The 69498-nt window shown below is 45.9% G+C and overlaps 4 protein-coding genes and 1 pseudogene across 35 annotated transcripts in view; all 5 read right to left on the bottom strand.

The window, feature by feature from the left end:
* The window catches only part of LOC100054075 (leukocyte immunoglobulin-like receptor subfamily A member 6), a 16565-nt gene extending 7449 nt beyond the window's left edge, over window positions 1–9116 (bottom strand). For 3 of the 10 annotated variants that reach the window (XM_005596521.4, XM_023650417.2, XM_014730627.3), the window contains exons 1-7: window positions 8798–8965; window positions 8550–8585; window positions 8089–8376; window positions 7634–7933; window positions 7142–7423; window positions 6552–6851; window positions 3172–3304 (exon numbers count right to left, since the gene is read on the bottom strand). In XM_005596521.4, coding sequence (XP_005596578.2) covers window positions 3172–3304; window positions 6552–6851; window positions 7142–7423; window positions 7634–7933; window positions 8089–8376; window positions 8550–8585; window positions 8798–8846 — 1388 coding nt within the window. In that variant the 5' untranslated portion in view covers window positions 8847–8965. Of the gene's footprint in view, window positions 1–2973; window positions 3305–4412; window positions 6376–6551; window positions 6852–7141; window positions 7424–7633; window positions 7934–8088; window positions 8377–8549; window positions 8586–8797 lie in introns of those variants that run through there. The other 7 variants (XR_011422002.1, XR_011422003.1, XR_287866.4 and 4 more) reach the window with 6 other exon arrangements.
* A 3662-nt stretch (window positions 9117–12778) lies between these two features.
* On the bottom strand, window positions 12779–14278 carry LOC138915667 (leukocyte immunoglobulin-like receptor subfamily A member 5; annotated as a pseudogene).
* Window positions 14279–19202: 4924 nt separating this feature from the next.
* On the bottom strand, window positions 19203–33122 carry LOC100054029 (leukocyte immunoglobulin-like receptor subfamily A member 5). 5 transcript variants are annotated; one of them, XM_023650424.2, is made up of 10 exons: window positions 32906–33122; window positions 32358–32393; window positions 31879–32163; window positions 31428–31730; window positions 29491–29607; window positions 21910–21952; window positions 21772–21824; window positions 21505–21557; window positions 19817–19963; window positions 19203–19738 (listed from the first exon to the last, which is right to left on the bottom strand). In XM_023650424.2, the coding sequence occupies exons 1-10, from the start codon at window positions 32919–32921 to the stop codon at window positions 19592–19594; spliced, it is 1200 nt and encodes a 399-aa protein (XP_023506192.1). In that variant the 5' UTR covers window positions 32922–33122; the 3' UTR covers window positions 19203–19591. The 5 variants fall into 5 exon arrangements, with proteins under 5 accessions (XP_023506192.1, XP_070079430.1, XP_014586150.2 ...); XM_070223329.1 differs by having other exon boundaries at window positions 21787–21824; window positions 32906–33113; XM_014730664.3 differs by having other exon boundaries at window positions 32554–33093.
* A 7127-nt stretch (window positions 33123–40249) lies between these two features.
* LOC106781650 (leukocyte-associated immunoglobulin-like receptor 2) lies at window positions 40250–47603 on the bottom strand. Of its 6 annotated transcripts, none has more exons than XM_070223331.1 (6): window positions 47454–47595; window positions 46967–47002; window positions 46597–46844; window positions 45285–45578; window positions 42860–42910; window positions 40250–42713 (listed from the first exon to the last, which is right to left on the bottom strand). In XM_070223331.1, exons 3-6 carry the CDS (start codon window positions 46628–46630, stop codon window positions 42562–42564), a joined length of 531 nt encoding a protein of 176 aa, XP_070079432.1. In that variant the 5' UTR covers window positions 46631–46844; window positions 46967–47002; window positions 47454–47595; the 3' UTR covers window positions 40250–42561. The 6 variants fall into 6 exon arrangements, with proteins under 6 accessions (XP_070079432.1, XP_070079433.1, XP_014586172.1 ...); XM_070223332.1 differs by having other exon boundaries at window positions 45285–45542; window positions 47454–47587; XM_014730686.3 differs by lacking the exon at window positions 46597–46844 and having other exon boundaries at window positions 47454–47603.
* Window positions 47604–55026: 7423 nt separating this feature from the next.
* On the bottom strand, window positions 55027–65621 carry LOC102149211 (leukocyte-associated immunoglobulin-like receptor 1). Of its 14 annotated transcripts, none has more exons than XM_070223311.1 (12): window positions 65472–65604; window positions 61140–61227; window positions 60639–60674; window positions 58573–58893; window positions 57727–57771; window positions 57183–57227; window positions 56782–56892; window positions 56642–56684; window positions 56517–56554; window positions 56255–56307; window positions 55907–56124; window positions 55027–55710 (listed from the first exon to the last, which is right to left on the bottom strand). In XM_070223311.1, exons 2-12 carry the CDS (start codon window positions 61171–61173, stop codon window positions 55680–55682), a joined length of 975 nt encoding a protein of 324 aa, XP_070079412.1. In that variant the 5' UTR covers window positions 61174–61227; window positions 65472–65604; the 3' UTR covers window positions 55027–55679. The 14 variants fall into 14 exon arrangements, with proteins under 14 accessions (XP_070079412.1, XP_070079414.1, XP_005596570.2 ...); XM_070223313.1 differs by having other exon boundaries at window positions 58600–58893; XM_005596513.4 differs by lacking the exon at window positions 55907–56124 and having other exon boundaries at window positions 58600–58893; window positions 65472–65621.
* Between the last annotated feature and the right edge of the window lie 3877 nt (window positions 65622–69498).

Raw genomic sequence — 69498 nt, 5'->3', positions numbered from 1 at the left:
AAGACTCACTGATTGGGTGCATGCAGTGCCCAGCCCAGGTCTTGGCTCCCAGGAGGCACTCAGAAAAAGCTGGTCTGTACCACAATAACTGGATTGCCCATTGCTCTATGCAGGGCCAGGTTCATGGGTTGTGAGTGCAAGCAGACAGTGTTCCAAGCTGGGTTAATGTTCTACTGTCACCATCTTGACATTTGAACTTGGGGTCCTGCATTTTCATTTTGCACTGTATTCTAAAAATTACATACCTAATCTTGGCTCCAAGATTCTGTTTTGTGTTGAATTGGCTCATTTTAGTAGTTACCTGATTGTTATGTCTCAGCTGAGTAGAGTGGAAAATAGAGAATCCTTGGACCAGGGACCTGAGAGTCCAAATTTACAGAAATCAAAGGAGATGGGACCTGAGGCAGATTACTGAAGATTTGTGTGTGTCTGTGTGTGAAATAAGCTCTTTTCTCCCTGTGTTTCCATTTAGTCAATCCATTCACCCACTTATTTTGTCAAAATATATCTACAAATATCAACTATATTTCACACAATGTACTAAGCATGAAAACTAAAATTTGTGCATAACTCATGTGAATCCTGTTCTCTGATCCCCACTAGTCTTGGGGTGTGAAAGATGCCACATAATTCATCACAAACTGTGTATAATTATGCACTATGACATGTGTTATGTATAATAAACCCTTGGAGGTGGAGATAAGACAATAAACAATCATAACTAGTCTTGGAATCATGGAAAGTCAACTTTGAAGAGGTAAAGTGAGAGGATAGAGCTGAAAGATGTGGAGAAGACTTAGCTGATGTGGATGGAAATGTTGAGAATTCCAGGAAAAATAAAGTGCGTAGATAAAGATCCCCATTTCAGAGGGATCATGGCTGCTGATCACCATGGGGACATTTTTGTCCTGGAATCAGGTCTGGATTGACTTCCCTGCAGTCCACAATACTTATGCTCCAGGAAATACAGGGTGGGCATGTGAGCACCCAGGCACTGGCCCAGCCCTGCTTGTCTGCTTCAGTGTAGACGAGGGGATAAGATGGAACAGATTCACAGAAGACAGCCCATGAGAACCTCTGACATAAGTTTTCTGTAGAGAAGGAGTGCTGCTTCTGCCCATGACCTTTATCTGATTCCCCCTCTGTGAGGTCAAAGAAAATACCAGACATCCTGAGAGTGGTGCATTCTGGAACTAACTCCAGTATGTGACCATAAAACACTACATGATGGGGTTAAACCCCTCTCTGAAATCCCCTCCTGGTCCACATTCACCTGCTTTATCCTAATTCATATTCTTGGGCCATCATGAGTTCAGGAACTCACATGAACCCACTTTAAATTCTTAACTGCCTATAGTCTGGTATTGGCAAAAGTGTTTGTTCAGAGACTCAGTTTCTCACCTGGAAAGTGGCTCACTGTCTGATTGGACTTTCAGTTGAGGCTGATCAGGCAAGAAAGATCATGTTTTGAGGAAAACACCATGCCAACATGTGAAATAATTTTTATAACTTATCAGCCACCATTTAGGAATTAGTCACCTGTGTAAGATGTGGCTCTCACCACCCTACTTCAACCCCACCTCACTGAATTGCGTGGAAAACAGACAGTTTATAGAATAGATGGCAATATCGAAGGCAGTAATAAGTAGACTTATGAGTCATCGAATGAAAGTCAAGAATACTATTGCCTGTATTCCAGAAGATTCTGCTGTTTCCACCTTGAGCAAAACTATCCAACATCAACTTATTTGTAACCATCATTATAGATTTCATGGAATATTTTTCATTCCTTTATTTGTAGAGTTTATCTTAGGTATACATTTGTAAATAATACATGATGTCTCCTTTTTAATTTTATGTAAATGGGATAATTCGAAACACATGGCTTTCTACCTCTTATATTTATTCACCGTCATGTTTGAAGATGGATACACATGCACATTGGAATTTTAGTTTGTGCATTTTCTCTGACATATAATATTTGATTTTCTACATAGAACACTAAATTCTCTCTTTTTTGGTACGTGTAGTCTTAAAATGATTTTGGCTAATATGAATAACCCATTTGTCAATGTCCTTGTGAATTAATCATTTTGCATATGTACACATTTTTTCAGAGGTATATACTTAAAGACCATAGATGTGTGTCTCTTACTTTAACTAAATCAGTGTGATCTACTCTCTAAATCCATGCATGTACTCTGCACTCCTACAAGCAGTGAATCAAAATTCTATGTGTTCACTATTCCCTCCCACAACTGATATTATCACTTTTCTCTTTGCATCTCATCTGGACGTACTGGAATTTTGGTCTTGTGATTTCACTGAAACTGTGTCACAACATTGAAATAAGAATGATGATTATTCATAAAATACAAGGAAACTCAGCTATAATTCGAGGTGTCCTATTGGCTTGGACTGTTTTTTGAAAGTCACTTCCGTGCATCACTTCCCAACTCTGCTTAAGGGAACTCACACTGGCACTTTGAAGTTGGCTGTGAAGGGAGTAGATGCACAAGAGAAATTGGAAAATACCTTAAATCGGTGTTTTTAACAATGATTTTTTCAGGGGGAGTAAAAACCGTGCTATGACTTCAAACAGCAATGTTTTTATCCCACATGATGATATTTCTGAAGAAACTACACAGATAGCATCTGATGAAAAGTGAAGGGCTTGTGGAGTCCAAAGAGAGTGGTAGGGCATCATTTTTTCATTTATCTTTCAGGATGCACCTTTATTATGCCAATTTGTTGATTTATTAAAATAGCTGCATGATATGAATGAAGAGACTCCTTCAAACACATCACTTATGTGGTAATTAAAAATAGAGGGAAATATATTACATGAAGTTGTACCAGAGCAAGAAAGTGTGAGGAGGTGTGAACCCAAATCTGCCATGTGGGATACATGCTGATTTCACAGAAAGGGGGAAAGATAGGAGCCAGTCAAGATGTCATGAAGTGGTCATGAAGGAAAGTTCCACAGTTTAATGGCAGAAGAGTCCAGACATTGTCCCTGCACATGAAAAATTATTCCTCCACCGCACAATGAGCTGCAGAGAGTTCACATAGCATATGCAGCAGATTCTCATCCCAAACTTCCTGGGAACAGAAGATTTATTCCCAAGATTCTATCACTATGAGTGATGCATCATCGTCTCTTGTATTTACCTCCTGGCTGCATCTTCTAATCTTCCTGGGCTGTCACGAGCCTGAAATAGCAGTATCCCAAGGACCACCAGGATCAAGGCAGCTCCACCCATCCGGATGAGATTCTCCACTGTGTAGTCTTGTGGACTTGGGGCTAGGAATTGTGGATAAAGAAGCCACAGAGGTAAGGGCAGGCTAAACTGACTCCAGGATCCCTGGATGTCTACCTAGGACACCTGCCATCCCTTGATAGGACATTACCCTCTGTGCCAACACTATAACTGAGAATTTCTCCTGCTCTATTCTATTCTTGGGCATCTGACTTGTTTTGTGATGGGCTGATGGCTTCAGCTGCTTCTGAGAACCAAAAAAAAAGTGAGGATAGAAGAGGACTTGATGCAATTCAAGCCTTTGCCCTGTGTTCTTATAACTCCCTCTCTTTCTTATGACACAACTGTTATGCAATCTCTTCATGAACGCTTTATCTGCTGTAGAAGGATTCTTTCTTTTCGCATTGCATTCTTCCCATCTTTCTCTGTTTTTTGAATTTATACTTTACTTCTGAGTCACTTTGAAACAGAGTTTGGATGTTCTCCAAGAGCTCAGGGTTGATGAGAAAAATGGTCTCCCCATACAGAAATAATTGACTTCTTGTATAGCATCTTTTCATTCTGGGATACAGACCATGTAAGCTAACTCTTCTGGGTATGAAAGCTTCTGTTTATTCAAAAGCTGAGGACCCAGGATTCATTGATGAGAGGTTGGTCATATATATATATATATATACACATATATATGTATATATATACGTACGTCATATGTTGTGTTAATTACATGGAATAAATTAGGTAAGAAAGAGGTAGGACAGTTCTGAACAGTGTCACAGTGAAGGTCACACTTGGAGATGACATCTAAGTTGAATCCTAAATAGGATAAGGAGCCTGAGAAAAGCCACATGAAGACCCAGACAGGATGTGTCACAGGCTACAGGAACGCAGATCCCCAGAAAGACCTCACTCTGTTCTTCAATGAGGATTAAGGTCATCTCTGCGGGATGTAGGAAGGGTCCAGAGGAGAATAAGCTGAGAATTGGGGGTGGAGTTTGTGCATTTGAGACAGACCAGAAAGAACAAGACAATTGAGGGAAGCTCCGTCACTGTCATCATCATCATCACTGTAATCATCATCATCATCATCATTCTCTCTGTGTGTGTCTTTGGAAGAACTCTGGAAATGTCTATAAGATTTCAAGGAGAGGAGACTTGTCATTTGATTTTTTATTTGAACTTTTTCACACTAAAATCCTGGGTATGAATGTGGGTTACAAGATTGTCTGAATTTCCCGGATTCTTTGAAATTGAATTCACATAATGGTTAATGGCACTCAATAAACACTAAATGGATGAATGAATAAAAAGATAACCTCTACCCTCTCCATATCCTATAGCAAGAACCAAGTAAGTCTATAGTTCTGATCTTCAAAGCCTTAAGGAACAGAGAAAATCAGTGGTATTATAAAATTGTGTGAGCACAAAAAAATAGATAATCCTGCAAATCTATTTTAACCAGTTTTAACATTAAAAAGATTTTTAAAAATTACAGGTCAATTCTAACTATACATCTTCATGTAAAAATTCTAGATAAGCTTATACAAATCAGAAAGGGTGAGTTAACAATAAATGTCACTCAGTGTAATTAAGATCTAAATGGTTGATACTAAGACGTCTTTTAAGTGTATTCCACCGTGGTAAAAATTAAAGACAAAAAATTCAGGAGATGTACAAACGTACAGAAAAAATGTCTAATTTATATTAAGAAAAGAACATTTTTTCCTAATAAAACCTCAGTGTAACAGAAAAATGAACTGACATGGATTGGACAATAGAATTATATATACAAAAAATATAGATTTTTGATGTGTCTGTTTTAAAATAATTCAAGCTAAAAATTCAGTTCTTAAAGTGACACTCAGGTTATCTTAAAATTTTACTTTTTAATCATTGTCATATTATATTTTATGAAAATAAAATGGGTACACAATCTGGAAATAAAGAAGTGAAATTTCAATTGTATTGAGGCTGATATAGGTATTATCAGTAAATGAGAGGAGATCAATTGGAAAACAATTGAGAGGAGGAGAATCTATAGTAATTTGTTAGCATATAAAGTTAATATCACTAAACCAATATCATTGTTAACTACACTATAAGCTCCCCCTTAGAAAGATGGAAAAAGGCTTTCTCATAAGTTCAACCTCACAGGAGAGCTGAGCCCATGCAGATTCAACCTCACCTCCCAGGGGTCCTTCTCACCCCACCTCCTAGACTGAACACCTCTGTAGGATCTGCCCCTGCTCCTGCCTCCTGGTGAGTAGCAATCCTGTGGTTCTGAGATGGAGACACCAGGAAGTCAGTGGGTGGGGGCCTCTGCCTTGTAACTTTAGTGTAATCTCATTTCCTCTTAGGTTCACCAAGTGTCATCCCATCCCTCTCCCTTCCTCAGCCCTGTCCGCAACTACAGGGATAGGGTGTCTCAAGTGTTAGAGGTTCCCATCTATTTCTATGCTTTCATGGGCTGGACCTGTCTGTGGAACATGCCCTGTGCTCTAATTATTCCCTCATGTCTCAGACTTTCCTGTGGATGGGACCCAGAGAAGACCTTCTGAGCTCAGAAAGGACAAGGACAGGGGTTCCTCAGCTGAGACCAGGAGTTCTGGGACCAGGGACCTTTCCAAAGTCACTATCTCAGAGAGCACTGAGACAGTCCCCCCAGTGGATCCTACTCACATATCATAAAGAAAGGATGGGAGAGGTGAGGGGGTGGGGCCGTCTTCCTCCTCTCTTCATCCCAGCTACCGCTCCCCCAGACTTGGTCCCCAAGGTCTCCCTCTGGATGATCTCCCCAACAGTTGTCCACTCAGCATCAGAACACATGGAGTGCTGTGCACCCTCCCTGCATTTATGTCCAACTCCCTGCTTCCCTTGGAGACAAGCCTGTCCTTGAGCATCTGAGGGGGCATCACATCCTCTCAAAGACTCTCAGAACTGCCCTGGGTGGTTTGTGCTCCCTTAGAGCAAAGGGGCTTCGGTGACTCACCAATTGTCGAGATGGACCCTGTAGGTGGGAGGCTGGCACTGACTCTGGAGTCCCCACCTCACTCAAACTCTTCTCCAGCATCTGTCCTGTGGCCACCACAAGACCTTCCTTCTGCCCACTTGGCACCTTCTAGACCCAGGAGAGGGTGAAGGGGGTGTGAGGGGTCTTAGCACCTCTGAGGGGCAGGTCCTTCTCTGGGTGACACTCCATCAGAGCCTCCTCTCTCCCAGGCCAGCTCAGACACCTCTTAAGAACAGGGTCCCAAATAGATCATGGGGACAGGGGACAGGGCTGAAGCTCCTCACCTGAGACTAGGAGCTCCAGAGTGTCACTGGGGAGTGACAACAGATAGGGGAAGGTGCTGTCTGAACTGTAGCATGTGTAGTTTCCCTCGTGGTTTGAGGTCACAGGACCAATGGTGAAGCTGGCCTGAAAGGGAGCAGCTGCGTCCTGCAGACGAAGGAGCTGGGGAGCAGCAGGTGACCCCTCCTTGGACAGATGGAATCTATCCAACGAGATCTCAGAGCGACACTGCAGGATCACCTTCTCTCCCCAGGACACTGAGGGCCCTGGCTGGGCTGAGATGGAGGGTTTCTCATACATCCCTGAGGAGAGGAAAGCTATGATGTGTAGACAGCTGACTCCTCCTCACATGCCTTTGACCACTGACTTCTCTCCAGGGACTCTGTGAGCCACCTCTCAGCTCCTCTCAGTCCCTCTGGGTGGATGTCTTTTATCTCCTTGTCCCTCACTCCCCCTTTCTCACTCCCTTTCCCTAGACCATGGCCCCATCCCAGCCTCTGCTCCAGGACTCTCTCCCTGGACCCCATCACCACACAGGAGTGACACTGGGCCCAGGGCCCTGGGCTGACAATCAGGACATGGGGCTCCTCACCCACAATCAAGATGTCCAGGGGGTCACTGGGAGCCGACCATGCATGGGAGAGGTTGTGTCCACTGTAGCATCTGTACTGGCCCCCATGGGTGTGGCTCACATGGCCGAGGGGGAAGTAGGGGCTGTGCTGCCCATGAAGATGCTGGGGGGATGTGAGCCCCTCATCCTTGGTCAGAGCAAATCTGTCAAAGCCGGCTCCTGAGCGACACTGGAGGGTCAGGTTGTCTCCTGAGAACACCAGCGAGCCAGGCTGGGCTGAGAGGGAGGGCTCCCTATACACGCCTGGAGAGAAGGGACAGTCGCATGAAAGGAGACGCACACCCCACATTGCCCCCTGGGGCTACAGTGAGAGTTCTCACTGATCCTTCCCCAAGCCTCCTGCTTTGTAGTTCAGATCCCAGGAGGCCATATCACCATCCCCAAATCACCCCCAGGGCTCCACTGAGCACAAGGCTTAAATCAGTAATTTTGGAGTCTCAGGGGCACCCTCACCTGTGACCTCAAGATGTAGAGGGTTGCTGGGGTATGACCATGTATGGGGGTAGGAGCTGGAATTATAATAGCATCTATAGGTCCCTCCATGGGAGGCGTTCATGGGACCCACAGAGAAGACAGCCTGCCACCTCCCACGAAAGGTCCTCGATTGCATCTGTCTGGGTGGGCCAGCTCCTCCTTCCTTCAGCAGATAGAAAGTGTCCCCTGTGACCTCTGAGCTACATGAGAGGGACACATTCCCTCCTGAAGTCACCACATGGCTTGGGTGGGCTGAGAGGGAAGGTGCAGGGTATACTCCTGAGAGAGAAGGAAAGAGCAATGTTAAAGGGGGAACCGTCAGTCCACATACCCCAGGTGTGGACTGTGAGAGCTGAGGTCTCCTGAGCCCACACTCTGTTACCTTTCATGAGGAGGAGCCCACAATGGGAAGGTACCCAGCTTCTCCCCCTTACCTGTCACCACCAGAAGCAGGGGGTCACTGCGCTCCGACCAGCCCTTCCTCCTGCTGTGATATGCACACTGATACACCCCTGCAGTATGTGTGCTCATAGATTCAATGGAGAAACCAGCCTTTTTGCTGGAGTTCTGTGGGGCCTCTGTATCCAAGGGTTTAGAGACCCTGTCTTTATAGAGATGGTAGACATCAGCCTGCAGAGATCCCTGACACCAGATGGTCATAGGGCTCCCCCTGCTTACCATGGGACCTGGGTCAGCCCAGATGGAGGGTTTGGGGGCAGCTCCTGGAAAATAATCAGACCTGAGTGTCAGGGAGGTCCATCTCCTCTCATCTTCCTGAGCTGTCACTCAAGGCCTCCTCCCAGACTGATCACCATCAGTTCAGACCCTTCATGCTCCTTCCAGATGCCCAGGGGAGTCCATTGGGCTGAAGCAGGAGGTCTGGAGGGGAACTCACCTGCCTGTACCTGGTCACATGGGCCCCGACACAGCCCTGGAAGAGAGTTCTCTGTGACAGCATGTCCCCCACCCGCACAGAGAAGCTCCAGGCCTGGTCTGGGCCCCTGAGCACTGGGGTCAGATCTAGGCTGAGCACCTTCTCCTCCTCCCACAAGTTCTGCCCTAAGTTCCTGAGTCCTGGAGATCTCAGGGACTAGACCTGGCAGAGGAGGGGGCACTATTCTTCTTTGTTTCCCCAAAACTCACCAAGGCAGAGAAGGGCAGTGAGGGTAGGTGTCCTGGCTCTGTCTCCCATGATCCCAGCTGTATAGGTGACTTATAAAGTCCACAGAGCTCTACAGGAGAGACAGACTCAGGGCATGTGACAGAGTCCCTGTGACGCTTCATGGGTTCCTCATCAGAGGCCTCACAGGAAGGGGAACAGCCCCTCCCAGGGCCTCAGTATGATCTCCGTGAAGGATGGGGTTGAGGAGCCACAGGCTTCAGGGATCATCCAGACCAGATCTGAGTCTCACCAGATCCTCTATGCTCTGTCTCCATGGCTCATGCCAAACTCAGATAGAGTGAGTGACACTTGTCCCAGAACCCGAGGGTAGAGGATGCAAGGTAGGGCCTAGAAGCCAGCATATTTCAGTACCAATTCTGTCTCCGCCTTTTGTAGAAACTCTATGATCTGAGGTAAACCACTTCCCTTTACTGAGACTCCATAAATGCAATTTTTCTTCCTTCTTTCCACCATCCAGTCAATCAACCAATGTTTAATGAGCAGTTACCATGTCCAGGCATGAGATTCAGTGGTGAAGCTGACCAATTCCTCCCCTGGACTCACAGAGCTCTGATTAGTGACAACAGATAATGCAGACATTTAGACAATGGATCATTTGGCTATAGTTTTGGTAAGTTGTAGAGAAAAAGAAAAACTGAAAACAGAGACTCAATAACAGGTGGACGTCAAGCAACCTTGGTGATGGGAGTGTGGGGACCTCCTGGAGAAGGAGAGACCAAGACAAGGTATGGCTAGCACAAGTGTGGTGAGGGGCCAGCATCCTCAACCTGGAAGAGGATGAACTAGTCTAAGAACTGTGTGTGATCAGGTAACATTGCACCCTGATCACACAGGGTCTTGTGCACCCTGAAGTATTTCTGGATTTTATCTTCCAGGAAACAGGAAAACTTTCAGTAAAGGAAGATATGAACAGATTGATGTTTTGAGAAGAGCACCATTCTGTAGGGACTGCTCTTCAGGAGGACTGTTCTGATATAAACAGTCACAAAACTCATCATTAACCCAACGCCTAGATGATGAGCAATCAGTAATCTAAGTGGTTTATGAGGACTTCTCACGTAACCCTCACACAAGTCCTGCAAAAAATAAAATAAATTACTTCACAGTTGAGTGGAATTAGACAGGAAGAGTCTTTTGTCATTATCATGGTCTTGGAGGTTTGGAGAGGAGTCTCTTATGTTGAAATTGGCTCAGGGAGCCACCCATGAGAAGGCACAAATGTGGTAATTACTCAGATTGTGTGTGTCCGGGGAGGGGAAGTGGCCCACTGGGAGGAGTTTGGTTTGTAGGTAGGAGCTGGCTTTGCTGGGTCTGGAGAGTTTAGCTCAGCCTTATCATCAACCCCATGGATTGACAGGTGGAGACAGTCGGAATTCACTTGAAGGAAGTTGGTGAGCTTTGGGAGGGTTTTGTGCAGGGTACTGTCAGTGACAGATAAGTTTGGGGCCATGGCAGTAAAATGCTTCATCAGGGAATGTGGATCTAAGCTAGAAGGCAGAAATGAGGTGAATGGTGTGGCACCAGCAAGAGGTCTTGAATCGTCAACTGAGATTGACTGTGGTGATGGACCAGGGTCATGGAAAGAAGGGATCAGTGGCAGAACTGTGGATTTGTTCATTGTATGTGAGGTGGAAGAGAGTGAAGAACTGAAGGATTCTTCACTCTCTACTTTGGTTGACTGGTGGAGCCAATGGGGTTATCAGGGGATGAATGACCCCAAGAGGAAAAGGAAGCTTGGGGAGGTGTTTAGAATACTGTCAACTAACTCACAGTGGGAACCACCCCTCCCCCAGCCTGGATCTGTGGTTTTCTTTCTCCCAAACACTTCCTTTTTCTGTTTCTTGTTGCCACAAGCAGCGGCACCTTCTCTTCATCACTCTCCATCAAAAATTCTGAGTCATTTCTGCCTCCTCAAGACCTCTTGCCCCCAGACCATGACTTTTCAACTGATACCATGGATTCTGGCTCCATGCTTTGGTCAAAGGCACTGGTTAAAGACCATTCATGGGTTTTAATTTAAGACAAGAGGGGGTATTTATTGACAGTCTACTTCGAGCAAGTAACATGCCCTCTCCCATTTTCCTCATTGTAGGAAAATGATCACAACCTCACTTCTCAGGGTTGTTATAGGATCAGTAGTGCCTGAGACATGGAAGGGTCTCAGTCTGGTGGCATTTCTATGACCTGATTATGACATGTGCTGTAAGAGACTTATGGTAGGAAGGGCTACTTGGAAGCACACAAATCTTCCCTCCTAGCCAAATAACAATATAAATCAGAAGCCATGTCACATCTTTGGTCAAATGGTAGATTACCACAGACTTAAAAGATGCAGGAATGATGGTGCTCATCCTGGATTCTATACTCAGCCAACTTCAAGAGTGAAGGTGAAAATTTCATCAGTGGGTTAATCCCTAAGCTCAGCAGCACTTAGGACAGCTCTGGTCTGATGAGGATCCTACGGCAGACAAAACTCCTCAGGGACGTGGGGAAACTTCTCATAGACCTACAGGGAACCATGTTCTTTTTATCGCATTTCTTTTTATTGAAGTAAAATCCACATAACAAAGTATTGTCCTTGGTAAAGCACATAATTCACTGAAATTTAGTAAATTCACGATGTTGCAACCACCACTTCCATCTAGTTCCAAGAGATTATCCTCACCCCAAAGGAAAGATGAAGCAGTCAGTCTCCACTCCCTCCTCCAGCTTAGCCCCTGACAAGCACAAATCTGATTTCTGTCTATTTGGGTTTTTTTCTTCTATCTGTTTTGTATAAATGGAATCCTACAAAATGTGACCTTCTGTGTCTGGTTTCTTTTACTTAGTTTCATATTTTTGATGTTCACCCACACTGTACTATGTATCAGTACTTCTCTCCTTTTATGGTTGAATAAAAGTCCAGTATGATGGAGATACCACATTTTGTTTAACAAAACTTGTCCAGAGCATGAAGGTGTGTATAGGTGTGGATCCAAACCCACCTTGCAAGATATACCCTCATTTCATAGCGGTGAGAAAAGAAAGGGCAGTCAGGAAGAGTCAGCAATGGTAGGGAATTCAGATCTCATTTCTGAGTCTCAGTGGAACACACTTTGGCAGTGCCCCACGAGGTCAGAACAATTTTCTCTCCAATTCAGAATTAATGGAGCTCTTGTGCATTCTCTGTTCAATATGGGATACAGGACCATATAAGCTGAATCCCTTGGAGATGCGAATATCCACTTACTTAACAGCTGAAGACTCAGGATCCAAAGATAAGAAGTTGGTCATCATGGGCTCCTGATGTTGGGAGCACAAAGAATGAAAGTCTGGGGCTGCCCCCCTTTTCACTCTAGCTCAACTAGTTTATTGGGTGCTTCATCATCCATTTAATCTCTCATATATACGCATATTTTTTCCAAAAGGCAGTGTTAAGTCAGTGATTCATCAAGACAGTGTTTCTGATTTTCTGGAGTGTGGACGTAGTTGAGTAGACCAATAACAAACACGTAAACCCACATCAGATGAAATATATTAGTTACATGGGTAAAATAACTATTTTAAACTGAGGATTATATAATCACGTTTATACTTACATGTGTAAACATCTTTATATAAATATATGACATATAAGTAAACTTCTAGATATATGTAAGGTAAGTGTATGTGTGCATATTGAGAGAGAGCGAAGGATTTAGTAGATAAGAAGGAGGCAGGTCTGTTCTGAGGAATGTAATCAGTGAAGTTCATTCTTGGAGATGACATTTAAGCTGATTCCTGACAGAGGAGAAGGAGCCTGAGAGGAGACACCTGAAGACACTCCTTTCTTCCTGAGTCTCCAGCTCTCACTGCATCTCACTCTCTGTGTCTTTGGCCTCAGTATCCCTGGGATTTTGTCATCTCATCATGCCACCAGGGACCCTCTTGAGGACCTGTCCCAAACACTAAGTCATTCATGGTCAAGAAAGAGACTTCCTCACCTGGGACCAGGGGCTCCAGGGGTCACTGAGGTGTGACCACACCTGGGGGTTTTTCCTGTCATAGCCATAGCATCTGAACATCCACCTGTGGCTGGGGGTCACGGGGTCCACAGGGCACATGGCCTGGGACTGCCCATTAAGGTTTAGCTGTGAATCCAAGGTCCAGAAGGGCTTGTGTTCTCCTTCCTTAGTCAGAACAAACCTGTCAAATCCCCACCATGAGCCACACTGGAGGGTCACATTCTCTCCTGAGGTCACCACATGGCTCGGCAGGGCTGAGAAGGTTGGTTTGCTGTAGAATCCCAGGAGAGGAGGAGGCAGCGTGTTAAATGGGGCTCGCAGCTCCCTCATATCCCCCAGGCTGGGCTGTGAGAAGTGACACATGCCTGAGAGCAGATCCCCTTCCTGAGGAAAGATCCTGAGGCTAGGACCCCTCTCACCTGTCACCACCAGCTCTCTGTACTCTGATCAGCCAGTGGGGCTGAGATAGTAACAGCGCTATCGCCCTGCATATAGATCTGTCATGTGTGGGATGGAAACTTGGTCTTGGTCTTGTCCCAGGCTCCAGTGGGTCCTTTCTGTCCTAGAACTCCAGGCTTCCCTCTTTATCCAGATGGTACTCCTGGATCTCTAAGGTCCCCTGACACCAGATGGTCACAGGCCTCCCCCAGGGGATCACAGAGCCTGGCTGAGTCCAGATGGTGGGTTTGGGGAGGGTCCCTAGAAGGAAATCAGAGGCTGAGTCACCAGAAATCCCCTACTCCCAGTTCTCCAGCTCTCAGCCCCAAGATCTTCACAGATGTCCCCCTATCTCTCAGCCCAGAGCTACTGTTCTCAGTCCCCAACTGCTCAAGGGTAGCCCTTCGTCCCCAGTGAGGAAGTAGGATCTGGGACACCTGGAGACAAACTCATCTGTCTGCACTGGGTTCCTTGGGCTCACACTCCGCCCTAGAGGAGAGTTCTCTGTGAGAGATTGGCCGCTGGATCCTGAGCAGACCCTCTCCTTCCCATGAGCCTCCTGAGTCCTAGGGACTCGTGACAAACCAGGGCCTGGCTGTTAGACTAGGTCCCTCCAAGACTAGGGCTTCCCCTCTCCCTCTTCAAATCTCTGAGGCACAGCAGGGTTGTGAGGGTGGGCATCATGGCATCCTTTCCCTCTGGTCCCAGATGTGCAGATGGAGGAGACCCGGGTTCCTGGCAGGACAGACAGATGCACAGGGTGTCGCCTCTCAGAGGCTGGTCCTTCCCGTCACAGGTTTGCCATGTCAGCAGCCCCACAGGAAGGGGAACTGTCTCTTCTCAAGAGCCTGGCTCTAGTTTCCAGAGCAGATCAGCAAATATACCCACAGACGACCCTTCCAGGTGAGGGAGATCCAGGCCATGCACTTCCCTCTCAGAACCTCTTCCATGGGGTCTCCTTCATCCTCAGCCCATCCATCAGAACATCCTTGTGGGGTCCTCACCATGGACAGTGGTCATACAGCCCTGGAGATACTTCAGGGAAGATGCAGGTTCCAGATGCACTGCAGAGCTCAGATCGGCAGAGACACACACTCAACATCTAACTGTACAGTTCAGGTTGAGATCATTGTGACAATGAGCACAAAGAAGGAATACAGTGAAATAAAGGAAGAAAACATGACTTCTTTCCTGGCCCTGGAGTGTGGGCTTTATTTCTAACACAGTCTCCTTCAGGGACTTCTCTTTTTTTCTTGCAACAGCATGTGCCCCCATCTCTCTGCAAACAAACCACTGAGTCATCCCTGCATCCTCAGTGCCCCTTGTTCCCTTGGGCAGAGCCTCTCCTCATGCTGGGGTTCTGTCTTCAGCTTTAGGGGACAATGAGTCGGTTAGGGCTCTGATTTTTCCAAGAAGTTTGATCTTTATTTAAATATTTGTCTACCACCCCCTACCTATGTGGATGAGCAGTAATATTGCAATCAGAATTTTTCCCCATTTTAAAAGTTATTTTGAATGTGAGTTTATGTAGGAGACTGAATTGCAATTTTCCTGTCTTGAAATATCCTTGTCAGGTTTTCATGCTGGCCTATGAAAATATGTGGGAATGTGTTTGCTCTATAAAAATGTCCATAAGACTAGTGTTTAATCTTTCGTGGTATTTGGAAGAATTCAACTGGGAATCTTGTCAGATCTTGGGTTAATTTTGTGGGGTGTTTTTAATTTTTAGACATAATTTATTTAATAGCTCAAAGACAATTCAGATTTTCTATTTATTATCGAGAGTGTTTTGGAAAAATTTGGAGGGATTAGTCCATTTTATCTAAATTGGATAAAGTTCTTCACATGGTCCATTTATATCCGTTGTGAAAGGATTTCAATCTGAAATGGAACTGGATGGAATACATGAAAGGGAGAATCCCACACATTCACCATCAGGAAAATGAAACTTAAGGACTGAAAGATTGATTTCTCATAAATGCCAGATTTACAGAAAATGGAAACTTATCCTTCAACCAATGAGCATCCATCAAGAACCACTCCCCATCCTCAAGTGAATGAACTTGCTGCTTGGACACTAACTAAATGCCCCTCTCTGTGCACTCCTTGCCCATAAATACAGCCCACCCCAAACCCTCAAAGTCCTCACCTGCAGATTCTTACCATTTGAGTGTTGAGAACAGCAATCCCTCTGCTATTCCTGAGTAAACTCAATTTTTGGTAACTGGAGCTTATCTCAATTTACCACTTTATTTAGGCTGGAACTGTAAAACACTGCAGGATCTGTAGTGATGTCTCTTATTTCATGTCAGATATGAGTAATTTATGCCTTATCTCTATTTCTTATCAGTGTTCCTAGGATTTTACACATTTTAAGAATATTCAATAATAAATATTTTGGGCTTTATTAATCTTATGGATTGAACGCTTGTGTCCCCACAAATTCACATGCTGAAACCTTAACCCACCATGTGGCTGTATTTGGAGGTGAAGCCTCTAAGAAAGTAATTAAGGTTAAATGAGGAGATAAGGGTGGGGCTCTGATTTGATAAGAATAGTGTCCTTATAAGAAGAGACACCAGAGAGTGCTCTCTTTCTCTCTGTGTGTCTCTTTCCAGGTTCCCACAGTGAGGAAAGGTTATGTGAACCACAGCAAGAAGGGGCTGTCTACAACCCTAGGAGAGAGCCTCCACCAGACATCAACCCTACTGCTCCTTGACCTGGGACTTCCAGTCTCCAGAACTGTGAGAAAATAGATTTCATTGTTTAAATCACCCAGTCTATGATATTTTGTTATAGAAGCCTGAGCAGAAGAATACAGTCATGCACCACATTAGGACGTTTTGGTCAATGGTGGACCAAGTATATCATGGTGGTCCCATAACATTAGTACCACATAGTCTAGACATGTAGTAGGCTGTACCATCTAGGTTTGTGTAAGTACACTCTATGATGGTTGCACAATGAAGAAATCACCTAAAGATGCATTTATCAGTCAGAAGCTGTCCCCATCATTAAGCAAATATTGATGTGGGGTCGGTGAGCTGAGGAGTCGAAAGAAAGATTTCTTAGACTCTTAAGATCTGGCAGTAGTGCTCTTTTATTTAGAGAATAGAATAGCAGGGGGACAGGACCCATGGGCAGTCAGAGCTTCTGCTGCGTGGGGACAGCACCCATGGGCAGTCAGAGATGCTGCTGGCATGGGGAGCTGCTGCTGCTGCCGCTGGCATGGGGACAGCACCCATGGGCAGGCAGAGCTGCTGCCGGCGTGTTGCTGCTGCTGCTGCCACCGCTTCTGCTGCAAAGTTGAGTGGAAAGTAAGGCTAAATTTAAGGCATAGGTATGTGAGTTATCTCTTTGCAAGACAAAGGAAAGAATGTGTAAAAAAGTTAAAATGGATGGGGCTGGCCCTGTGGCTGAGTAGTTAAGTTCGCGGGCTCTGCTGCAGGCAGCCCAGTGTTTTGTTGGTTTGAATCCTGGGCGCGGACATGGCACTGCTCATCAAACCACGCTGAGGCAGCATCCCACATACCACAACTAGAAGAACCCACAACAAAGAATATACAACTATGTACCGGGGGGCTTTGGGGAGAAAAAGGAAAAAATTTTAAAAAATAAAATAAAATCTTAAAAAAAAAAAAGTTAAAATGGTATCAGTGCCGGTAGGGTCCAGCCATTGGGCGGTCCCATAACTTTTAGATAAGAATCAAATTGGATTAAGTAAAGGTCAGAAGCTACCACCCTAAATCAGTTACATGAGGTTGCCAGACAGTAACCAACTTAAGTTCTTGCCTCTGGCATTGATTAAGAGTTTCTAGAGATAAGACCATCTTCCTTCTTCCTGGCACAGAGAGGGAGGCATCTTCACAGATAGAGGTTTCCCTTAGAAATGTAAATGTTTCCCAAGAAAGGGACAAGCAAATTCCACTCCTTGGAACCTGCTTCTCATCTGTAGTTTTAAAATTAACCAGCCTAAAAATCCTCATCAATATGACTGTATGGATTTTGGTACTGAGATGTGGGGAGCTGCTGTAACAATGACCTAAAATGTGGAGGCACTTTGGAACTAGTAATGGGAAGAGGGTGGTGGAGTTTTGAGGTGCAGAATAGAAAGACTTTATGTGCTGTGAATGGAATGTTGGTAGATACATGGACGTTAAAGGAGATTCCATTGAGAGGTCAGGAAGAAAAGAAGAGAGCTGGAGAAAAAGCCTTCATCTTCTCAGAGAATACATGATTAATCATGAACAGAATGTTGATAGAAATGTGGATGGTAAAGTCTGTTCCAGTGAAAGCTCAGACGGAAATGAGGAACAAGTTATTGGACAATGGAGAAAAGGCAATCCTTGTTATAAAATGGCAAAGAACTTGGCTGGAATTGCAGTCTGATGCTTGTAGAAGATAGAACTTAAGAGCCACAAAATTATATATTTCGTTGAAGAGATTCCTAAGCAAAATGTTGATGTGTGTCCTGGGTCCTCCTGACTGTTTACAGTACAATTCAAGATGAATGGAAGAATGAATTGTTAAGCAAATGGACCCAGAACTTGGGTCCATTTGAAAAATTCCCAGCTGTCCATATTGCAGGAAATGAGAAGATATGTTTGGGAGACAACTCCAAAGGTAAGGATGGACTATCAGTCAGTTAAGAGGTGAAAAGATTGCAGGAGAAACAGCCACCTTGAACTGAAGGGGATGGAGAGGGGAGAAAAAGGATAAAAAATGCCAGATTTCTTATATCTACAGGATGAGACCATAGGGTTATTTGGCTGCAAATATGTGCCCTTCTTCGAGAAAAGGGAATGATGACCCCAAAGGCAGTTCAGAGGTCATCAGAGCTGCCTCCTTGGTTTCAATGGTTGGGTCCCTGCCTCCATTTCAACAGGGCAGTTGGCCTCCTCTCCAGCCTTGAAAGTGGGGCCTCACAGAGAGACAAAGGGGCCACACTACCCCACTGAGCCATAGAGGTGACACTGGTGCCCCAGAGGGCCTGGAGGGCAGAGTTCCCAACCAGAGAGGATTATTCTGGAACCTTAACATCTAGTGGAAGTTGCCTTGCTATATTTTGAATGTTCTTGGAACCCATCACCCCTGTCTTCTTTCTAATTTCTTCCTGTGGGAACGGGATTCTCTCTTCTATCATGGCCTCAGCACTGCATTTTGAAAGCACATGACTTGACTGGGTCACAGGTCACAGGTCACAGCTGCAGAGGAATCTTTCCCTTGGATGAATCTACCCCTGAGTCTCACTCATGTCTGATTTAAATGATATTTAGATGAGACTTTGGGTTTTATACTTGATAGTTGATGCTGGAGTGAGTGGAGATTTGGAGGGACTACATGGATGGAATGAATATATTCTGCATAGGAGAAGACCATGAATTTGGGGGGTCCAGAGGTGGAATGTCCTGAACTGAACACTTGTGACCTCCCAAAATTCATATTGAAGCCCTAATCCCCAGTGTGCCTATATTTGAAAAGGGCACCTCAAAGGAAGTAATTAAGGATAAATGAGATCATAAGGGTGGGGTCCTGATCAGATGGGTTAGAGCCCCTATAAGAAGAGACACCAGAGATCTCTCTCTCCATCTCACACACACAAAAGAAAGGCCATGTGAGCAGAAGAGAGAAGGCAGCCATCCACAACCCAAGGGGACAGTCCTCAAAGGACACCAACCTGCCGACACCTTGGTCTTGGCCTTCTCGACCTCCATAACTGTGAGCAAATAAATTTCTGTTGTTTAAGCCACCCATCCTACAGTATTTTGTTGTAGCAGCCCGAACAGACTGAGACAACTGATTTCTCTCTTTTTATTCTTTCCTCATAAATATTTGTTCTTTTTATTATATTCTTTCATCCACTGTCTTGGGATGAATTTGCTGCTCTTTTTTTCTAATCACTTCAAATGTTCACCTAGGTTGCTCATGTTCAGGCTTTCTTCTCTTTCTAATAATTTCATAGAGGCATTTAATTTTCTCATTAGATCTTGATATGCAACACTTGCATTACCCTTTAAGTACAAGTATGTGTTGATGTATAGGATTTACATTATCATTTAAGCAAAAGAAAAAGTTATATCTTCATTTGTGCTTGTCTTCTCTCAGTCATTGGTTATTTAGAAGTATATTGCTTTATTTCTAAAAATAGAGAGCTAATATTTATATTCATCTACAGAATTTGGTGACTTCTAAAGTCCAAGGATCTCCTTCTTGCTTACAAAAGGTCCCCAGGCTCCAGTTCATTAGCTTAGTGTCCATGGGGGCAGCCTCACTGCCTTTTGGGGGCCCCGCAGTCTCCCTCCTTGGAGGATGGTGTCTGGGTCCTTCCTGGGGCTAGTGGACGGCCAGAGCTGCGTACACACTGGGCTCTGCTGGGGGACACTCTGATTGGGAGGAAGGAGGTGTGGTTGACTCCTGTCCAAGATTCAAACTGTTCAGCTGGGCGTAGGTCACATCCTGGGAGTCTTCTGATGCAGCAGCCTGGAAAGGGGTAGAGTGAGAGTCAGGGATGTGACTGGGTGGGGAGAACTCAGGCCTCCAGGAATGGAAAGGACTCACCTGACTGTCCCCTTCCTCTTGTCTGTCCTTCGTGTCCAGCAATCTCTCTGACGAGGGGGAAGGCAGGGTGTCCACAGGCCTCCTGAGACTCGAATGGTTCACTTGGGCATGTATCACTCCCTGGGGGTCTTCATTGTCAGGGCTATGCTGAGGGGAGACAGTGAGGAGGTGAACTCCTCTCCTTGCTTCCACATTTGTCCCTCTTCAGTTATGTTCCCGCTCAGAAGCCAGAGAGTTGATTTTAAAACATAAATCGGATCATATGACTCTCTTGTTCAGATACATTTTCATTTATATTTACAATACTCAGTATAAGACAGAGCCTTGCCAAATAGAGATTCCTAATAAATATTTGCTGACTCACTGAATAAATGAATGAACTGATGTGGGGTAAAGTACAAGTCTTAAAGGACATTCATTTAGGATTTGATTCATTCACTTCACTCCATATACATATACATATGTACATATACAGTAAATATAAACATACATAAATATAAATAAAGAAATACATATAGAGAGAGAGACAGAGAGAGAATCAAGGCACTTGCCAGAGGCCAAGAAGCAGACAGATAACAGTCCTGCCCTCAAGGAGTTCATGGTCACCAGGGTTGGGAACAGACTATAAACCAGGAAACAAGGTACTTTGGGGTGGTGATAAGTGTTAGGAAGAAAGTGAAATAGAGACGCAGTAGAGAGTAAGTGAACTACTTGGTTAGGACAGTGTTTCTCCACTCAGAAGTAACAGCATCTTGGCCAGATGACTGTCTGCCTTTGGGGCTGTCCTGTGAAGTGTCAGATGTTTAGCAGCATCCCTGGCCACTCGAGGACATTGGCACCCCACTCTCCCAGCTGTGACAACAAAATGCCCCTAAACATTGGTGTTGGCATAAGGGAGAGGGAAGAATAGAGAAAGACTTCTGGATTTTTTTTTCAGGAAGTGAACATTGAGGGAGAAACAACTTTTTGGGGAAATTTAAGAGTTGTGTGTGTGACATTGACATGCCTGCTGGATGAACAGGTCATTGGATATATGAGGCTAGTGCTCTGGCACGAGGTCAGGGCTGGAAATAATCACGGAATCATGAGCAGAGAGATAGTCCAACTATGCCTGGGATTAATTAAATGTGACCACATAAAATTGTCTCACGGTGAGGTTAACAAAATGGCTGGGTGGGATTCCTGTGACAGTAGAAGCAGAACGCCAACCATTACACCCAAGACATGTTATTGTGCAGTTCCACCACATCTAAATCCACTAGACGGGGGGATAGAGTAAGGAGAGCAAAAGGAAGGCAGAGGGTCCTAGTGCAGGGATTGGCTAGTTTATAGGGGATCTTTGTGTGAATAATAAAAGGCACACCTCTCAGATCCCACCAGTAGGGTCTCAAACCCACAATCCCTGTTGTGCAGTGCACAAACTGTACAACCATCCCTGGAAGAACTACCTTTATAAGACACAGACAATGAACAATTAAAAGACCCAAATGAGGAGACCAAGAAGGAGAAGCCCACATGGAATCAGAAAAACTCCACTGAGAAGTCTCCCAGCAGCCTGCATGTATCATCTTTCAAGAGGAAGTGTGAGGTCAGATGCTGCTGAGTGATAGGAGGAGGGAGAAGTAGCCAGGGGATTCAGATTATTGACTAGACTGTGCTGAGTGCCCTGCACAGGAGAGGGGGCTTACCACACTGTCCACCTCTTTGTCCTCCTCAGGCTGGCAATCTCTCACGGCAGTATCTAGAGAATGAGAAGATTCTACCTCAAGCTAAGTTTCCTGAAATCCTGCAGTCCCACACACCCCTCCCATCCTTAGGTGGGGAAACTGAGGCCCAGCAAGGGGCAGAGATGTGTCTGGGATCACACATATTTGGAATTTTTCATACTTCTCCAACCCCTAAGCCAAGAACCCTTCCCAATCAACCCGCCTGCCACCATCTCCCATCAGCACCACCTCCTCCCCAGTTACACTGGTTCTTCTGCTGGACATGAGCCCTGGAGCTGGAGCTGAGGGAAGGAAAACAGAAGCATTAGGTGGTGGTGAAGGAGCTGCAGGCAGAGTGGGAGATCAGGATCGTTGGGGAGAAATTACCTTTTCTGTGAGGCTCTGGTCTTAGCTCCAGGATCTGGAGTACCTGCACAAAGTTAGAAATCAACATCTAAATTACCCAGGACCTGGCCCCCAGGGCTACATTGATCTCATAGGATCTGAGCCCTGACAACTTTAAACTCCACACTCTCAACCATTTGGAATTCAACAGAAACAAGGCTAATCTGTAACATGCAAAACTTGTACAGATAATTTAAATAATTTTTTTATAAAACAGAAACAACATTTTTAAGTCTGAGCATGTTCTTATTAAGTCCCTTCATTCTCAATGTCTTCATAATATTTATTTTTACACACAAATTTATGAGAACCATCCTTTATTCCCACATCAATTTGACCTACATTCCTGGTTTGGTAACAGTTTGGCAATAGAAGTAGAAATAGACATAGAGACAGAGATGGAGATGGAGATAGAGAGAAAGTCTTGAGGGGGAGAGAGAGAAGAGATGTCTATTATATGCATATCTGTGCACACACATATTAACACATGCACACAAAAATAGGTAAAGAGAGAGACACACAGAAGTAGATAGATGATGATAGATAGAGAGATAGAGAGATAGATAGATAGATAGATAGATAGATAGATAGATAGATATAGCATGTGTGTGTGGTGATGGATGATAAATAGTCTTTGGATGGTGAATATGATTCAATCTACACAGAAATCAAAATATATAATGATGTACACTTTTTTTTTTTTAAAGATTGGCACCTGAGCTAACAACTGTTGCCGATCTTCTTTTTTTTTCTTTTTCTGCTTTATCTCCCCAAACCCCCCGTACATAGTTGTATATTCTAGTTGCAGGTCCTTCCAGTTGTGGAATGTGGGATGCCACCTCAAGGTGGCCTGAACAGTGGTGCCATGTCCTCGCCCAGGATCCAAACCCTGGGCAGCCACAGCAGAGTGTGCGAACTCAACCACTCGGCCACGGAGCCGGCCCCCTGATGTACACTTTAAATTTGTATGTTATAAACCAATGTTACCACAATAAAAAAAAATTATTGATTAATTAAAAGAAAGATAGCTAGAGATAGATATATAGAAAGATAGATGATACAAGACTAGACAAATATTTTTCTGATATGATGCACCATCACCCCTAGATACACCAGCATGTGCCTCCCATAAACTGAACACCAGTCTACATAACCCTAAAACTCCCAATCAGGATGTCTACATTGATGCAACACTTTCACCAAATCCTCACTCCCAATTCACGTTCCACCAACTGCCTAACAGTATCTTCTTTTCCCTTTTGGCCCAGGGTTCCACTCAGGAATAGATGTCACCCTCATATGCCCTGTGTCATCAGCCTCCTGCAATCTGAAGAACTCCTCAGTGTTTCTCTGTCCCTCATCCCCTTGACCGTCTTCAGGAATAAAGGAGTTGCATTCCATAGGATGACCCTCAATCTGGTTCCACCCAATGTCTACTTATAAGAAGACTGAGGTCATGCATTCCTGGATGCACATCCCACAAATGAGATTGTGGTCATGTCCCTCAACATCAAGGGCTCAGGATGTCCTCCTATCCTGTCCCTAGTGGTATTCCCTCTGATCACCTGGTCAAGCAGGTATCTGTCAGGTTTCTCATGCTGAGGTCCCAAATTTTCCCTTGGAGTTTGGGGATAAATATTTGAGTATTCATCCACTATCATGGCCCTCTTCAACCATGCAACTGTCATTCTTATTACATCCATTGATTACTCTAACCTGATCATGCACCATGCTGGTAACTAAATAATCATGGTCTCTTTTAATTACTCCAGCCTTGATTAGTTGGCATTCTACTCTAACGTTTTCCCGTGTATTAATTTATTAGTTATTCATTTACAAATATGACTATGAATTATTGGCTTTCTGTTCTAGTCAATGCATTTTAATCCAATACTCACATTCTTTACATGGATGTTTTGATTATCCTAGATTTTTTCCAAAAGTTTCTTCTGGCTGGCTCCTGTGTCATTCTGACTTGTCTCCACCATTCATTTTTGAGAGCTTTTGCACTTTCTGGCAACAATAAGATGCTCCAGCATCCTCTAGGGCTCCCCTGTCTCAACCTGGAATAAAGAATTTCTGTATCCTACAACTTACTGAATTTATTATTTCTTATCATTTTTTTGCAAATTCTTTGGGGCTTTATGTATATAAAATCATGTCATGTGCAAATAGTGACAGTTTTACTTCTTCTTTTCCAGTTTTGATCCCTTTTATTTCTTTTTCTTGTCTAATTGCTCTGGATAGGACATCTAATACCAGGTTAAATAAAAGAAGCAAAAGTAGGCATCCTTGTCTGCTTCCTATTCTTAGAGGGGTAGCTTTCAGTTTTTCATCATTGAGTGTGATATTAGGTGTGGGTTTGTTATATTTGGCCTTTATTGTGCTGAGGTCTTTTCCTTCTATACCCATTTTATTGAGAGTTTTTAATATAAATGGATGCTGTGTCTTGTCACATATGGAGATGATCATGTTGCATATTGAGAGGATCATGTGATATTTATTCTTGATTTTGTTAATATGGTGTACAAAATTGATTGATTTGTGGATGTTGAACCATCCTTGCATGTCTGGAATAAATCCCATTGGATCATGGTGTGTGATCCTTTTAACGTCTTGTTGTATTCAATTTGCTAATATTTTGTGGAGGATTTTTGCACCTACATTCATCAGTGATATTGGCCTGTAATTTCCTTTTTTTGTGTTGTCCTTGCCTGATTTTGGTATCAGGGTCATTTTGGCCTTGTAAAATGACTTATGAAGTGTCCCCTCCTCTTCAATTTTTGGAAGAATGAGAAGCATAGGTATTAAATCTTTAAATGTGTGGTAGAATTCAGTGGGGAAGCTGTCTGGTCCTGTACTTTTGCTTTTTGGAAGGTTTTTGATTACTGTTTTGATCTCCTTATTAGTGATCAACTATTCAAATTCTCTATTTATTCTTGATTCAGTTTTGGAAGGTTCTATGATTCTAAGAACTTATCTATTTCTTTTAGATTATCCAATTTGGTGACATTAGCTTTTCATAGTATTCTCTTATAGTCCTGCGTATTTCTGTGGTGTTCATCATAATTTCTCCTCTTTCATTTCTGATTTTATTTATTTGGACTTTCTCTCTTTTTTTCTTGGTGAGACTAGCTAAAAGTATGTCAATTTTGCTTATTTTTTCAAAAAAACAGCTCTTAGTTTCATTGATCTTTTCTATAGTGTTTTTAGTCTCTATTTTGTTTATTTCTGCTCTGATTTTTAGTATTTCTTTTCTTCTACTGATTTGGGGCTTTGTCTGTTCTTTCTTCTAGTTCCTATAGGTGTATTCTTAGATTGTGTATTTGAGATTTTTCTTTTTTCTTGAGGTAGGCCAGTATTGCTATAAACGTCCCTCTTCGTACTGCTTTTGCTGTATGGCACAAATTTTGGTATGCTGTATTTTCATTTTCATTTGTCTCCAGGTATTTTTAAAAATTTTTCCTTTGATTTCTTCATTGGCCCAATAGTTGTTCAGTAGCATTTTATTTAATCTCCACATATTTACGATTTTTCCAGTTTTCTTCTTGTACTTGATTTCCAGTTTCATCTCATCGCCATCAGAAAAGATGCTTGGTATCATTTCAGTCTTCTTAAATTTATTGAGACTTGTTTTGTGGCCTTATATATTATCTATCCCAGAGAATATTCCATGTGCTTTCTAAAAGAATGTATATCCTACGGTTTGGGGATGAAATGTTCGGATATATCTATGAAGTGTATCTGGTCTAATGAGTCATTTAATGTCGTTGTTTCATTATCAATCTTCTGTTTGGATGATCTATTCATTGGTGTAAGTGGAGTGTTAAAGCCCCGTAGTGTTATTGTGTTACTGTCCATTTTTCCTTTTGTGTCTGTTAATAATTGCTTTATATATTTAAGTGTTCCTATGTTGGGCATATCAATATTTACAATTTTTATGTCCTCTTGTTGGATTCTTCCCTTTATCATTATGTAGTTCACTTCTTTGTCTCTTGTTATAGTTTTCATTTTAAAGTCTATTTTGTCTGACATAAGTATTGCTACCTCAGCATTCTTTTCATTTCCACTTCATAGAATATCTTTTTCCATCCCTTCGCTTTTAGTTTGTGAGTGTCTTTAGGTCTGAAGTGTGTCTTCTGTATGCAACATATATATGGGTCTTGATTTTTCATCCACTCTAGGTCTTTTGATTAGAGCATTTAGTCCATTTACATTTAAAGTAACTATTGATGAGTACATACATATTGCCATTTTGTTCCTTTTTTCTGGAAGATTTTGTGGTTTGGGTTCCTTTCTCTTCATTTTTTGTGTATTTACTGCAGGGTTTTGGCTTGTGAGTACCATAAGTTTCACATATAAAAACCTATGTAAATAGCAATCTATATTAAGTAGATGGTCTCTTAAGTTTGAGCTCTATTCCACCCCCCAACATTTTTCATTTTTTATTTCAAATTTTACCTGTTATATTTTTGTGTATCCTTTGATCTCTTAACATAGATACAGGTGGTTTTAATACTTTTGTCTTTTGACCTTCATACTAGCTTTATAGCTGGTTGATCCACTACCTTGCCTGTATATTTACTTTTACCAGTGATTTTTTTTTCTTCAGTACAGTAAAGTTACCGGGCACAAAATTAACATGCAAAAATCAGTTGCATTTATGCATGCTAACAATGAAACAGCAGAAAGAGAAATCAAGAATACAATACAATTTACAATTGCAACCAAGAAATGAATTATCTAGGAATAAATTTAACCAAAGAGATGAGAGACCTGTACACTGAAAACTATCAAACATTGGTGAAAGAAATCAAAGAAGACACAAGGAATAGAAAGCTATCCTATGCTTATGGATAGGAAGAATTAAAATAGTTAAAATGTCCACACTTTCTTAAGCAATCTACAGATTCAACACAATCCCTATCAAAGTCCCAATGACATTTTTCAACAGAAATAGAATAAATAATCCTAAAAGTTATGTGGAATAAAAAATGTCCCCAAATAGTCAAAACAATCCTAAGTATAATTTAATATTGATTTGTATAATTGCTATACCCAAAGCTATAGTAATCAAAATAGCATGATAGCAGCACAAAAATAGATACATAGATCAATGGGAAAGAATCAAGAGCCCAGAAATAAAACCACACACCTATGAACAGCTAATTTTTGACAAAGGGGTCGAGAACATTCAATAGAAAAAGAAAAATCTCTTCAATAAATGTTGTTGGGAAAACTTGACAATCACATACAAAAGAATGAAAGTTGACCATTACTTTACACCAAATACAAAAACTAATTCCAAATGGATTAAAGAGTTGACTGCAAGACCAGAATACATAAAGCTCCTAGAAGAAAACTCAGACATCAACGGTAGGACTATCTTTTTGAATACAATGTCTTCCCAGGCAAGGGAAACAAAATAAAACATAAACAAGTGGGACCACAGCAGACTAAAAACTTCTGCATGGCAAAAGAAACCATCAATAAAAACAATGTAACAATTTGGAGAAGATATTTGCAAATTGTATGTCCAATAAGGGGCTAATATCCAAAATGTACACAGAACTCATACAACGTAACACCAAAACTTCTAAATAACCCAAAAATAAGCAGAGGATATGAACAGACATTTTTCCAAAGAAAATATATGAGATGGCCAACAGAAACCTGAAAAGGTGTTAAACATCACTAATTATTAGGAAAATGCAAATAAAAACTACAATGAGATTTCACCTCAGATCCATCAGAATGACGATAATTAACAAGACAAGAAATAATATCTGTTGGAGACAATGTGGAGAAAAGGGAACCCTCACACACTGCTGGTGGGAATGCAAACTGATGCAGCCACTATGGAAAACAATATGGAGATTCTTCAAAAAAATTAAGAATAGAGGGGCTGGCCCAGTGGTATTAAATTGGCACACTCTGCTTCAGTGGCCCGGGTTTCAGGGGTTCGGATCCTGTGCGCAGACCTACACACAGCTCATGAAACCATGCTGTGGCGGCATCTCTCATACAAAATAGAGGAAGATTAGCACAGATGTTAGCTCAGGGGCAATCTTCCTCATAATAACTAACTAACTAAATAAATAAATATAAAGTAAAATTGAGAATAGAACTACCATATGATCCAGCTAGACCACTTCTGAGTATTTATCCAAAGAACACAAAAACACCAATTCAAAAAGATATATGTGCCCTTATGTTCATTGCAGCATTATTCACAATAGTCAAGACTTGGAAACAATCTAAGTGTCCATAAATGGATGAATGGATAAAGAAGAAGTGGTATATATATAAATATATGTATGTATGTATTTATATATATATATACACACACACACACACAATGGAATTCTACTGAGCCATTAAAAAGATGAAATCTCTCACTTGCAGCAACATTGATAAAACTTGACAGCATTATGCTAAACCAAATAAGTCAGGCAGAGAAAACAAAATACCATGTGATTTCAATCATATGTGGAAGACAAAAACAGCATCAACAAACACATAAACACAGAGAAGAGACTGGTGGTTACCAGAGAGAAAGGGAGGAGGGAAAAGGGTTACCAGAGAGGAAGGAGGGAGGGAAGAGAGTGAAAGAGGTAATGGGGCACATGTGTGTGTTGACAGATGGCAATCAAGACTTTAGGTGGTGAACATGATATAGTCATCAAAGAAATTGAAATATAATGTCATACACTGGAAATTTATATAATGTTATAGACCAATGTTACCTAAATAAATAAATGAATAAGAATTTATCCAATGAGCCCTAATTCCTTTTAACAGAGGATGGTGTTTAGAAACCAAGATTTGGATGATTGGTTTGCTTAGTGCTACTGGGCTGTCATTGTGTCTATGTCTTATGAGTGGTCACAGCTGAGACATACTTGTTCATACATATGCACACAGACAGACAACAAACACATATGCCTCTAACTAATTCTATGTAAATTTATATAGATAGATATAGATATAGATGGTATAGATATAGATATATAGTTCTTTTTTAACAAAGTCATACTGTCATTTCCAATGCCAATAGGACACCTCACAGTTTCTTCTAGCCAACTGCCTTTGCACGTTTATAAATCCCTTCACAGACACTGAGTAACTTGGCTTCATTCATTCCCAATATATTTACATATTTGCTCACAGCAACTAATCTCCCAACCACTTCCACATTCTCCCCAACTCCTCAGCACTGCTCTTGGCTGCAGGATGATGATGACGCCTTCACGTGGCTCCCCAGCCCCATCGCCAAGATGATCCTTCAGGCGCTGGGTACACATATGCTACCTCCACACAGGACCCCTGCCCTCAGTCACTCTTCCTGGGAATCCTAGATCTCTGTCCTATAAGATTATAGAGTGGAAGTTGCAACGAAAGAGCTTGTAGAAATCTAGAATAATTTGGATAATTTTTTAAACTGAACATTTTTTTCTGTCTTTTTGGTGCCATATTTAGGCTGGTGTCCTAAGGAGCCACTTCAAAGGTCTTTAGAGTAAGGTCTCACCTCTAGGTAGACCAGATCTCCCATCTTCTACTCACCTGACTTGCTGCATTTGTTCTGGCGCAATTGTCGGACAAGGAGGAAGAGGAGGAGAGAAAGCAGCAATACACAGGCTACTGACACCCCAATCAGAACTTTCTGGTAGCTTTCAAGACCTTGGGAAGAAATGATGTCATGGATGAACCGATGATGCCACTTATTTGAGCACTTACTGTGTCCCAGGTACATGTTGGGGTCTGCGAATTTAGCACATCTAACCCTCACAACAATCAGGCAACATGGGCATTCCAACCCCAATTCCATCCATTTACAGATGAGAAGCTGGGACTTAGAGAAATTAATCACTTACCCTAGGTCAACAGCCAGGAAGTTTCAGAGCTGAGATTTGAACCCAGGACTCTGGGTTCCCTTGTGGTCTCCTCATGCTGCCCACCCCACTGCAGACTCCAGCTTCAGTCTTTGGTGCTCCTTACCTGATTTGAACAGCCTGTCCACTTGTCCCTGTATGGCTCAGCCCTCTCCTTTAGCTAGAGCTGAATGCACCTCCTCACTGTCACTCCCATACACCAACCCATTAGGGGCTTTGGGGATCCTAACAGTGAGTGCTCAGAGCAGAGGTTTGCGTGGGATGGACGCTGTGCTCTCCCCAATCTCCAAGTCCAAACAAGATCCAACCTCTGTCCTTCATACCCCACACACACATGCAAAGCCTGCCTCAACTTTTTGGTGTGTGTATCTCAGAAGGCACAGTGAGGATGGATCTGCCATTTCCTGACACTGGAGGGTCCCATCCCTTGAGAAGTACTTTCACTTCTGTGGTCTTACCCAAGTCTCTTAGCAAACCTGTGATGGAGATGGTAGGAGATACATTTCACAGACAGTGAAACAGAAACTCAGAGAGAGAATGTGACTTGTCCACAGTCCCAGCGCCAGGAAGTGATAGGGCAGGAATTTACACCCCATAGAGCCTGACCTCCAAACCCTAATTATTTTTAATTGGTTTTAATTTGTTTTCCTTCCATAAGACAAGGCTGAGACCACAGGACTAGTAGGAAAGTGCTTGGGACATCACTAGTGTTATCGCTCTGTTCTTCCCTGCTGCCCTGACAACTCAACGTTGTCCATCCTTCAGTTCTGCAGACCTGGGACAGCATCCCTGTAGGGTCAGAACTGAGATGCCCTTTAACATATGAGCCAGGATTCCTCTATTACACCTGGAGAAACTGAGGCCCAGGTGAAAAGAAGATGTTCAAAATCACCACCTCAGGGAGCACTGAGAGCCCCACAGTGGACTTCGCCCAATTGTCATAAACCAAGGATGGGGAATTGAAGGGCAGAAGCTGCTGTGCTCCTTACTTCAGCTGGATGAGGCCCCCTTGGCTGGGCCACCAACATCTCCTTCTGCCATGACCACCCCATCCTTCATCTGTCCAGCCTCAGAGACCCTGGAGCCCTGTGCTCCCTCCAGCATCTTGCCCTGACTCCCAGCTCCCCTGGAACACAAGCCTGTTCTTGAGTATCTGAGGGGGCATTACATCCTCTGAGAGACTCTCAGAACTGCCCTGATGTGGTCTGTGCTCCCGCTGAGCAAAGGGGCCTCAGTGACTCACCAGCTGTCAGGCTTTGTTCAGTGGGTGAGGGACTGGGATCCACAGAGGTTCATGGGAAAAGGACAAGGGGAGAGTGAGAGGCTGGAGGTTCCCCAGAGACTCCATCTCTGCTCACTCCCCTCTCCTAAATCTGTCCTATCCTCTCCCGAGGCAGTCCCTCGACCCACCTGGAGAATTATGGTGATAGGAACATGGGAAGGGGCATGGGTGAGAGGGCCCTATCGTCTCCCATTTATCTGAGAGTGGACACCTCTGGAAGACCCTCCCTTGGAGCCCCTCATTCTCATTCTGGACTGGGGCTCTCACAGGCAGGGCTGTGAGCTGATCTTAGGGGCACAGAGAGGACAGGGTTGGGACTTCCTTACCTGAGACCAGGAGCTCCACAGGGTCACTGGGGTGTGACCACCACTCGGGGGAGTTCCTGTAATAGCCATAGCATCTGAAAATCCACTTGTGACTGGGGGTCATGGGCCCCACACTGAACAGGGCCTGGAAATGCCCATTGGGATGTCGCTGTGAGTCCAGAGTGCAGGAGGGCTTGTGTTCTCCTTCCTTGGTCAGAACGAACCTGCCAAATCCCAGCCGTGAGACACACTGGAGGGTGACGTTCCCTCCTGAGGTCACCACAGGGCTCTGCAGGGCTGAGAGGGTGGGATTTTCATAGACTCCTAGGAGAGGAGCAGGAAGTGTGTTAAATGGGGCTCACAACTCCTGCATATACCTCAGGGCTGGGCAGTCAGAGGGGACACACCCCTGAGAGCGGACTCCCTTCCTGAGGACAGAGCCTGAGGCTGGGACCCCTGAGTGTCCTCTCACCTGTCACCACCAGCTCCAGGGGGTCACTGCGCTCTGACCAGCCAGTGGGGCTGAGATAGTAACACTGATATCTCCCTGCATATGTCTCTGTCATGTGTAAAATGGAGAACTTGGCCTTGTCCCCTGATAGCAGTGGGCTCTGTTTGCCCCAGAACTCTGGGCTTCCTGCTTTTTCCAGACGGTACTCCTGGGCCCCCGGGATCCCCTGACACCAGACGGACATGGGCGTGCCCCGGGGGATCACAGAACCTGGCTCAGCCCAGATGGTGGGTTTGGGGAGGGTCCCTGGAAGGAAATCAGAGACTGAGTCACAAGACATTCCTCACTCCCAGTTCCCCAGCTCTCAGCCCCAGGACCCTCCAGACGTCCTCCATCCCTTAACCCACAACTGCTGTTCTTCATCCCCGGCTGCCTGGGGTGGTCCCTTGTCCCCAATGAGGAGGTGGGGCCCAGCCTAGGATATGTGGGAACAAACTCACCTGCCTCCTCTGGGGTTCCCAGGCCCACACGCAGTCCTGGAAGAGAGTTCCCTGTGAGTGATTTGCCCCTGAAGCTGAGCAGAACCCTCCTCCCCATGAGCCTCTTGAGTCCTTTGGCCTCCTGACAGACCAACGCCTGGCTAGGGGCAGGGTCCCACCCAGACTAGGGCTTCCTCTACCCCTCCTCAAATCTCACCGAGGTAGAGTAGAGCCGTGAGGGTGGGGGTCATGTCATGCACTCCCTCTGGCCCTGGCTATGCTGGTGGAGGAGACAACTGTGTCCAGCAAGACAGACGGATGCACAGGCTGTGGCAACTCAGAGGCTGGTCGTTCTTGTCACAAAACCGTTACATCAGCAGCCCCACAGGAAGGGGAACTGCCTCTTCTCAAGAGCCTGACTCTTGTTTACAGATCAGAGCAGCAAATCGTACCAGAAATGCCCCTTCCAGGTGAGGGAGAGCCAGGGCACATACTTCCCTCTCTGAGCCTCCCTTTGAGTGTCCTTCATCCTCAGCCCATCCATCAGCACATCCTTGTGGGGTCCTCACCAGGGAGAGTAGTCATCCAGGCCCTGGAGATGATTCAGGGAAGATGCAGGTTCCCGATGCACGGCAAAGCTCAGATCAGCAGAGACACACACTCAACATCTAACTGTACAGTTAGGTCGAGGTCATTGGGACAATGAGCGCAAAGGAGAAATACAGCAAAATAAGGGAAGGAAACATTCCTCCTCTCCTGGCCTCAGAGTGTGGGTTTACTTTCTATCACAGCCTCCGCCCTCCAGCCCCACGGATCCACGGATTTTCCTTTTTCTTGCAACAGCATCCACCCCCATCTCTCTTAGAACAAATCTCTGAGTCATCCCTGACTCCTCAGTACCCCTCGTTCCCTAGAGCAGAGCTCTGCTCCTCATCCTGGGGTCCGGCTTATAAGCTTCAGGGGACATTTTTTGGATTAGAGCTCCAATTTCAAAAAGAAAGATGACTTTTTAAAAATATTCATCCATCATCTACTGACTGTGTGACCTTGGCAATAGCACACTCTCTATTTCCTTGCCTGCTTCCCTGTTTAAATCATGTTTTCACAAACCGCACTCCTCAGAGCAGCTGTGGGTGTCAGTAGTTCCTAGTTCATGAGAGGGAATCAGTCACTGGTAATTTTCAGAACAGGTTAAGACACGATGGATTTGGGATATGAGAGGATCATGATGGCGGACTCCACAGTCAAGGTGGATGTTTGTTGATGCGTTCAAGATCAAGAGACCTAGTCTGCTCTGAATACGAATAAAGGTGACTTGTCATAATTCCGAAATATGTAGAAATAGTCATATACAGGAAAAGAGAAGTGAAATTTTCTAAAATATATAGGAAGCCACAAGACAGAACAGAGAACAAAGCTGAGTAGCTGCCTGAGCCCAGGACCATCAAGGGGTCATAGAGTGAAGGTTTCCAGCAGTGTGGACAGGAGAGGCACCCCAGCATCCTCACAGGAAGGGAGGGGTCAGGGCTCCAGTGAAGGCTGGATGCTGTGGTGCCTTCCTCCTTGCAGTGGTGAACAAGCACAGGAATATGTCTGCTCACTGACTAGGCCCATGGTCTGCCCTGAGTCACTTCCTCTATGTGAGTGTGAAACAGATTCCCTGCAGTGTTTTCTAACATGAGCGTGTGTCCCACATGTGAGCATGAGGCCACCATGGGGCCATCCCTGCCTCACACAACCATGAGCAGATGTTAAATTTGAGAAAGTGGACATCATGGGGCAGGAACAGCTGCAACAGTCCATCCTCGTCAGCCTGACATCCAGGACTTCCCTGGGGATCATCCTTGAAGGAAGATCAGGTGTGTGAGGGGAGAGTGTCCAACAAGAATGGACATCAAAGCGTAATTCTAATAATGATAAGCAGTGTTATGAACAAAAGTCTTAAGGTAATGGGGATTACCATATCCAAGGAAGTAGAGTCAATAGGAAAATATGAGAATAATTTAAAATTCAGCATGTTTAAATATCTGGAGAAATAATGGGGGATATTGAACATTTGAGGCTAGAATATGCACTTGCCACAGAAGAATAGGCAATTATTGAAGTGAATATGAAATTTTAGAGATGAGAAATCCAATAGAATTAACACATTCAAGAAAATCGTTCCATCAATGACAAGACACAGCTGAGGAGCCATTTATGAAAGTGGAATACAATATTGAGGAAATTTGCCAGAATGCAGTGTAGAGATCCCAGAAATGAAAATTCAAGATAATTGGAGAGTGGAATAACGAGGGCCTATGTCACATCTACTGTAAGTGTCAGAAGGAAAGAAATTAGAATGATGTCTAGCAACAACTCAAGAGATAAAGAATTGAACATTTTCCAGAGATGAAGAAAGATCAACCAAGAGATAGGTTGCATATATTTTAAAATGATATCTGTATCTTGACCTTTCATGGTAAATTAAGAAAATGAACATGCATTTGAGAGGATAAGAAGAACTTTTCCAATGCCACCCTCTCCCTAGGTGGCACAGTGTAAGCTGAACTAGCCAACATCAAAAGGGAGAGAGGTGAGTGAGCGCCTGGCTTCCCCAGCTGTGTGGGACTCTGCTGGAGTAACCTATTCCTCTCAAGCAGAACCCAGAGTATTTTGGTTTCTGCTTCCGTGGAACAGCTTTCTCCATCCCTTTACTTTGAGCCCATGTGTATCATTAAGGCTGAAGTGAGTGTCTTGTGGGCAGCATATAGGTGAGTCTTGGTTTTTTTTATCCAACCAGCCACCCTGTGCCTTTTGATTGTTGAGTTCAACCCATTTACATTTAGAGTGATTATTGATATGTAGGAACTTACTAATGGCATCTTGTTAGTTGGCTCCTGATAGTTTTGATTTTCTATTTTTCCCCCTCTGTTCCTGCCTACCTTTTAAATTGGTGATTTTCCCTTGGCGTGTGCTCTGTTTCCTCATTATAAAATCTTTTGGGAATCTATTCTTGATGTTTGCTTTGTTGTTACTATAAGGCTTACATAAAATATCTCATAGATTTTTGGAATATCTATTTTAAGCTGATAACGACATGTCTTCAATTGCCTAAGAAGGCTTCACTCTTTTGCTCCCCCTTTTATATTTTTTGATGTCACAATTTATCTCCTTTTATGCTGTATATTTGTTAACAAATTATAGTAGCTGTAGTTCTTTTTAACACTTCTTTCCTTTAATTTTCATAGTATAGCTCGGTGGTTAAAACACCAACCACTATTGAATTGGTGTTTTCAAAATTGGACTGTATATTTTTCACCTTTACCAATGTGTTGATACTTTTGTGTGTTTTCATGTCTCTAATTAGTGTCTTTTAATTTCAGATTGAAGGACTTCTTTCAGCACTTCTCGTAGGGCAGGTTTAGTGGTGACAAACTCCTTCAGCTTTTGTTTGTGTGGAAAAGTCTTTACTTCCGCTCTACATGTGAAGGACAACTTTGCCAGATAGAGTATTTTTGGCTAGCAATTTTTTTCTTTCAACACTTTGAATATGTCATTCCACTCTCTCTTGGCCTACATGGTTTCTGCTGAATAATCCACTGACAGCCTGCCGGGGGTTTCCTTGTAGGTCACAGTCTTTTTCCCTAGCTGCCTGTCAGATTTTCAATTTATCTTTGTTTTGTGACAATTTCATTATAATGTGTCGTAGAAAAGGTGTCTTTGCACTGAGATAATTGGATGATCTATTAGCTTCATGAACCTGGATGTCCAAGTCTCTCCCAAAGTTTGGGAAATTCTCAGCTATTATTTCTTTAAATAAATTTTCTACTCCTCTATCTCCTTTCTTCCAGAAACAAGATTATTCTAATATTTTCCCTTTTGATGAATTCCCATAGATCACACAGGCTTTCTTTTCTCTTTTTATTCTCTTTTCTTTGTTCTCTTGTAACTCTGTTGTTTCAAAATTCCTATGCTCTAACTCACTTACTTTGTTTGCCATCTGCTGTTGTCTACAGCAGATGCTCTGAATTGCATTCTTCAGCTCACCTAATAAATCCTTCAGCTTCGGAGTCTCTGTTTGGTTCTTTTTATGATTTCTATCTCTTTGGTAAAGAACTTATTTGTTCCTGTATTTTTTTCCCTGATACCATCGAACCGTCTTTGCGAGTTTTCTTGTATCTCACTGAGTTTCGTCAAGCGGCTATTTTGGATTCTTTATCAGCTGTCACAAAATTCAATGCCTTTGAGCTTGGTTGTTAGACAATTATTGACATCCTTTGGTGATGATATACTTCCTTGATGTTTTTACTTTCCTTACAGGTTTCTGCTGTCGTTTTTGTGTTTGAAGTAGCAGACACCTCCTTCAATCTTTTCTGGTTGCCTTTAGATGGAGTACTGTTTCTTGGTGCTCCAATATCTGGGCTTTCTTCCAATTTTGTGTGGGTACACCTGCTCCACTCTTCTTGCTCTCTCTCATGAGAGAATTCTTGAGCTTTTATGTCTTCTCTTATTCTTACAACTCACCAGGCTGGCTGCTGGACACCTCTCTTTCTTTCCCAGAAGGTGACACTATAGCTCCAGTTTGTAGTTTCTCCCTTGCCCACAGATCCTGGTCTCCTTTTCCGGGAGCCCTTCCTTTACCAGACCTGTTCTCATTGCTGTCCTGCGAGGTGCACAAATATCTGCCTCCAGTGTTGGGGAGGCGTGGGTTTAGCACTCTGGGCATCAGGGATGCCTGCAAACCTGGCGAGGAGATCCTTGGGTGGCTTGTGGGCAGACTTCCTGCTGAAGTCCTGACAGTCAGCAGGACCTCATCCCTTTAGTGCCCTTTGATATTCTTATCTGGTACTTTCCCATTCTTCTCCACGCCTTCAGTCAGGGAAGTCCCGCCTCGGTGCTCTAGGTACTGCTGGAAAAAAACAAGCTGCCCCTGCCAAATCATGCACAACTTGGGTAGCTGGACACTCACTTACAGGTTTCTGCCTCCTCCCCGGGAGAAGCTGCCACCACCAGACAGCTTAGCCCTGTGCCGTGTCACCCTGGGTGGGAGCTCTGCTGGAGTTCCTCCCTCTCCACCACCTCCAAACTCATATTCTTCCCTCTGTGATGACAAGCTGGGATGTCTCCTCAGGCAGACTGAACTTCTAAATTCTCTCTCAGCTGTGAGTGCACATGATAGTTCTTATATTTACAAAGCTCTCAAGATGCAATAAAAAAAACTGTTGGAATTAATCAGCAAATTCAATAAAGTGGCTGAATATAAAATCAACACACAGGAACCAGTTGCATTTCTATACACTAATAATTAAACATGTGAAAAATAAAACTATCCCATTCACAATAGCATCAAACAATAAAACATCTAAGAATAAACTTCATCAAGGGAGTTAAAGATCTGACAATGAAAACAACAAGACTTTGTTGAAAGAAATTGAAGAAGATGCAAACAAATGGAAAGATACCCTGTGTTCATGGATTGGGAAAATTAATATTACTAAAGTGGCCATATTACCCAATGCTGTTAAAGAATCAATGCAATCCCTACCAAAATTCCAGTGGCATTCTTCACAGAAACAGAAAAAAACAATCCTAAAATTTGTATGGAACTACAAAAGACCTTGAATAACGAAAACGGTGCTAAGAAAGAAGAGCATAACAAGAGGCATCACGCTTCCTGATTTCAAACTACACTACAAAGCTATGGTAATCAAAACAGTGTGGTGCTGGCACAAAAATAGACATATATGCAACAGAATAGAAAGCCCAAAATTAAACCCCACATGTACAGTCAACTAATATTTAAGAAGAGAGCCAGAAAACCCAATAGGGCAAGGACAGTCTCTTCAACAAATGGTGTTGAGAAATCTGGATAACCACATTTAGAACATATTTGGATCCTTATTATATACCACTCACAAAAATTAACTCAGAATGGATCAAAGACTTAAACATAAAACCTGATACCATAAAACTCCCAGAAGGAAACATAGGGAAGCAGGTCTTGGCAATTATTTTTTTCAGTGTGACACCAAAGCTCACATCCACAACAGGCACTACATCAAACTTAAGAGCTTCTGCATGGCAAAAGAATCAATCAGTGAAAGAAAAGGAAACCTACAGAATGGGAGAAAAGTGTTTCAAAGAATATGTCACTTAAGGGATTAATATAAAAAATACATAAAGAGTTCATACAACTCAATAACAAAAAGCAAGCAATCTGATTTAAAAGTGGGCAGAGGAACTAAATAAACATTTTCCAAAGAAGAAAGCCAAATGGCCAACAGCTATATGAAGAGGTGTTCAACATCACTAATCATCAGGGAAATGTAAATCAAAACCACAATGAAGTATCGTGTATGAACTCTTTTGTTGATTGCAACATTATTCATAATAGTCAAGGTACAGAATCAACCTAAGTGCTCAACAATGGATACAGAAGACGTGGGACACATATGCCAGAGAATATTATTCAACCATGAGAAAGGAGGATATCCTGCCATTTGCAACAACGTGGATGAATTTCGAGGGTATTATGCTAAGTGAGGAAATCAGAGAAGGACAAGTTCTGTATGACATCACTTACATGTGGAATCTAAAAAAGCTGAACTCATGGAAACAGAGAATAAAAGGGTGGTTATCAGGGACTGGGGGATGGGAGGTTAGGACCGATGTTGTCTCAGAACAAACTCGCAAGGAGTTGTACATAAACTCTGCAGCTCTAATGCACAGTATAGTGAATATAGACAACAACATTGTACTCTAATCATGAAACGCGCTAGGAGACTACGACTTTATTCCAAATACTAAAAAGAAAGGATAATTGTGTTAAGTGATAGAGGTGCTAATTATCATTACAAAGGCAATCATATGGCAATGTATAAATGTAGCAAATTACCATGGTGCACACCTTAAATTTATACGTCAAATATATTTAAATGGAAAAAAAAAAAACGAAGAAAGGAAATTATTTTGGGGCATCTGAGGGACAAGCAGCCATAAACAAAACATAGAGGATGTATGTGAGCTGCTGTGCCTTGACTTCCAGAATATATATTTTGGTGGACTGGATGACAGCCCCACAAAGATCCCACATCCTAACGTCCAGAACCTGTGAATAATTTACTAACCTGGTAAAAGAGACTTGTCAGATGTGACTGAATTAAGGACCTTGAGATGGAGAGATGACCTTGGATTCTCCAGGTGAGCCCTAATGTAATCACCAGGGTCCTTGAAAGTGGAAGAGGGAGGCAGGAGGGGATGGATAGAGAAGAGCTGCAGTGATGGAAACGGGGTCAGTGAGATGCGGCATGAGGACTTGCCCCCATTACCAGCTTTGAAGATGGAGGAAGGGCCGTGAGCTGAGGAATGTGGACGAACTGTAGATGCTGGAAAAGGCAAGAGGATGGATTCACCCCTGGAGCGTCCAGGAAAGAACACAACCCTGCAGACACCTGGGATTTAGCCCAATGGGACCCGTGTCAGACTTCTAAGTTACAGACTGTAGGATCATGAATGTGTTGTTTTCAACACTGTTTGTGGTAATTTGTTGCAAGAGCAACAGAAAACTAGAAAGATGGAAAGCAAGATGCAGAACAATATATAGAATGTGTTACTTATTTCTAAAGAAGTAGCTAAATAAGATCACGTATATGTTTACGTATTTTTCACATTTTTTTCATTCTGAAAACCAGAAACTAACAAAAATAGTTACTTCCAACATGTGGAGGCATGGGGTGAAGGGAATAAGAAGAAGTGCATCATCTCTAAAGGTACCATTTTATGTAGTTTTAACTTTTGAAACCTGTAACTATTCTACTTATTCCAAAACACATAATTAAATTACAAAAGATGGAAAAAGCACACCCTAACATGAATATAAAGGAATAAAAACAAAGATAAGCTTATATCCAGTTCACAACAGAGTCACAGGGTAAAGAAAAAAATTCACTATGTTAATTTATTAGGAGTTGGGCTTTTAAATATAAGTGATACAAGTATAACATAAAAGGGTAACAAACTCTGTGGCGTTACACTAGGGTTGGAAATAGCTGTGTGAATTTACACTTTGCATCCTCCCTGAATATTAAGCGGTCCATAAAGAACAAAATCCCAGTAGCCTTCAGTTCACATAAACACCAGATCTTGTTTTCTAGCATTGTTCCCCACCGAAAGGAACTCAAGAACTCTTGGAGAGAAGTTGGATTCCTGGTCCAGTGCAGGAGGAACACAAGAAGAGCCTGGGAACCCATTTTAATCCAGAGAGCAAGACAGAGCTCAAATCATCAGTGGATTCATCTCAAAAAGCACAGCAGGAAGCTGGAAGAACCTTCGATGGCCAAGTTTGGGAAGCTGGGTGCCAAAAACTACAACGACGCTCCCTACTCTGAGTAGGATGCAGGCGGTCCTTGCAGGCAGCCATCGTGCTGAAAGATCCCCTGTCACTCGCTGAGAGAGAGCGACACAGAGTCGGATGAGCAGAGAGGAAGGGTTGGGCACAGGTCCTGAGAGAAGAAGCCCTGAGTCAAAGCAAAGTGACCCTCCCTCTTTCACTTGTTTGTGCTGAGAAAAGGGAAGGGGACATGGGAGAACCAATTGCTCCGCCCTGCCTCACACGGAAGATGCAGCGAGAGTGGGGAAACTCGTTCTTTATCCTGCATCCCAGCCACAAGGGCTCCAATCCCTGGGTACATCCTGCCCTCTGTGGCAGTGCCTCAAAGACGAAGCCCCTTCCTCCTGACCCTGGGGCTGAATGTGTGCCAGGCTGGGCTTCGAGACGCTGGTGGTCAGAGGTTTGGGATGAAATGTGAGGGGGTGAGGTCAAGGACCTTATAAGCAAAGGTCTGCACCAGAATCAGTTTCCAGAAGTTTTGGGGCCTCTTGAGACCAACAGTGTTCGACGCCAGGTGTATGAAATTCCTCATTCTGTTGTAATAAATTAGCACAAACATGGAGGCTCACAACAACACGGATTTACTATCTTACAGTTCTGGAGGTCGGAAATCTGAAATGGGTCTCACTGAGCTAAAGTCAAGATGTCTGCAGGGCTGCATTGCTTCCTGGAGGCCCAAGGGGAGAATCTGTTCCTGGGCCTTCTCCAGCTTCTAGAGGCGCCTGCATCCTTGACGTGTGGCCCCTTCCTCATCTTCAAACCCAGCACTGGCCAGCTGAGTCCTTCTCATGTTGCATCACTCTAACACTGGTTATTCTGCTTCCTTCTTCCATATTTAAGGAGCCTCGTGATTATGTTGGTTATTGTGAATCATGCTGCTGTGGACATGAGTGTACAGATATCTGCTTAAGGCCCTGCTTTCATTTCTTTGCCTGCATACCCAGAAGTGGAATTGCCAGACCACGTGGTGATTCTATTTAATTTTTGAGGAAGTGTCACACCATTTTCCACAGTGGTTGCAGCATTTTGCATTTCCACCAACAGTGCACAACGGTTCTGATCTTTGCAACATGGTTACTTTCCTCTTTTTTTTGCAATTGTAGGCACCCTGACAAGCATGTGGTGACATCTCACTGCAGTTTTGACTGACATTCCTTCACTGGACTTTTGATCCAAGACAATGGGGAAAGCAGGAGAAAACAGATCACGGAGGGCAGAAACCACTCCAGGAAGAAGAGAAATGGGATGTGTGGAGGCCCAGGGCAGGTGCAGTGAGGGGCCTCCCTGGGAAAGGCAGGTGACTGGTGTCACTGAGAGCCAGGGACTTGGGGGACAAGTTTTCAGTTCCCAGGGGACAGCTGGCAATGTGGGGCTCCAGGAGAAGGAGGGCATGGGAAAGTCCAACAGGAAGGAGTCTGCCCAGATGTGGAAGGGAAGCCCTAGATTCTGACATCACCAAAGGGTGAGGAGGGAAAACAGGAAATGAGCTTCATGGAGCCTCTGAAACAGGCAAAGGAGGAGGAAAAGGAAAAGGGAGGGAGCGGCTGGAGGGAACCGGGATCTATCTTAGGACTGGAGGGAAAGGAGACCCAGGAAGGAATGGGGCAGAGGTTATGATTATGAGTGTGGGACTTGGAGGCAAATCCTCAAAGACTGGGGACTCATAAACCCAGGAGAGCCCAGGACACATCAACGCTGTGCCCCATGCACTTTCAAGAATGGGGTTTGGGTCCCACAGGGCAGCCTCCCCCTGGTGCATTGCAGAGTTCACAGCCCATGACAGGCATTGGGTCTCCTTCAGCTCTGGTGTCAGTCTCAGAGCCCTAGGGGATGTACCTCATGGGGCCCTGGGGTCTAATCTGTCTGGTGGGCCCCATGTGGTCCATGTTGGGACCTGTGCTGACTGTGCCAAGCTTCTGCCAGAATCACCACCAGGATCAGCAAGACCACACCAGCCAGGCCCATGCGGACACAGTTCACCACAGTGTAATTCCAGGAGGTGGGCACTGGAAGCAGAAGGACATGGGGTCACTGACAGGTGGACAAGACCCAGCCCAGCCCAGGACCACTGGGACAGGAGCTCCTTCCACACTTGGCACCAGGACCCGTCCCCACCCAACACTTCCCCTGGGCACATTCCCAGGTGACCTACCTGTCTGGGAGCCCGCTTCTGTGGGCAGGGGGAAGATTTCATCAGGGCCTCCTAGGAGTCAGAAAGGGCTGTGAATGTCTGGGGCAGCCTCTCCCCCTTCTCAGGCTGACCTGGCATCCTGAGCCCTCCCGAGACCCTCCCTTCATTGGGATTATCCAGGCCCCTGCCTCCCCTGGTCCCTTCCGCCTCTCCTCCACCCCAGGATCCCTGGGTCCACACCCCCCAGGTCCCACAAACAGTCAACAAGAGGACCTGAGAACTCGGCACAGCTGATAAGTTCAGACCTGCCTTTGACCCAACCTGACTCAGAGATGTAGGGACATCTCCCCACTCCTGGTTCTCATGCCCCAAAAGGGAACAGGGTTTCTGCTGTAGGAGGATGCAAGGAGATTTCACTTCCAGTGAGCGTCCACTCTACTGGTGCAAGAAGTAGGATCCCTGCCCCCTCAGTGCTGGTGCCAGAGGCTGGGACCACCGGCTTGACCACTGCCCTCACATGCTCCCAGCCCTGAGCTGGCTGTCCTGGCTCTGGGTGAGGGGCTGTGACTTGCAGGGCCCCTGAGCTCCAGACAGGAGAGTGGAGCTGCCTCTGCTCTGCCCACCTCACCCCAGTGCCTTGCCCCCTTGTTCACTCATGCTCTCCCATTCCCTCCACTCACAGCTTCAGAGACCAGCATCTGAGCATCTCGGGAGACAATATGGGAATGGGATGAAGTCAGCATGGCCCCTGTGTCTCCATCCCTAAGAGGAAGGATGATTCTGCTCACCCTTCCCTCGGCCACCCTCCTCCACCCAATATTTGAGGTTCCTTGGGGCCCAGATGATGGAGTGAAACAGACTCTGGGAGCTTACACGTTGGGATGGAGGTCTGTGCTGGGATCCCCAGTTCTAGTGGATCCCTGGGAGCCGACCTCCCATGAGGGTGGTGATTGTATGAACTCCAGGATCTGGAGGTCCTGCTAAGACCTCAGTGGGCAGGCACATGGAGAAGTACCTCCCTCTGTGGTCAGAGCTGTGAGCCTCACAGACACTGATAAAGCCAAGAGAGGACTAGGACCACTACCTAAATGGGGACAGAGAGGGGGAGGATGGGGAGGGTCCAGAGAGGCCTCATGCTGGGCTGTCCTCCTCCTGGAAGTTTCCACGCAAATAGCACAGGGAGAGGATGAGATAGGACTCCACTCACACAGATGGACAAACTGAGGTCCAGACAGTGGGGCCACTAAACTCCTGACACACTGACAGGAAGACAGAGAGGGTGGGGACTCAGGCCAGTTGCTGTCAGGACCACTTCCCCACGCTGAGGCAACATCCCCTTAAAGGATGAATGATACATGATCTGCATCTGCACAAGGATTCATGCAAAATATATTTATACCATTGTGGTCTTTATAGAGATTTCATATTTTAAAACCTTACCTGCATATCCATATCAATACGTAGATATGGGCTCACGCACACACACACACACACACACACACACACACACACACTTCTCCCTGATGCTGTCTCTTTCTCTGTCACCCTCTTTGGGTCTCACCCCATAAGACCCTTTTCTTGAGGGGTCCACACTTCCTGTCCGGCCCAGGACAGATGTGATGCTCTGAGCTGGGAGGACACGGTGGGGCCCCAGTGCTCAGAGAATGTCATCCCCACCCCGCTAAAACCTAGTCTCACCTGAAAGCAGGACAGGGCTAAGGGACCGCCCACAGCCCACTCCCCTGCAGAGGCCCTAGGAGTGGACGCCCCAGGGGACGTCTGTGAGTCCTCAGGCGAGGAGGGAGCTGAGGGGGAAGCTGAGGTCTCCAGTGCTCCTGTGAACAGGCAGGAGGAGGGCTGAGCCTGACCTCCTCAGTCTGTCCACTCAGCCTGGCTCCTCACCTCCTGCAGTGTCCACCCACCTGACTTCGTTCTCTCCACCTGTCATGTATAGATGACCCTCTACGCTCCCCTAGAAGGGGGACAGGGATGGCACCCTGTTTGCTTCCACTTATCTGAGGGGCTGGACACCCCCTCTATGTTAGCACAAAGCTAGTGGCTCCTGGTCAATGGACAAACAAAGTGGGTGGAAGCTATCGCACCAGGCCAAAGGGGTCAGGGTCCTGGAGGCTGACCCCTCTTAGCAAGGACACTGTGCGACCGAGAGTTCCCTCAGGTCAGTGGGGGGGTCACAGGATTAGGATAAATTAGGTGGATACCCCGAGGATGTTGGGGGCTACCCCTGGACACTGTGCATCTGAGCCATGAGATGTCTGAGTCACAGAGGAATAAAGAGAAAAGGGAGAGAAGACGCTCAGTTGTAAAGGGAGAAAAGGACTTGGGGGGTCAACAGGAGGGCAGGAGAGTCTGGGGACAGAGGACACACCTGGGGACAGGGTCCAGGGACATGGGGACAAACCTGACGGCAGAGCTGAGACGTCCTCACCTGTCACCACCAGCTCCAGGAACTCACTGTGCTCAGACCAGCTGGAATTTTTATGATACCGGCAGTAATAATGCCTGGCAGTGTCGTCACTCACTCTGGTGATGGGGAATCTGGCCTCTGTCTCATGTGGAGGACGTTGGGGCAGGATCTTCTGATCGGTGTAGTTAGAGCCATCCTCCCATGCCAGGCGGAATGTCTCAGCCTCAGCAGGGCCCCGGCACACAATGGTCACAGGCTGCCCCCAGAGGATCACAGCGCCTGGCTCAGCAGAGATAGAGGGTCTGGGTAAGGCCCCTGTATGCATGAGAGATGAGAGCAGAATCTCAGGGTCCATTATGAGGAAATAGACTGTCCCTCCTTGTGAGGGACAGGAGGGAAATAATGCAGAGACTGCTGTTGCCTCAGCAACACCTGCACTCCACATCCTCATGAATCAGAGCATCACTTGTCGCTGGGCACAGGGCCTTACAGAACAACAAATGACACTTGGTAACCCCAAGATCCAAGCTGTGCAGCTGTGATACCATGTCTGTGCCAAGGAGGTGGAAGGAAAGTTTTTGGTGAGATTCTCAGGAAGGCAGCTTAAAGGGTAGCAACTAAGCTTGGGGGTCCCTTATCTTATTTCTGCCTTTCCTTGACAACCAGTCTGCAAACATATGTGGTGGCTGGAGCTCTAGCATGCATCTTGCATCAAGAGGTGACCTTAGTGCTGGTGGTCATGAATTAAAATTGTGGAGCAGACATATAGAGCCTGTATCCATGGAGACATGATGGGGCTGGCACATGACCTCTGGCCAAACTCCGCAGAGGCTGCATTTCTGTGAGAGAGAAATGAACTGCCGAGATGCGCTTTATTGTACAGAGCAGTTGGAAGACAACATGCAGTGATGAGAAAGGCTTGATCCCAGACAGACTTATGAAAAACGCCCTCTAGTATAAGGAGAGCACATAACAAGGAGGCCCCACCTCATCTAGAGGGTCGGGGGACTTCTCCTGGGGAGAGATGTCTGTGCTGAGATCTGGGAGACAAGTAGGAAATACCTCAGCTGAGCAGAGAAGGGGAGGCCGGGCTGTTGGAGGGGGAGAACTCAGCCTGTGAGAAGGTCCTGAGTGGAAGGTGACTGTGGCTGTTTGAGAAACTGAAAGAAAACATGTGCCTGATGATAAGAGAGCGAGAGCAGGGCGGGATGTGTCTAGAGACACATGGGATCAGAGGAAATGCTTGATAAGGGATCTGATGTGACCTGAATTCAACTATTGAAGGGCTGAAGCTGGGAGGTAACATCATCAGATTTGTGTTTTCTAAACCCACCTGCAGGGAGAGAATGGACAGGCAGAGCTCGCATGAAGAGATGTGGGCAGCGTCCCCCGGAGGCCTCAGTAGCTAGTGTGGAGGTGAGAGATGATGGAGCCCCAGACTGGGGAGACGGTGCCCAGCAGGAGATGTGGGAGACGTGAGAACATGCAGAGGTGAAATCCACAGGATTCTCCGATGGAGTCAATATGGGGGAGAGTTGGGGGCAACCAAGGATGATGATGTGTTATCTGTTCTGGACAAGACTGAGGAGGGATATTCATCTGGAGTAACTTGGGATTTGGATCCCTCCCACAACCAAGGAGACTCCCATCCAGAGCTGCCCTTGGGGTGAAGGGGGATTAGGAATAGTGTAGAAATGACTCACCCTCCTGTGTGAGGATCACCTGGCCCAGGCAGAGCACTGGAAGAAAAGCCCCAGTGAGAAAAATGTCCACCGCCTGGTTCCCTTAAACCAGGGGATCAAGGACAGTATGATGCAGAGAAAGACTTAGCCACCAGAAATCTCCAAACCATCCTTAAGCAACGTCAACTCCCAGTACAAGAGCTCCCTCGCCCTATAGCCAGTCCCAGACAAGTTCCCAGGTGACCTCCCAACCAGACACTCCCTCTGGCCTTTCTCTTGTCTGACTTGTCCCTGTCCCAATGTCTGTGACATGTAAGAGGCCCTGGTCCCTCTGTGGTCACCTTAGGCCAAGATGATGAGAGCGGGCAGGGCCTGCAGGGGTGACTCTCCTCCCCAGGGGCCCAGGAGATCCTGGATTACAGGCTAGACTGAGGCAGGGCCTGGACCCCCACCCAGAGTCTCCAACCGTCTCCCTCCCTGGAGTCCTCCCACAGCTTTCCAGACTCACCTTGGCCCAGGAGGATGGGGAGACTGGGGGACATGGCCAGCCTCTCACCGTCTGCTCTGTCCTTGTCCTGGGGCTGTGAGGGCTGGAAGTGTGCAGGACTGGCTCTCAGAGGCCACATTACAAAGTTCGTGTCTGTGGTCTCACAGGAAGGGAGGTGGTTGGTCCCAGGCATGAGTCTAGCTTCCTCTATTTGGGTCCAGAGAGGCCTTGGTTCCCAGAAGCATTTCTGGTGAGAGATCTCATAACCAGGCTGAACCCATGTCCAGAGGAGACCCACGTAGTATTAACTCATTGGGGTAGATAAATGATCGATGATAGGTGAATAGAGAGATACATATGTACATATACAGAAACTTAGATAGATAGATGTACATAGATACATAGATAGTTACATAGATGGATAAATACATAGATACATAGACAGATACATGGATACATAGGTAAATACACAGATACATAGACAGATACATGGATACATAGATACATAGATAAATAGGCAGATGCCTGTGTCATATAGGTGGGGAAATTTACTGGTTTGGCTTCTGCTCCTAACAGGCTGACTGTTCTCAAACCTCACATTTCCTCATGCAAACAGATTTCCCACATGCAAAGGGCAACCATAAAATTCTCCTGATGACTTCGTCTTAAATCATCTGGGAGGTGCACAGAGAGGAATGAGGCACATTGGACAAACACTCAGTTGGGTTTTCCTCATGCTCTCCAGGGCGAGTGGCACCCTGGGCAGGTCCGATGCTCTTGTCTCTGTGCCCCTCTGTGTCCCGCGACTCTGGGCTGCTCTCTGCACACTCCCCGCTGCCTCCCAGCTGGCTCTGGTCAAGCTTTCTCATTAGGGACACTGAAGGGGGCTGTGGGGCTGGAGAAGGAGGCAGAACAGGATGAGATTCATGCTCTCAGATATCCCAACTCTAAACTGAAAGCCCCTAAGACTAAAGATGCAAATCTACCGAGGAAACAATTATGACTGTCCAAATATCGGTGGGTGAAGCTTCTTGATTGTTGAGTTTGCAAAGAACCAGATGGGTTGAGATGGTGGCTGGATTCTTGTCTAGACCCTGATGGGCCTCCCGGGGTCCATTTATGGCCAGAACACGGGCACTGTGACCAAGGAAAGGTGGTCTCATAGCCCCATCTCTGACGACATTGAGTCTTACCATCACAACCTCCCAGAGGAGGGCTGGCCCAGTCAGGAGGAGATGGACAAGGGAATCAAGACACAGAGGAAAAGACCTGGGCCTTCTTAGGGTCACTTCAAGGGAGTGGCTGGCTGAGGCCACGGCACCAGGTGGGCTCACAGGCAGAGGTGGAGTCCTGGGGAAGGGACTTCTTCACGGTCCTGGGGTCAGCAGGTGAGGTCTGACAGAGGCAGAGGAGGGGTCTTCAGTGCTGCTGGTGGTGTCCTCCTGGACTGAGTGGAGCTCTACCTCTCCAAGAGTGCAGATCTGTGACTCTCCCCAGACCTTGCACTCAAGCCCAGCCCCTGTGGTCACTTTGTCCAAGAAGAAGAGACTCAGGCTCTCGGTGTCTGCCATCCCTCGAGCTATCATGGCCCATGAACTTTATTATTCCTGGCCTGAACCCCCACATCTGCCAAGACCTCCAAACTCCCCCAGTCCAGCTGACGCAGTGCCTCTAAGGAACGGAAGGTCCAGACCCGGGGGCTCTGCCCTGGGACAGAACCCAGGAAGTGGCCCTGAATCTAGATTCGAGGGCGATGTGGCCACAGGACAGGGCACCCCCACGTGCTCCAGGGAATCTGGGGTCTGTGGTCAGAGCCATTCTGCTCAGAAATCACTTGTCTTTCTACATGAAGACAAGCAGCCCTGCTTCCCAAAGAAACAAGAAGAAAAGGCTGGCGACACACAAACTCTCTGTGGAAACTCACCCGTGTGCAAAGACACTCAAACACAGCAAACAGGTAGTGCCATTTACTGCCTCCCAAGTAGCCCCACATGTTTGCACAATGTTGCTCCATGAAGGAAAGGTGGTGGTGAGGGGGGACAGGAGGGAACCTTATTAGACAAACCAAGCCTTCCAGAGAGGACTCGTGCTCACTGGAACGTGCCGCAGACCTACGAGTGGTTGTGTGGAAGTGTAATATGAGGAAGGAAGCTTTTCATGGATTTTTAAGTGAAAATTCTCTAAATGACTTAAAGGGGGGAAGCTCTAAATTATTTCTCATGTTTGAAAAGAAAAGATTATATGTGTTCTTGAAAAACCTGGGAGAAATAATAGCAATAGACAGCATTTGTCTAGCATCTTTCATTGATCAGGCAGTGCTATGATTTATCAAAACACCATTAAAAGTCCCACGGGGTGCACGCCACTCCTTTGGAAATGAAAACCTGGAGAATTTACATAGTAGTGCATACAAGTGAAAGTACCATCATAGGTAGGTATCATGTTTATGTGTGAGTGTGTGTGTGCATGTGTATTGTGTGGGGGATTTGTGTGAGCATGCATGTGTTTGAGTGTGTGTGCACATGTGTGCATGCTTGAGTGTGCATGCATGTGTGTATGAGTGCATGTGTGTGTGCATGTGTGTGAGTAGCAGATCATGATGCAACTCACTTCAACATAAGAAATAAAAAGATCTGATCTTACTCAGGAGCCGCCCCAACTTAATAACAGGGAACACACACACACACCATGCACAGCCCTTCCCCACCATTGTAAATACCACTTTAGCTTTAATTCCTTCTTTCAATTTCTTCTTTTTAATTCCTTCCAAGGATGGTCCAGGTGGAGGGAGCAGGTGGCTGACATGACTGTTGGGGGAATGGACGGCTCTGCATCCTCCTGCTGGCCCTGGGTTTGAGCTGACTGGGATCTCTGTAGTGTGTTCACCAGCTGCTGAAGACCCTGCTGATGTCTGTCCCCAATGGTCATGGACTCCACCCTCTCTCTGCTCCCTTGGGGCCTGGGGACCCTTCTGACCATCTCAATGTCCACTCTGTCCCAGGGGCTCAGTAGACATGTCTGAGCATCTGCTCCTGCCCCATCTGGTCCAGGTGAGATCTCTCCTTCCACCACCATGGGCCCCACTGTGGCCCCCTGGCATTCACTCCCTGGATGGACCTTAGGGACTCGAGGGGAGTCCAAGTGCAAGGTGACTCCTCTCCCCTGCCCCACACCTGCTGGCTGTGCTTCACCACCAGGAGTGCTAAACATGGCTAATCCTCCGGTGGTGCTTGGGGGACATCCTTCCACACAGGAATGTCCCTGCATCCCATGGCCTTCTTTTTGAATGTCTTTGCACAGGGGTGAGTTTCAACAGACAACGTGTCACCAGCCTTTTCTTCCTATTTCTTTGGAAATCAAGGGTGGTTGTCTTCAGCTAGAAAGAGAAATGTATTTCTGAGGAGAGTGGTCTGATTGCAGGCTGGAGGGTCAAGAAGAAAAGACTAGTCCTGATGTCCGCCTCTCTGCTCTCCCCCTGAGCCCTGCTCCTCTTCCCACTATCCTCCGTGAGGCGAAACATTTTAACTTGTTGACTTTTCCTCCTTTAATTTCCCCTAAACCGTGTCTCTCCCCACTGTGGCCTCACTGCCTGGACCCACGGGACACCTTTTCAGTGGAGCAGACGCTGGACCTGCTCAGCCGTCCTGTGTTCTGGAGGGAGTGGAATATTCAGGAATCCGCTCTCTATGAATGCCAGCTCTCCACCCCCTCCTTGCTAAGGAGCCTGTGTACCCACCTGTCTGCCTTGGGATCAGAGTCAGACAAGCCAGATTTTAAGTGAAAACGCACCATTCTAACTGTAATGGTTATTTCGATGTGTCAACCTGACTGGGCTAAGGGATACCCAGAGAGACGGTAAAAGACTATTTCTGGGTGTGTCTGTGAGGGGGTTTCTGGAGGAGATTAGCTTTGATTCCATAGACTGAGCGAAGAGATCCACCCTCACCAGTGTGGAGGGGCATCATCCCATCCCCGGGGAGTCCCAAGAGAACAAAAAAAAGGAAGGAGGGCCGATTCCCTCTCTCTCCTCTTGAGCTGGGACATCCTTTGTCTCCTGCCCTTGGAAATCCATCGCTTCTCCTGGCTCTTGGCCCTTTAGACTGGGGCTGAATTATACCACTGGCCCTCCTGGGTCTCCAGCTTGCAGATGGCTGACTGTGGGACTTCCGGCTCCCATAACCCTATGATAAAACTCGTCTTGTATATACATAATCTTTATAACAGAACTTATAGTTCCATTTATCTGGAGAACCCTGACTAATACTCTAACAGACAAAAAATAATAAAGAGAGAAAGAATGTGTTCCACATGAAACAGAAATTCAGTACAGGGTATAAAACAAGAAAATAAACATAAAGACTGTATGGTCAGGAAGCAGATCTCTGGAGGAAATTACCCTGGAGTACAAATAGAGAATTGAAGCTCAGTACAAACTGAAATTCAGTAGGAAGGCCGGGCACACGCCCTCTGAGCCAGGACAGAAAGCTCGCAGCTGATGAGATGCATCTTGTCCGGAAATCAGAACAGGGAATGAGGAGCCCCCTCCCCGCACCCCCCGGGGGGCCTCAGTCCCCGCCACTTAGAGCTGACCGACACTGAGCAAGTTAACACTTCAGTCTCTACTTTCCTCAAGAAAAATAGAGACCAGAATAGTACGTGCTGTGGAGGGTTCGTACGAGGAGGCTTAAACGTGTTAATGCTTGCATAGAACTAAAATAGCAATTTCACCATAGTAAGAATTAGCTGAGTTTAGCCTCTTTTCTTAAAAATATTTTTAATATATAATAAAGTTTTAGTACCAGACCTCTAATAGGCATGCAAGTTACTAACCTTTGTTGAAAAAAAAGAAAGACAAACAAAAATTTATCAGAAAGAGCCCCTCGCGCCCCCTAGTGGTCCGCAGGGTAACGTTCTGTTTTAACCTGAGCGGGGACCGCAGGCTGGGGCACTCCCGGCGAGGGGGTCCAGGTGACCCCATATCCTTGGTGGCACAGCCGGTCCCGCTCTGAGGACGTGGTCATGTAGATCCCAAATGGTTCTTTGTGGAGACAGCATGGGGCAGCCCTGTTTACAAGCCCTGTAGCAGTCAGCGTCAATGCTGAATAAACAAGTGGGTGGTTGTGGACGGGACCTACATCTGTGTGAACAGACATGAAGAAATAACACAGGGGAAATGGAAAACGGAGCAGAGAATCCGTTCATGTAGCAGACCCCAGAGGCCCACCCACGTGGTCCGTGATGGCGGAGTCAGGGAGAGAGGTGTGAGAGCCCTGCGTGGACATGACACCCTGTAACTGGAACCGAAGGTGAAGAGCAGAGTTGGGAAAATGTGGGGATCTGCTTTCTGCACTGCACAAGGTCAGGAGCTCTGGGGCAACAGCCACTGAGGAAGCTGCACCCCTTACCTGAGCGAAGGCTGGCTCACGGTCAGAAGGTGCGCATTTTAGGAAGTGTATCTCTTACTCATAGTTCCCAAGAGGAGGGAGCTATCCTGGACACACAGGGGAGCACCAGAGTCACAAAGGAGGAGAGGGGGTGAGGGGAAATCGTGGGCAGGAGCCTTTACTGTGATTTCCACAGGAGGGAATGAGAAAGGCAGGACAAACACGCTGAGGACTGGCTGGATTAAATAAATTGAGGGGTTCTGGGGTGGAGGGGGTGATGCTAGTTGTTGAGTACATGGCCCTGGGGGGATTAAGGCAGGTCATAGTGGCCCAGAGTGTGAGGACCTCATAAGGGAGGTGGTTGGGGCTGTGGACTCTGGATTGGCTGGTTTGTAGTTGAAAAGTGCACCCCCAACAAGAGGATTCTTGCTCAGGAGAGGGGGGCAATGAGGGAGGCAAGAGGCCAAAGCAAGGTGACTCAGGCATGATATAGGGTTGTCTGGGACACAGTGTGTCTGCAATAGGCGTGTAGGACAGATGGAAAAGCCTCAACTTTACAGAAACCTGAAATGTGGCTAATACAAGGGTACAGCAGGCTCTGCTCCATAAGGTCATTCTGGGAACCGGACACCACCTTCAATATGTGGCGTCCAGGATCACCCAGGGCATCGGTGTCCACCAGCAGCAGGGAAGAGCAAGGAGGATCTTGCGTGGAAGGATTTATGGGACCGGTCTGGAAGAAGCTCCTGTCACTCCTGCTCACACTCCACTGGCTAGAACTTCATCCCGGGATGCACCTAACTTCAAGGGAGGCTGGAGGGATGGTCTCTCTGGGAGCCCGGGAAGGGAGGATATGGTGCCGGTGAACAGCTGCAGTCCTGTCACACAGGGGCCACCTGTCACCCTGGGCTCCAAGGGTTCACTGGGGGCTCTTTCCAATCTCCACTGCCTCCTACCTGACCGGCTGTTATGTAGAGGTTCTAAGTCTGCAGAAATGAGACTCTCAGACACCCATCATTTCACCAAGTGGTGGGAGAAGAAAACATTCCCGTAAGGAGACAGAATCATAGTGAGCCTCAGGGACAGAGGTAGCACTGAGGATAGACATCCACTCAGGTAGACAGACTAACAGCCCCCCCCAAAGGTGTCCACGTCCTAATCCCAGGAACCACCTGGTGTGTTACCTTACGTGGCTAGTCTCCTTGAAGGTGTCATTGAATGAAGGATCTTGAAGGAGGAGATGACCCTGGATATTCCAGGTGGGCTCTAGGTAATCACAGTGTCCTTATAAGAGGGAGGCAAGAGGGCAGAGACAGAGCGGGGCAGACGTGACAACAGAAACAGGAGTCCTAGTGAAAGAGGCATTTGAAAGAGCCACAAAGATGGAGAAAGAGGCCGTGAATCAAGGAATGAGGATGGGCCCTGGAAGCTGGAAATGGTAATGAAATGGCTTCTCCCCTTGATCCTCCAGAAGGAAGGCAGCCCTACTGATGCCTTGATGTTAGCCAGTGAGACTGATTTCAGACTTCTGACCTCCAGAGCTGTAAGGTGATAAATTGTGTTTGAAGCTACTAAGCATGCGGTAATTTAATACAGCAGCAATTGGAAACTAATACTTTTAATTTAGATGGAGGAGTTTTTGCAAGTTTATTGGGAAGAACAGTGTCCAATCCCAAACTTGAAGGACATTAGCTAGGCAAGGGGGTGAAGGTCAGATCAAGGATAATGACCTAGACCTGGATGGGTCCTGTTGTGCTTGGAAAATGCATGGTGTCCAGCGTGGATGAACCTCGGGTAGGGATGGGAAGTGAAAACTGCCATGCTCCTCTAAGTGGACTAAAAGGCTGAGAGACCCTCCCTGTGCAATCATGGCCTCACTCACTCCTTCGACCAGTCCACGTGTCCATATGTGTGGGCATGTGCACATGTATATGTATTTGTACAATGTGCACATGTGTGTGTGTGTGTGCACATGTGTGTGCGTGCATGCATTGACAGGCATGTGCGTGTGAGTGGGGGTGTATGCTCTGTGCCTTCAGCCAGCCATGTGTCCCCTCAGACCTCTCCCCCTTCATCCCTGAGACCCTCAGATCAGAAAACACTGATGCCTTCCTTCCTGTCTTGTGCCCCTAAGTTTTGAGCACCTGTGGAGGCAGAGGCTAGGACCAAGTCACCTGTGTACCCCAGCTGCTTGTGCTGGGCTGTCACGGTCAGGCCTGTGAAAACATTTATTGATGAACAAAATGAAGCATGATCCAGAAAACGGGGTCTTAGCTATCAGCTGCCTAAGTAGAGCCCAGGTTCAAGGTCAGTAACTGAACTCTATGAAGTCTTCAAAGTCAGCTGGGCAGACAATTAAAACAGAGTCTCTGGGGGCAGTTGGAAATTCATGACATGTCTGGAAGCAGCTGGGTGACTGTAGGACTGTAGCTGGGTCTCTGGAAACAGCCAAGGGACTGTAGCTGGGTCTCTGGAAACAGCCAAGGGACTGTAGCTGGGTCTCCAAAAGCAAGTGTTGTGTGTGCTCTCCAATGAGCTAGTTGATTGAAGGAGGTACCACACGGTTAACTACTCTCCCACATGTTGGTTAGGAATCCCCCAACTCCAGCTCTTGCCTCCAGGTGAAGAGACTGGATGACTTTCCAGAAAGAGATGATTCCATAGGGAAGCTCTCCAAATGGCCACGTCAGGCTTTTACAAGAGTGACGTCCTGTGTCTTTAGGTGCAGAGGCTAGGTGGGCCTGTGGTCAGCGTCTGGCAAGGGCTGCATATGTGCTGGTCTCGGCTGTGGGCTCTGTGGTCTGTGGGGACACGGCATGGGCTGGCCTCTGTGTGAAGGTCCTGTGGTCCAGCTGGGCATATGTCACCTCCTGGGGGCCTCCTGCAGCAGAGGTCTGAGGGAGAGAGACCCAGGGTGAGCTTGAGTGGCTTAGGTGAGGGTAGGGGGCTGTGGGAGGGGAAAACTATGGTATCAAGTCCCCAGGTGGCCCCCGATCCACCTCCTGGAATCATCCTTGCGTAGTCCCCTCCCACATAGAATCAGGGTTGGTCTGTGGGACCCATAGAATATGGCAGAAGAGGGCATATCACCTCCAAGGAGAGGCCACAAAAGACATTGTAGCTTTTCCCCTCCCCTCTCTGGGATCTCTCTTTCTGGCTGCCATGGAGAAGCCCATGTAGTGAGGAACTGAGGGGCCCTTCCCACAGTCGTGGGAGGGAGAAATCTTCAAAGTGGATCTTCCAGCCTCATTTGAGCCTTCAGATGAATGCAGCCCTGGTCGACATCTTGACAGCAACCTCATGAGAAACTGTGAGCGAGAACCACCTGGCTAATCCACTTCCACATTCTTGATCCAAGAAACTGAGATAATTTTATTAAGCTGCTAGATTTGGGGTAGTTTTATTACACGGCAATAGGTAACTCAGACAAGGACTCACCGAGGTGTGCATTTCCCTGCCCTTCTTAGGAGGACTATCGACGATGGCCAGATCTGGAGGGGAGAGGGCAAGTGGTCAGTTCTCTGGGGTGGACCTCAGGAGGCAAATTTGCCTGAAATCTCACAGCTTCAGATTTCAGCCCACATCCCATCTCGGACACCCCAGAATGTGCTCAAACATTCTCCCTCCTCCCATTGCATCCTGAATGGCTGTGAGGCCTCACTTCCCCTCTCCCAGGCCTGTCCTCTCTCCTCATCTTTACCTGGTGTCCTCCCTAGGATGTCAACAGCCGGGCTGAGCCTGCAGGAAAAGAACAAGTGAGCACAGGGGGCAGCCTGGAGGCAGAGGACTAGGAGGGGGTCCAGGGGTCATTCCCAGGGGCCTCACCTCTCCTGGGGCCTCTGCTCCTTGCCTCTGCTGCTGGGGAGCCCTGAGGACAGCCAAGGGTGTGAATTAAGAAGAGAGACCCTCTTCCCAGCACCCCAGACAGCCTGCTCAGCTCACCCCACCCTCTCCCTGAGATTTACCAAGTTTTTTCCGATGCCGACGAAAGAGGAAGAAGAGGACCAGGAGGAATAAACAAATGAGAAAGGCCCCAGCGACCACAAGGAGGATATAAACATACTGTGTCGACAGGCCTGGGGGAGCAGGGAAGATGAAAGCAGATTATCAGCAGCATGCATTTACTAAGCACCTACTACATCCCACACATATGCTGGGTGCTTGTATATTAAATCTCTCACATACATAACAGTCCTGCAACATGGAAATCGTTATCCCCATTTTACAAAACCGGGGTCCTGAGTGCTGAAGTCCTCTGTCCACAGGGCAACAGCAGAGCTGGAATATGATCATTCCTGAAGCCCATTCTCTCCCCCTTCCCAAGAGGCACACACCAGCTTCATGCTCCTCTGTCCCCACCACTCACCGCTATTGTTACTGTCACTGTCATACGAATTCGTCTCGGTGTCTCCTAGGAATGGGGAATCAGGAAGACATAGGTCAGAGGCCTGAGCTGGACAGAGAAGGCTGAGGCAGACACAGACAGTGAGAGACATTTGCCGTGTGCCACCCACACCAGCAGAGTCAAGACCCTGCGAGAAGAGGTCTCTCTTCCTCTTGGTGATCTTACGTCATTGTTCGGGCTAACCATCAATAGATCCTGTTCTCTCCCATAGTGTCTGAGTTTCTTTCTGCATATTAAAAAGAGCAGGGCCTCCTGGAAGGTGAGAGGAGCACCTCCCACATTGGGCTGTGGTTGGCGTTGACTGCTGTCACAGTACCAAGCTTGGAGATAGTTCAATCATGGTCATTATGAATATGAGTGACACCCCAGTGCCCTGCGGGTGTCAGCCCCTTGCTGTGGTCTTATGAGTTCCTAATCCAAGCCTGGGTAAAGGGCTGGGCCCTGGAGCCTGATCCCCAGCACAGAGCCCCCCAGGAAACCCCTTGAGTCTGCGGTCTCTACTCACCAGCTGAGGGCTGGGTGGTTGGGGAGCTGATGTCTCCAGGGGCTCCTGTGACAGGGGTGGGAGAAGGGCTGATGTCCCACACAGCCTGGCCCCTCTCTACCCTGAGCATCCATCACTGGACACTCATTGTCAGTCCCAGACAACGTCCCGAGATTCTGAGGAAATGTGGCAGGGGCACAGGAGATGAGGGGAAGCCCTCCATTCTCCCAGCTCTGGGGGTGCTCTGCTCCTCCCATGCCATGCCCTCCCAGACCTCACAGAATTGGCACAGAGCAGCTCCTCTGAGGCCCTGGGAGTACCTGGAGGGAGATCGAAGTGTCCCCAGTGGACCCTGAGTCCAGGACATCACGGGAACTGACCACACACAGGGACAGGGATGGCCTCATCCCAAAGATTCCCCAAAGCACCATCCATTCCAGGTCAGGGCACCCCTGGACCATGTGATTTGCCCAATGTGGGTGGACCACACCACAGGGGACACATTGCCTGGGGCCCCCACAGATTCTGTCCCAGTCGAAAGGATAGTTTAACACCATCCTGAGAGAAAAGACACACATTCTCTTGAACGGAGGCTACCCTGCACCCGACCTCTGGAAGCCCACTCCCCACCCAGCCCAGCAGGGCCAGATAGGGGCCCACCCCAATGCTGAGGCTGATGTCCAGGCCATCATGATGTCCCGATGGGACCAGGGCTCCAGGGACCTGAGCTAGCCAGGTGTGAAGGCAGAGGGATGTGTGCGTAAAGGGAGAGAGGGGGCTGGAGGACTTGGGGGTCAACAGGTGGGCAGGGGAGTCTGGGGACAGAGGACACACCTGGGGACAGGGTCCAGGGACATGGGGACAAACCTGACGGCAGAGCTGAGACGTCCTCACCTGTCACCACCAGCTCCAGGAAGTCACTGTGCTCAGACCAGCTGGAATTGTTATGATAGCGGCAGAAATAACGCCTGGCAGTGTTGTCACTCACTCTGGTGATGGGGAATCTGGCCTCTGTCTCATGTGGAGGACGTTGGGGCAGGATCTTCTGATCGGTGTAGTTAGAGCCATCCTCCCATGCCAGGCGGAATGTCTCAACCTCAGCAGGGCCCCGGCACACGATGGTCACAGGCTGCCCCCAGGGGATCATAGAGCCTGGCTCAGCAGAGATGGAGGGTCTGGGCAGGGCCACTGAAGGGAAGCAGAGCAAGATCTCATGGTCCACTTGTGAGGAAATCACCGTGCCACACAATTCACCCTTTTTAAAGTGTACACTTCACTGTTTTATTCGCAAACACAGGGGAGTGCAACCATCACCACAGGCCAGTTTTAGAACATTTCCATCAGCCTCACCAAAGACACCCCGTGACCCTTCTCCCTGCATGTGAATTCTCATCACTGCAGAGTTATTTTCCCTACTTGACATAAGGACCTGAGACTTGGTCACATCTTGCTCCGGGCGACCTGGGAGGTGTCAGGGCAGGCTGTGGGTTGGGCATGTCTGCTGCAGAGCCCAGCTCCCTCCCTACCCACGACCACTTTCTAGGGGGACAGACAGGGCTGAGACAGAGGCAGAGGATGGGAATGACTAGGACAAGGGAAACCAGAGTCTGGAGTAGGTAGGAATGATCTGGCTGGGTCTGAAGGGCAGCTGATCAGTCCCGGGTGGGACTTGTGGGGCTGAGAGGGGCCATCTGCAAAGCTCCAGTGGAAGTCAGTGAGGATGTGGTGGGGCTCCAGCACAGATCTGGTCACACGGCCCCCAGAGGATGCGGATTCCTAACTCCAATGCAAGTGAAGCACCCATCTCTGAGTTTTCTCCATATTTTCTATCTTCCTCTCAGCCTTACTTCCATTTCCTATTATTGAGCCTTGTGAAAACCCCATTTGTCTCAACTAGTCTGGGGCAGGAGGAGGAGAGGGTTGGTTGCCCTGAAACAGGAAGGTGATGCCAAAGCTAGCAAAACTGGTGATAGAGGCAGGGAGCCAGCAGAGGCTCATCAAGCATTCACTCGCCCATTCTTTCTTTCTTTCAACCATATCTTAGCTCCTATCTGTCCCTTTACAGATGCCTCCACGTGCCATTGGTTCCACAAATATTAGGAATACACCCACGATCCCTTCTTTCTTGGGGGTGAACATCTAGAGGAGGACAGAAGTTGATTGAGCAATTGTGCAAATCCTCAGTTACCAACTGTGATGCGTGCCCTTGGGGTAAGTGTGGGAACCTAGCAGAGCAGATGGGAGGCAAGGCTGACCTCATCTGGGAGGTCAGAGGGAAGAGGCTCCTGAGCTGAGATGGCAGGTCAAGACGAATTACCCAAGCTGAGCAATAGGGGACGCTAGGACATTCAATGTGGAGGAATCAGCGCATGAGGAGGTCCAGAGTTGAGTGGAAATGTGGCAAGTTTGAGAAAGTGGAAGAAAGGCAAAGCTTCTGGAGATGAGGGAACCAGAGGGCATGAGGACAGACAGAACCAGACCAAAGAGAGGTACATGGCTCTCAATCTTTCTGAAGATAAACTGCAAGGGAACCCTAAAAAATTATTTTCCCTGAAAGTAAAAAATCAGTGAAAAAATGTAAATAAAACTTCAAAATTATCATTTAAAAATCGTATCACTGGGTGACATGTGGACTATAGGAGGATGAAGAAGATGGGATCAAGGGTGAATTCTCAGAGTCTGCCCGTGGCAATCATCCTGTTCTCTGCCCAGGGGATGCTGAGGAAGGTCTGGGCTTGTGTGGGGAGAGTTCAAAGGATTTGAATAGTCTTTGTGGGGCCATCAAGATCTCAGGTGGAGAGTGGGGAGAGATTGGGGTCATTTGCACCTCAGGGCATACTTAAGGGTCCCCCCAGACCCTCCCAGGATCAGCACCCCTCTGCTCCCATCTAGAACTGACTTTGGGGTGCAGAGGGCTTGGGGAGAAGACTTACCTTCCTGCGCGTGGATCACCCAGATCAGACAGAGCGCTGGAAGAGAAGCCCCAGTGAGAAAAAATGTCCGCCTCCCAGTTCCCTCATAGGGCTGCTATGAAGGGGCCTTAAGGGAGCCAGCTCTTATAATTCCCAAACCACCCTTCCTCACCATGACATCTGAGTGCAATCCTTTTTCTTGCTCTGAAATAATCTCAAGACAAATCCTGCATCCCCTCTTCCAAACAGGTACTCCTCTCTCCCAGCCCTTCTTAGAGTCTGAACTCATCCCCACACCTGGTACCCACTTCCAGGACTGAATCTTCTGTGGTCAGACTGAGATCCGGGCCAGAGCTGAAGGGGGCAGACCCCAGGGGCGGGGAGAACCACTTTTGCCCCCCTGGGTCCCAGAGTCTCCTGGACTGGAGTCAGGACTGAGCAGGGAAGCAGACCCCCTCCCCAAGGCTCCCACTCCCTCTGTCCCTGGGATCCTGCCTCCCCATCCCCCATTCCAGGACTCACCGAGGCCCAGGAGGGTGGTGTGATGGGGAGACATGGCCCCGGCCCCGAGCCTGCGCCGTCCTGGAGCCAATCAGAGGAAGGACAGAAACTGAAGCAGACACAAGGGGACAGGATGTGTTAGCTGGGGGGCCCTGTCATGGGGTTTCTACATCAACCGCCTCACAAAAAGGGGAAGTGCTCTCTCTCCTGTCCTCTCCGCAATTCCTGCTGATGAGACAGGGGAGGGTCTTGGCTTCCAAAAGATGTTTCTTCCCCTCAATGCCCAGATGAGGCTGAACTCATCACCAGATGAACGCCCTGAGGTGTGAACCTCATTCTCAATCTACGGGACAAGGCAGAAGATAGATTTGTGCAACAGACTGACTTGAATGTCAATCCGAAATCCACAAACTAGAGTTCTGTTCTTGGGCAATGCATTACACCACTTTATGCTGACGTTTCCTCATATTTAAAAAGGGAAGCCTAAAATTATCTTCCAAGTATTTAATACTATGATATATGCTTAAGTTCCCAGCAAGGTATTTAGTGCATTAAAAATATCCTAGTAACGTGAGTTCTCTTTCCATCTTCCCCCAGCGGCATTGAAATTGGGGAAGGATAGGGTAGCGCATCAGCACATGCAAAATCCTAAAGAGATTGAATGGTCAGGAGACAGACTTTGGGGTTGGGGCCAGATGGGGCACCCAACTGGGTGCTGAAACGAAGAATAAGACCAGGGATGGGGGGGGTGGTGTTTGTGCATCACAGAGCCGAGTAAGACAAGAACTCCCATCATGGGTTCTCATATCCACTGCCTCTGAAGACAAGAAAGAGCTGCTTCTCCAAACGGCAGCTGTGGCAGATATTGATGGTGGTCTACACAGCAGCCATTGCTCACTTTTTCCTTACTAACAGAAACCTAGTTCTGTTTGAGTGGCTATGTTCCACGCTCAGGGCCATGAGGATGAAGTTTGAGTTAAGGCAATCTAGCAATCCCATTTGCAGTGTTTGGTTCAGAGTTGGGCACACGACCATGTACGGCCAACAATACTTAGAATATACCATGGTTTCTGGAAATCGTATTTGTCCCTTAATGACAGAGGGTCTCATAAGATCATTGCCTCCTTTACTCCTGTTCTTCATTGGCAGGTATATCACGATGCTGTGATATCTGGAGTTGCAGCAGCTGTATTGCAACCATGAGGTAACAAGTTTGAACACAACAGCAGAAATACTGAGCAAATTGAGGTGGAAGAATACAAGACTCAAGGTTCCTAGAAGGTCCTTGGATTGCTAAACCAGCCCTAGGATGGCCTACCCCTGGAATTCTTAAAAAGTAAACAATCTAGATTTTCTGTCAAAATGTCAGACTAAGTCTATGGACAAATAGTCCATCTTAAAATACAATAATTATTTTTAAAACATTAAAATATCTTAATACAACATTTTAAAGATCTTGTTAAATGGCTCAAAGAAATGAAAACTAAGTGAAGGCTATATAGTCAAAAATTAAAGGAAGATAAAATTCCCCAGAGTCAAGCTGAATGCTGAACCTGGCTCTCGCCTTGAAGGTGATGAATTAAGTTTTATTTTCGCGGTCTTGCAGACTATAGAGGCTAAAGGATGAAGCCCAGGAATCATTCCAGTTAAGAAGTCTAGGGGGACACTCCCTTTGCTAAGCCAGACCAAAAGCTCCCACTTCATCATAAGAGTAAGTTAAAATTACTCGCCCATTTCTGAGGGCTACAAAGAACACATGGTTTGAAACTTAGCATTAAACAGGAGGCCAAAAATGCTATTCCTGAGAAATGGCTAATGCCAGTGACCCTATATATGTGTCTTTCTGGTCTTTTTCTCTGTGTGTGTCCTTCTGTGGATCTCTCTTTCTCTCTCTCTTCTCGCTCTCTCTCTCTCACACTCACTCGCTCTTTCTCGCTCACTCGCTCTCTCTCTGGGTATCTCTCCCTCTCTTTTCTCTGCTTTTCCATCTCTAATGGCTCCGTGCCCCCATTCCTCACAGCCCTGCTCCTTGGTCCTTTTATGATCAAACCCATGCCCCAAGCTGTGCTTGATGGAAAGGGCTGACTCCTAAGGGTGCCTTTCCCATTTGCCCTTGTAGGCTGGCCAGGCTATTTCTCAACCTTCCCACACACTCAAGACCCAGATAATGTATCTGCCCCATGACTCCAGTTCCTGCCGAACTTGATTCCACCTTATGTAGGGTCACCTGGAACCCTCGGCTCCAGCGGCATTGCCTGCTGTCCATGGCACTGCAGCTCCCCACACCTGCTCCTCTCAGCTCTCCTTCACTTGGGTAATGGCTTCTATGCATTAAATTCTCCTCCTCTCTCTTTTTGTGGGCCTTCGTTAGTGATTTTTAACCAGCTTTACATACAAAAAACTGCATCCACAAATACGTGCAATTCACTGAGCTCTGACAGTTGTGACACCATGATTAGACTCAAGATTTCCACCACCGCCAAAAGATTCCTTGTGTCCCTTTCCTCCCAGGCCATCACTGATCTTGTTTTCTTTGGGTAAAATATTTATTTCTTCCCTAACTTATAAGCAAACTTAGCTTGAAATAGTTTTACATTTTCAGAAAAGTTGCAAAGATGCAGAGAGCTCCCATATTCCCTTCATCCAGTTTCCCGTCATGTTAATATTTTACATAACTGTAGTACATCTGTCAAAACCAAGCAATTAACGTTGCTACAATCATTAACTAAACTACAGACTTTATTTGGATGTTATCTATTTTTTATCACTAATGTTCTTTTCCCATACCAGAATCCAATTCAGAAAACCATACTGCATTTATTTCTCTCTTTCGTTTTAATACTTAGAAGAGTTTCTGTTTCCCTGGTTGAATCTTAATTAACATTCCCAATGTGCCTGGATAGCATATGCCCATGGAGGACGTGGGGATGGGCTGACTATTTGGAAAAGGAATGGCTGAATCAGCAACCATAGTTTCCTCCACCTACTAAGGTCATACTGTCCATCAGGGGGTCATTCTGGATTTTTCCTTAAAGAAGGTGATGCAGAGCTGTCATCCTTCACGACTCTCAGAAAGGATCTCAATCTTTGCATTCTTCTAGGACTCAGGTCTCCAGCTAAAGAAGATTTGTGTCCAAGGCTTATTACAGGATGAGCATAGCACATCTTCCTCAAACAAAATCTTTATTTGAGGTGTGGCACAAATAGTGAATAATGATTCCCTTAATAGATTCAGATATATACACATTTGAAGATTAAATATAAACTGAATGTCAGATGCAAAGACAAAATCTACACAAGATGCAACACGAAACATTATTAAAAGATGAATTTGGTGAAAAAACAGAGAGTGGAAGTGTGGTTACCACGGGCTGGGCAGTGGGAGAATGGGAGAAATGTTCTTTAGGGGTACGTAGTTGAAACTAGCAGGTAAGTAAGTCCTGGAGATCTAATCCACAGCACAGTGATTATAGACAACAAAACTGTCTTCTAAACATTAAATCTGCTAGGGAGTAGACCTTTTTTTTTTTTTTTTTTTGAGGAAGATTAGCCCTGAGCTAACATCTGCTGCCAATCCTCCTCTTTTTGCTGAGGAAGACTGGCCCTGAGCTAACATCCATGCCCATCTTCCTCTACTTTATATGTGGGACGCCTACGATAGCATGGCTTTTGCCAAGCGGTGCCATGTCTGCACCCGGGATCCGAACCAGCGAACCCCGTCTGCCGAGGAGCTGAACATGGGCACTTAACCACTGTGCCACCAGGCCGGCCCCATGAGAGTAGATCTTAATTGTTTCCACCACTAGAAGAAGTGATAGATGTGTTAGCTAACTCTAAAAAGGCAATCTAATGGCAATGTATCAAACCAATATGTTGCACACTTTACACTTACACAATGTTATATGTCAGCTATATCTCAATTTTAAAAAATGAGTTTGCATCAGAACAGTCCAAATATTCCAAAAATACCCCAGCATGGTCACTCCATGCTGACCAGTCCTTCCGGGACTGTGATGGGGTAACGGTCCGCAGACTCTCACTGACAGACCAGCATTCTCCAGCCAGAGCTTGGTCTTCAGAGAGTTCTGCTTGTTGTAGCCTTGGGTCTTTCCCTCACTACACAGAATACCCAACCTACACCTCAAAGACCTTCATTTCTGGGCATCCTCAGTTTGGCTCAGCAAACACAGAGTCTCTGCTGTGGTGGTCTGGGGAAGAGAATCTGAGCCCCGAATGCCCAAGCCCTCCCCAAGTCATGTGCATTAGCCCACACCTCTGTGCTCCATTCCTCCTGCCTAGGAGAACACTTGGTGTTCATCCAAGAAAGCAACCCATGGCCGGGGATGGACTCACCCACTTGCATCTTATCGTCTGGCCCTCATGCAGAAATGCTCCTGCTGCACTTGAGGCAGGAGCCAAGCAAAATTGAAAAATGTACAGGATGTGGTGGTTGCACATCGATGTCACAGTTTAAACAGCCCCCAACTTAGCAACCATACATACAAATGAGCGGTTTTCTCTCTAGTCTCTTTAGGTCTCTGTCCTTTCCCAGGGTGGGGCTGAGAAAAGAACAGAGCTTCCTGAAACTTTTCTACAGGAGACTCAAGTCTGTGTCAGGCAACCCTGATTCCTTAATCAGTGCTTGACATGAATGGCGTCTGTGCCCCAAGTCTCGTATCCGAAGTGGTCACAGTTTGTTTTTTCCAAATGCTAAATGCATATCAAAGCTTTAAAAAAAATTATTTTACTTTCCTCCTTTCCTGAAATACAAGATATTATTATTATATATAATATTCCTTTACCAACTAAATAGGAGTGTATATTACTCTGGCAAAAAGAAATTGAAACATACATATTCAAATGATCATTCCAACTACAATTTTGACTCAGCAACATTTATAAAGCCACTAATTTTCCTTCATGAATATCAAGGAGTTACCAAACGTATCTTGGAATTCCATATAATTGGCAACGTATAATACATATAAAAACTATTTCTTGAGGTTTTTATCTAAAATCCTCCTGTTCATTGGCCAGATACGATTTCTCTTTCTCCTTCTGTCCCTCTGTCTCCCTCCTTTCCTTTCTTCCTCTTGTTTACTCACTCTTTCGCCTCCCCCTTTCTAAACTTTATTTTTCTTAAAGAAAGCCCTATAGTCCTAAACCCTTGGATGAATACAGTTCTCATTTTGTTTAATCTTGTACTCAGTGGTGTGCTGGAGCCAGCCAGCACAAACCAGTTCCTGACAGCTCATTGTGGACATCTCATTGCAATTTCACATTCGGAAATGCCACTTTGGTATCTTGAAATTACCCCTGGTGTGAGTATTTACAACATAGAAATTGGCAAACGCAACCCTCAGGTGTTTTCTTTCAGTGAGCTGATTGTCACACATTTACCATCACACGCTGGTCAACGCCCAAAGGCCAATTTAAAGAAGATTAAACAGAACATGTAAAGAAAAACACTGTGGAATCAAAATCCTGCAGGAAAACCAGAAAATTCATCAAATCATATCTATTTCTGTGTACCCCATCCTGCCCCATTCCTTCCTCACCTAAGTAACCAACATCAGAAATCTTGTGTTCAAACTTCCCTTGCATTTTTGTAGAGTTACCACATAGATATCTACGTGTATATATATATGTCCATTGCCATTTTTAACTTTACGACAAGTTAGAGTGTTCAAAGTGATTTTTGAAATCTCATCAAATATAGAGTGAGCATGAGTTAATGTTTTATTAATTCATTAATGATGAAATCATCATTCAAAGTTCCTGTCTTTACTCAAATATGGACTCTGCCCATTGTTCCTCCTTCCTGCATGGCTCTGCTTCCATTGGGATTGTTTTCATTTTGCCTGAACTTTTCATTCTTGTGGTACCCATCTGTTAGTGATGGATACAGCTTTTCATTGCCTAAAATGTCTTTATTTCATCTCCAACTTTGAACAGCATTTTCTCCTGTTCTAGAGTTCCAGGTTGGCAGATATTTTCTTTCAGCCCTTGCAAGATGGCATCCCATTGTTGCTGGCGTTCATCATTTCTATTGCAAATAAACTGTAAATCTCATTGCTGCTCCTTTGAGAATAATGTGTCCTTTTTCTTTCAATGATTTTAAGATTTTGTCTGTGTTTCACAAGGTTTACTATAATGTGTCTCAGAGTAGGTGTGTGTGTGTGCATGTGTGTGTATGTGCTTACTTTTATTGAAGTATAATAGCCAAAAAGGGTACATATCAAATGCACAGCTCGGTGAATTTTCACAAATTGAGCACACACGTGCCAGCACCATCCTAATTCACAAACAGAACATTACTAACTCCATGTAAGCCCCATCTATTCTGCTTTCCAGTAACTTCTTTCCAAAGGTAATCCATGCTCTCCTGACATCTAACAGCATAGAATAAATTTGCTTGTTTTTGCTTTTTACATAGATGTGAATATACTCTACATTCTCTGTGTGTGTGTCTGGCTTCTTTGGCTCAACCAAGCGATTGTAAGATTTATCTATAATAATGCACGGAGTTGTGGACCACCCATTCTCATTGCTCTAGGGAATTCTGTCGTGTGAAGAACCACAATGTATTTATCCGTCGTAGTGTTAGTAAATACTTGTTTAGCTTCTGGCCCAGGCTGTGATGGATAGCATTGCTTTGATTATCTTAATACATGTGTATTGATGAGCATATTTGTGCATTTCTGTTGGTATAAACCTAGGAGTGTAATTGGTGTGTTTCATGCTATGCATGTATTCAACTTTAGTAAGTACTGCCAAACATTTTTTGAAGGGATTGTGTCAGTCTGTACTCAGTGCTTTGGAGTGTTCTGGTTACTCTACGTCCTCACCAGCTCTTCAAGTTTCTCCCTTTTTCGTTTTAGTCACGCTGTCATGAGTAGTGGTACATTATCGTGGTTTTAGTTTGCATTTCTCTGATTACTAATTCAGTTAAGAACATTTTCATAGGTTTTGGTCATTTGAATATCCTTTTTATTTTTGAGAAACGACTACTTTAGTCTTTTTCTCATTTCCTCATTTTAAAAAATTGAGCTGACTTTTTTTTTTTAACTAAGCAGCAGGAAGCCTTCTATTTTTCTTATTATGGGTATGCATTACTTGTCAAATATATTCATTGTGAATATCTGTTCCTACTCTGGTTAGGGTTTCACTCTCATCAGTCATTTCAAAGAATAGAATTTCTTTTTTTTTTTAAGATTTTATTTTTCCTTTTTCTCCCCAAAGCCCCCCAGGTACACAGTTGTGTATTTTTAGTTGTGGGTCCTTCTAGTTGTGGCGTGTTGGACGCTGCCTCAGCCTGGTTTGATGAGCGGTGCCATGTCCGCGCCCAGGATCCAAACCGGCGAAACCCTGGGCCTCCAAAGCAGAGTGCATGAACTTAACCACTCAGCCACGGGGCCGGCCCCAAAGAATAGAATTTCTGAATCTGATTATGGTCCAGTTTATCTATATTTTTATTTTATATTTAGTACTTTCGTATGCCCTAATTAAGAAATACTTGCTTGCTGCAAAATGTGAAGTTCTCCTGTGTACTGTTCTCAAAGCTTTATATGTACTGTTTAGAGTTATATCTTCAGTCCTTGGGAAATAATGTAGTGTGTGTGTGTGTGTGTGTGTGTGTGATGGGCCCAAACACACTTTTCACTTGGAAATCTGATTTGTACAGCACAATTTGGTGGAAAGACCATCCTTTCCTCATTGTGCTGCTGGTGTCCTGGGTCATGTTGCAGGAGACTGAATGTGCCTGTTACTAATCTCCCTGTTCTGTTCTAATGTTTGCTGTGTGTATCCATGTGCCGGTAACATACAGAACCAGTTGTTCTTGCTTCGTAATAGGGCTTGACATCTGGTAGTGCAAGTCTCTGGCTTTGTTTTTCTTCTTCAAGAGCTCATTAAATAATTTCGGTGCTCTTTATGCCCAGGAAAAAAGTCTCCCTGGGTTTTGGTTGAAATTACATCAAATGCACACTCTGTTTTGGGAGTAACAACGTCTTTACAATGTTGAGTCTTTTGACCCATGGGCAGGTACAGCTGTCCACCTCCCTTTATTTAGGACTTCAACAGTCCTCTAAATAATGTGTCGTAGTTCAGTGTGGCTGTCTTGCACGTCTTTTGTTAGATTTATTGGATTTATTACATGTATTTGGACTATTGTACGTGGCATAGTTCTCTTTTTTGTTTCGTTTCCCTTTTTTTTCTGATATGAAAAAACATGACTAGGTTTTGTTGATCTATATAACAGCCTTGCAAAATTCATTTATCAATTTTCACAGCTTGTAAATTCTTTTGAATTTTATAGGTACACAACAAGGTGTTCTCTGATCAATGACAGTTTTTATCACTATTTTTCCAATGTTTATAT

This window comes from Equus caballus, chromosome 10 (genome assembly GCF_041296265.1).
Source record: "Equus caballus isolate H_3958 breed thoroughbred chromosome 10, TB-T2T, whole genome shotgun sequence".
NCBI lineage: Eukaryota > Metazoa > Chordata > Mammalia > Perissodactyla > Equidae > Equus > Equus caballus.
Note: the sequence above shows the minus strand (reverse complement) of the source record. Positions and strands in the feature narration are given on the sequence as shown.

Excerpts from the sequence above, each read along its gene's own strand:
- LOC102149211 (XM_070223311.1), bottom strand. The coding sequence starts at position 61,173 with ATGTCTCCCCATCACACCACCCTCCTGGGCCTCG. Across the intron at positions 56,893-57,182 it reads CAGTGACAGTAACAATAGCG|GCCTGTCGACACAGTATGTT; the intron begins GTGAGTGGTGGG and ends CTGCTCCCCCAG. Across the intron at positions 55,711-55,906 it reads TTTGTGGCCTCTCCTTGGAG|ACCTCTGCTGCAGGAGGCCC; the intron begins GTGATATGCCCT and ends TCTCTCCCTCAG.
- LOC100054029 (XM_014730664.3), bottom strand. The coding sequence starts at position 32,587 with ATGACCCCCACCCTCACGGCTCTACTCTACCTCG. Across the intron at positions 29,608-31,427 it reads TGTGGAGCTCCTGGTCTCAG|GTCTTGAAAGCTACCAGAAA; the intron begins GTAAGGAAGTCC and ends TTTCTTCCCAAG. Across the intron at positions 21,953-29,490 it reads GAACAAATGCAGCAAGTCAG|GTACTCCAGATCCTGGAGCT; the intron begins GTGAGTAGAAGA and ends AACTTTGTGCAG.
- LOC106781650 (XM_014730684.3), bottom strand. The coding sequence starts at position 47,571 with ATGTGGCCTCTGAGAGCCAGTCCTGCACACTTCCAGCCCTCACAGCCC. Across the intron at positions 47,003-47,453 it reads CCCCATCCTCCTGGGCCAAG|TGCTCTGCCTGGGCCAGGTG; the intron begins GTGAGTCTGGAA and ends CTTTTCTTCCAG. Across the intron at positions 45,579-46,966 it reads GGTGATCCTCACACAGGAGG|GGGCCTTACCCAGACCCTCT; the intron begins GTGAGTCATTTC and ends TCATGCATACAG.